Source organism: Aegilops tauschii, chromosome 2, assembly GCF_002575655.3.
Source record: "Aegilops tauschii subsp. strangulata cultivar AL8/78 chromosome 2, Aet v6.0, whole genome shotgun sequence".
In the NCBI taxonomy this organism is placed as follows: domain Eukaryota; kingdom Viridiplantae; phylum Streptophyta; class Magnoliopsida; order Poales; family Poaceae; genus Aegilops; species Aegilops tauschii.
The window spans coordinates 106842256-106914344 of NC_053036.3; the positions used below are offsets into that span (position 1 = coordinate 106842256).

The following is a 72089-nucleotide window of genomic DNA, read 5'->3' on the forward strand; positions in this document are numbered from 1 at the left end:
TTGGGAATCCACTTGACCAAGGCCTTGGGTGCTTCTTCAAATGCATCAATATCCTCTTGAAGCTTGTCCTTGCCTTTTTGCTTGTGGTCTTGTGGTGGAAGATCATCTTGAGCTTGTGTTCCTTTGAAAGAAGTAGGATCATACTTCTCTTGTTGAGGAACAAACTTCGTCTTGGGGTATTGATCTTCTTCCCACTCAACTCCATTGGCATTGAACTTTCATTCAAAACCAACACCTTGATTCTTCCGGTGTCTTCCTTGCTTGCGTACAATTTCCTCAAATTGCTTACTTCCGGCAAGGCTCTTGTAAACACCTTTCTCTATAATTCCCTTTAATAAGCTATTTTCTTGCTCAAGTGTAACTTGGCTAAGAGAATCATTAGTGGAATCAAGAGAACTACTAGAAGCAACATCATTGGATTTAGCATGATTGTTGTTACTACTAGATGAAGAATCTTTCTTGTTCTTGTTGCTAGATTTAACTTGTGGCATGTAAGTAGACAAGAGTAAACGCTTGGCAATGTAAGAAGAACATTTCTTACGAAGATCATCATTGATTGCCTTTAAAAACTCATGTTCTTGCTCAAGGTTGAGCTTTTCAAAGCGTAGCTTATCATGAGTCTTTAAAAGTTCTCGATGATTTTCCAAGGTAGTTTCATGAGCTAACTTGAGAGTGTTTAGTCCTTTAGTTAGATGCTCAATCTCCTTCTTATCATCATCATTCGTTTTATCTTGATTATCATGACTAATAGCAAGCTCATCATAGTTTTCATAACTAGAGTTGTCAACAAGTAAATCATCATCTCCTAGCAAATCATCTTCATCACTATTGAAATCAACATACTCGGGGTGTGTTACCTTTGGACCTTTAGCCATGAAGCATCTCCCAATTCCTTCATTTGGTGAGTCAAATATGTTGTAGGAGTTGGTTGTCACAAGTGCTAGTCCGGCAACACCTTCATCTTGAGTATATTCGGAGTCGGAGTGATAACTTCTTTCGGAGTGATGGTCAGAGTCGGAACCGGATACCCATTCACCAACATGAGCTTCATGTTTTCTTTTTGTGTAGCTCTTTGATGACTTGTCCTTCCTTTCCGAATCCTTGCTTCTCCGAGAGGGTCTTCGTTCATAACGATCATCTCTACTCCTTCTTTCTCTTGATGGTGATTCTTCTCTTCTACTCCTTCTTTTGGGAGAATCTTCTCTTCTTTTGTAGGGAGCCGTACACTCATTGGAGTAGTGTCCGGGTCTTCCACAATTGTAGCAATTACGCTCACGACTAGAAGATCTTTTGTCATTGTAGGACCTTGACTTGGAACTTATTTCCTTGCTTCTACTCTTGTAGAACTTGTTGAAGTTCTTCACCATTAGACTCAATTCTTCATTGAAGGTTTGCTTCTCACTTGATGATGTGGGAGCATCACACGAGGCTTTGTAAGCACCACTTGACTTGTTGTGAAGCTCTTCCTTATCCTTGACTGACATCTCATGAGCAACAATTCTTCCAATAACTTCCGTTGGCTTGAGATCTTTGTAATTGGGCATCATTTGGATCAATGTGCACACGGTATCATATTTTCCATCCAAGGCTCTTAGGATCTTCTTGATGATGAATCTATCGGTCATCTCTTCACTTCCTAAGCCGGCAATCTCATTTGTGATGAGAGCAAGCCTAGAGTACATTTCAGCGACACCTTCACCATCCTTCATTTTGAACTTGTCAAGCTGACTTTGGAGCACATCCAATTTGGATTCCCTGACGGAATCGGTACCTTCGTGCATATCAATCAAAGTATCCCAAATTTCCTTTGCATTCTCAAGACGGCTGATTTTGTTGAATTCTTCGGGGCACAATCCGTTGAAGAGAATATCACAAGCTTGAGCATTGTATTGTAGCATCTTCAACTCTTCCGCGGTAGCTTCACGGTTTGGTTCTCTCCCATCGAAGAATTCACCTTGCAAGCCAATACACACAATAGCCCAAACAGCGGGGTTATGTCCAAGAATATGCATTTTCATCTTATGCTTCCAACTAGCAAAATTCGTACCATCAAAGTAAGGACCTCTACGGTGGTAATTTCCCTCGCTAGACGCCATACTCTCTTAGGTTGTGAAACCAAGGCTATGACCACCAAAAGCTATGGAAATCAAAGCAAATGGAGACCAAAGCTCTGATACCACTTGTAGGATTGAAAGTATGTCTAGAGGGGGGTGATTAGACTACTTGACCAAATAAAAATCTAGCCTTTTCCCAATTTTAGTTCTTGGCAGATTTTAGCAACTTTGCACAAGTCAAGCAAACAACCTACACATGCAATTCTAAGAGTATAGCAGCGGAATGTAAAACAATTGCATATGAAGGCAAAGGGAGGAGTTTGAGGGAGCAAACGCAATGTTGACACGGAGATTTTTTATCCGTGGTTCCGATAGGTGGTGCTATCGTACATCCACGTTGATGGAGACTTCAACCCACGAAGGGTAGCGGTTGCGCGAGTCCACGGAGGGCTCCACCCACGAAGAAGCAACCTTGTCTATCCCACCATGGCCGTCGCCCACGAAGGACTTGCCTCACTCGGGTAGATCTTCACGAAGTAGGCGATCTCCTTGCCCTTACAAACTCCTTGGTTTAACTCCACAATCTTGACGGAGGCTCCCAAGTGACACCTAGCCAATCTAGGAGACACCACTCTCCAAGAGGTAACAAATGGTGTGTTGATGATGAACTCCTTGCTCTTGTGCTTCAAATGATAGTCTCCTCAACACTCACCTCTCTCTCACAGGATTTGGATTTGGTGGAAAGAAGATTTGAGTGGAAAGCAGCTTGGGGAAGGCTAGAGATCAAGATTTATGTGGTTGGAATGAATATCTTGACCTCAACACAAGTGTAGGTGGTTCTCTCTCAGAAAATGTATGTTGGAAGTGTAGGCATGTTCTGATGGATCTCTCCATGAATGAAGAGTGGGTGGAGGGGTATATATAGCCTCCACACAAAATCTAACCATTACACACAAATCACCAAACTCGGTGGGACCGAATCATGAAACTCGGTCGGACCGATTTAGTTCAAAATGTGAATGTTAGGGATCTCGGTGGGACTGACATGTCAACTTGGTGGGAACGATGTCATTAGGGTTAGGGCATAACGTAATTTCGGTGAGACCGATTACACAAACTCGGTGAGACCGATTTTGGTAATAGACTAACAGAGAGTTGGTCAGGCGAACTCGGTGGGACCGATTCGCTCATTTCGGTTGGACCGAAACGTTACGAAAGGGAAACAGAGAGTTTGCATTGCAATCTCGGTGGGACCGATCGCTCATCTTGGTTTGACCGAAACGTTACGAAGGGAAACAGAGTGATTACAATCCCATCTTGGTGAGACCGAGATCCCTATCGGTGAGACCGAAAAGACTAGGGTTTCTGGCAGTGGCTATGTCAACTGAACTCCGTGGCGCCGGTTAGAAAGATTCGGTGGGGCCGAGTTTGAATTTTTGTTTGGGACATATGTGGATGTGAGAAAGTAGTTGAGGGTTTTGGAGCATATCACTAAGCACTTTGAGCACGAAACTCATTAAGCAACACCTCACCCCACTTGATAGTATTGGCTTTTCCTATGGACTCAATGTGATCTTGGATCACTAAAATGAAAATGTAGAGTCTTGTGCTTTGAGCTTGAGCCAATCTTTTGTCCTTAGCATTTTGAGGGGTCCACTTTCTAATCCATGCCATGCCAATCGTTGAGCTTTCCTGACATATTTATCTTGAAATAGCATTAGCTCAATGAGCTATATGTTGTTAGGAATTACCAAAACCACCCAGGGATAGTTGCACTTTCACATGCCTTCCTCGGTCGCCCTATTACATGAATCAGCAGAGAAGAATCAGAAAAAGTGAGGCAAATATCTTATGGACAGACCATTCAAGAAAAGGAAACTTATTTAGAAAGATAACACAAATTGAGCTAGTACCATGCTTTTTGTTCTCCAGCTAGTTAAAATGAGATAACTCATTCATACAAGAAAACAGAGGCACAATATGAATACACAGCAGGATTGACAAGTACACAGCAGGATGCAGTATTTTTTTAGGATCACAAAACACCAATATAAGCTAGAATCGACAAGTACACAGCAGGATTCAATTCGTCTTGCCCATATACAGCAACCACCAGACATGTCACATTTCAGCATGCACATACAATTTATTTACTTATTTTTGAGCAAAATTGCCCACTTCCAAACAGAATGTCCTTTCATTTGATAAATAAAAATAGCAGGCCAAAGAAAGGCAAGCGTACAACAGACACATTACAGATGAGCAAGATACTAGAGGTCAGCACACAAGTCATATCGTATATTTTGTTAATCTTTAACATCATACAGAATTATGAGCTTGACAGTCGTCGGTCTAACCATATCATGCAGACAACGGCATACAAACTAATTAGTAGTACTATATATGATGCAGCATACGGAGAGAATTTCTACCTTGTTATCATCGAGGAGGAACAGGGGGTGGGGGAAGATTTCGATCGGCTCCGTGTCAGCTGCCATCACCACAAACTCAGTCTTGGTAGCTGGGGAAAAGAGAAAACAGAGATTAAAAATCATAGGAACTGAAATTAGCATGACCGACCAAAGCGCGCAGCTAAGGACTGGTCACCTTCAAGGTAGAACAATGAATTAACTAGTTTTAGTCAAAGTCGTAAGCATGCACATACAAACATACATACGAATTGAACCAGAATCCATGTATGTCTGTGCACTTAATTGCAGGTTCTATCCAACTTGCAATTGGAAAGAGTACAACCTAGTTTACTAGCAGCCTAACAAAAGATTCAGGTTCTTGGCTTGGTGCATGAATCCTACTGTCGTAGACAGACAGAGAGGAAAGAGCACTGACGACACAACGACGACAGCAGAGCGATGCGAGCCAGTCAGGCAGTGCTTGATAAGCTATTGATAAGCAGTTTGCACACAATTAGCAGGCAACCAACAAAGTAATGTTGTATACTGTTCTGCAGTAAAGAGTAGAATTTCTTTTAGTTGGCTCTGAAATTTCTCTCCATGGTGCACACATGACATACAACCACAACATCGATTTGAATGTGAAACTTAATTCTGCACAATTTAGTTGCTTATAAATTTCAGCACCAAATTAGCATGTCTCGTTACTGATGAAGTACTTCCTTTATCTATCATAGAATGGAAGGAATCACACAACATCTGGTAGTACTGTAATTAGATTTAGTAGTAAATCCGTAGGTACATGTGGTTGGTATCTACTAGTAGGGAGTTGCACAGCATCCGTTGTTCTAATTAGAGAGCTGCTAGTGTGTTTGTACGCATTAGCTGCAAACAAGTGTTGTTTGTTTTACTTACCCTGCTCTGCTCTGCGCTTCTCTTCTCCAAGCGAAAGCAGAGCAGGGAGAGCAAGCACACTACCATAACATACAAAGCCATCTACAACCAGCCTAAAAACAAACATACCTACATGACTCACTCACGCACTACCATTATGTTATGGATGAGCAAGTCTAGTGTGTGAGAGAAAATGCAGACAAGTTGAGGTAAAGTGCTGACCCCACGCTGTGAGGAACAGATCGAGGAGCTAATAACTGGGCAATGCAGCACCAAGTCCGACTCTACTACTACTACCTGTGACGCATCATTGTTGATCCATGGCAGATAATAGTAAAGATTAGAACCCATGATTTTGATACAGAAGTTACCTAGCTTGGTAGCCTAGCATAGAACAGCACTACATAGTACTTGGCCAGCAAATTTGAGCAATTCAGTGACCGCATTGCATGACAACAAATATAAAAACTATGGACATCACATACGATGTGTGACAACAGAGAACACATTTGACAATGTAGAACACATGCGCAACCACACATCCCATAATAGGGTTACAATCTAGAGGCAGTTAGCTAGCTGCTACCAGATCGCTCACTCATCAATATAGAACTGCAAAAGAGCGCAAAGAAATAAATCAACGAGAGCATAAGGCATACTGTAGCCAGCTAGCTAGATTTCATCTTGAGACTTATCCTTGTGCTTCTGTAGCATCTCGATAACTTGGTCCAGGGGTGGGTGTCCAGGCCTCCAAAAAAACTGGTCGCCGATCTTGAAATCGTACGCCTCCGGCTGCACAGAATGAACTCCTTCAACTACAAAACACATACAGAATTAAAAGGACGCCGGTAAGAGCAGGGAAGAACAACATTCGATAATGCTTCACAGTAACTAGCTGTGCAATAGGTAGCTAGTCGGAACCAAACAGATCAAGACAAACAGGAAGTAAGCTACATCCAAAATCTACCAATTCAGCCCCGAGGACCGAATGTAACTGTTAACGTGTTAAACAACACTGTCCAAAATACAGTACCCAGCTAGCCTAGCAAATGTAGTGTTAAGTTGCTGCCAATCTTCCAAAATTTTACTGTCATCCATGCGGTGATTTGGTCAGTGTGGAAAGGAACTGGAGTAATGAAGAGAGAGAGAGAAGCAGAGTTAATTACCTTCATGTCATCCTCGATCTTGGCGACCTAGGACTAGATGCTGGCGACGGTCTCCTTGAGCGGGGCGTTGATGGGGTACTTGCCCTCGTCCCACACGAACCTGCATCCATCCATCCTCTATTGCGTAAGCAAGCGCTGGTAGGCAGATGAGGAATGAAAGAAGCAGCACTGGCCACGGGCAGAGACGGACCTGGTGAGGTAGCTGTCGACGGGGACGCCGTCGACGGTGAGGGTGCCGGGCTTGACCCCTCTGGCGCACTCCAGGTCCTCGATCTACCGGCGGATCTTGTGGGAGACGCCCTCGATGAAAATGTTGGACTGCAGCCAGAGGCCGGATCAGGCCAGAGGCAAAAAGAGGGGTGGGAGACAAGATCGAGATGGGAGGCAAGGAAGTACATTGATGAGGTCGTCGCTGAGCGCGAGCAGGGAGTCGAGCGTGCCGGGGTGATACGTCTCCAACGTATCTATAATTTATGAAGTATTCATGCTATTATATTATCCATCTTGGATGTTTTATGGGCTTTACTATGCACTTTTATATTACTTTTGGGACTAACCTATTGACCCAAAGCCCAGTGCCAGTTTCTTTTTTTCCCCTTGTTTTAGTGTTTCGCAGAAAAGGAATATCAAACGGAGTCCAAACGGAAAGAAACCTTCGGAAAAGTTATTTTTGGAACGGAAGCAATCCAGAAAACTAGGGGTGTACGTAAGGGAAGCAATGAGGAAGGCACGAGGCAGGGGGCGCGCCCACCCCCTGGGCGCGCCCTCCACCCTCGTGGGCCCCTCGTGGCTCCCCTGACGTATTTCTTCCTCATATATATATATATCAATATACCCTAAAACCATCAAGGAACAGAATAGATCGGGAGTTCCGCCGCCGCAAGCCTCTGTAGCCACCAAAAACCAATCGGGGCCCTGTTCCGGCACCCTGCCGGAGGGGGGAACCCTCACCGGTGGCTATCTTCATCATCCCGGCGCTCTCCATGACGAGGAGGGAGTAGTTCACCCTCGGGGCTGAGGGTATGTACCAGTAGCTATGTGTTTGACCTCTCTCTCTCGTGTTCTTGAGATGGTACGATCTTGATGTATCGCGAGCTTTGCTATTATAGTTGGATCTTATGATGTTTCTCCCCCTCTACTCTCTTGTAATGGATTGAGTTTTTCCCTTGAAGTTATCTTATCGGATTGAGTCTTTAAGGATTTGAGAACACTTGATGTATGTCTTGCCGTGCTTATCTGTGGTGACAATGGGATATCACGCGATCCACTTGATGTATGTTTTGGTGATCAACTTGCGGGTTTCGCCCATGAACCTATGCATAGGGGTTGGCACACATTTTCGTCTTGACTCTCCAGTAGAAACTTTGGGGCACTCTTTGAAGTACTTTGTGTTGGTTGAATAGATGAATATGAAATTGTGTGATGCATATCGTACAATCATGCCCACGGATACTTGAGGTGACATTGGAGTATCTAGGTGACATTAGGGTTTTGGTTGATGTGTGTCTTAAGGTGTTATTTTACTACGAACTCTGGGGCTGTTTGTGACACTTATAGGAATATCACAATGGATTGATCGGAAAGAATAACTTTGAGGTGGTTTCGTACCCTACCATAATCTCTTCGTTCGTTCTCCGCTATTAGTGACTTTGGAGTGACTCTTTGTTGCATGTTGAGGGATAGTTATATGATCCAATTATGTTATTATTGTTGAGAGAACTTGCACTAGTGAAAGTATGAACCCTAGGCCTTGTTTCCTAGCATTGCAATACCGTTTACGCTCACTTTTATCATTGGTTACCTTGCTGTTTTTATATTTTCAGATTACAAAAACCAATATCTATCTTCCATATTGCACTTGTATCACCATGTCTTCGCCAAACTAGTGCACCTATACAATTTACCATTGTATTGGGTGTGTTGGGGACACAAGAGACTCTTTGTTATTTGGTTGCAGGGTTGTTTGAGAGAGACCATCTTCATCCTACGCCTCCCACGGATTGATAAACCTTAGGTCATCCACTTGAGGGAAATTTGCTACTGCCCTACAAACCTCTGCACTTGTAGGCCCAACAACGTCTACAAGAAGAAGGTTGCGTAGTAGACATCAAGCAGTTTCTGGCGCCGTTGCCGGGGAGGTGAGTGCTTGAAGGTATATCTTTAGATCTTGCAATCGAATCTTTTAGTTTCTTGTTTTATCACTAGTTTAGTCTATAAAAGAAAACTACAAAAAAAATGGAATTGAGATTGCCTCATACGCTTCATCTTTTTAATATCTTTCGTGAGTATGATGGAAAGGAAAATTGTGCCAAAGTATTAGAAGAAGAATGCATTAAAATGTTTGGCACTAATTTTTGTATGATGAGCAAGATTGCAACGTTGTTAGTATGAATTCTATGAATATCCATGATGCTAATGATATGCAAAGCCACAAGCTTGGGGAAGCTATGTTTGATGAAGATGATATTTTTTGTCCCCCAAGTTTTGATGAGCAAAATTACTATGATGAAAGCATGCCTCCTATCTATGATGATTATTGTGATGACACATATGCTATAAAGAATAGTGATAACCATGAAACTTGTCATCTTGATCTTAATTTTCAATCATATGGTAGTTATTTTGTTGAGTTTGCTCCCACTACTATTCATGAGAATAAATTTGCTTATGTGGAGAGTAGTAAATTTTCTATGCAAGTAGATCATGAAAAGAATCTTTAGGTTATGGTTATATTGTTGAATTCATTCATGATGCTACTGAAAATTATTATGAGGGAGGAATGTATGCTTGTAGGAATTGCAATAATATCAAGTTTACTCTCAATGTGCTTAAAGTTTTAAACTTATGCTTGTTTTGCCTTCCTATGCTAGTTGATTATTGTTCCCATAAGTTGTTTGCTCACAAAATCCCTATGCATAGGAAATGGGTTAGACTTAAATGTGCTAGTCATATTCTTCATGATGCTCTCTTTATGTTTCAGTTCTTATCTTTTATGTGAGCATCATTGAAATCATCATGCCTAGCTAGGGGCGTTAAACGTTAGCGATTGTTGGGAGGCAACCCAATTTTATTTTAGTTTCTTGCTTTTTGGTTCTGTTTAGGAATAAATAATCCATCTAGCTTCTGTTTAGATGCGTTTTCATGTTTTAATTAGTGTTTGTGCCAAGTAGAACCTTTGGGAAGACTCGGGTGAAGTCTTTATGATCATGCTGTAAAAAACAGAAACTTTAGCGCTCACGAGATTAGCTTCAACTTTTTACTGGAGAGTGATATTTAGTTGATTCTTTTTGCAGATGATTACTAGACAAATTCCTCAGGTCCACCAATTTATTTTAGAATTTTTGGAGTTCCAGAAGTATACAACTGATACAGATTACTACAGACTGTTCTGTTTTTGACAGATTCTGTTTCCATTGTGTTGCTTGCTTATTTTGATGAATCTTATGGCTAGTAAAATAGTTTATAAACCATAGAGAAGTTGGAATACAGTAGGTTTAACACCAATATAAATAAAGAATGAGTTCATTACAGTACCTTGAAGTGGTGTTTTGTTTTCTTTCGCTAACGGAGCTTACGAGTTTTCTGTTAAGTTTTGTGTTGTGAAGTTTTCAAGTTTTGGGTAAAGATTCGATGGACTATGTAATAAGGAGTGGCAAGAGCCTAAGCTTGGGGATGCCCAAGGAACCCCAAGGTAATATTCAAGTACAACCAAGAGCCCAAGCTTGGGGATGCCCCGGATGGCATCCCCTCTTTCGTCTTCGTTCATCGGTAACTTTACTTGGAGCTATATTTTTATTCACCACATGATATGTGTTTTGCTTGGAGCGTCGTTTTATTTTATTTAGCTTTTCTTGCTGTTTGAATAAAATACCAAGATCTGAAATTCTTAAATGAGAGAGAGTCTTCACATAGCTACATAATTATTTAACTACTCATTGATCTTCACTTATATCTTTTTGGAGTAGTTTGTCATTTACTCGTGTGCTTCACTTATATCCTGTGAGTTAATGGTTGAATGTCATAAATCTAAATTTATATATGTCTCATATGTCTTTCCCATGGGGAGTAATGCCTTCACATATAAGAAGTAGAGGCGGTAAATTTATTGAAGGTTAGCAAACATTGTATTGGTCACTTGAATAATTCATGAAAGAATATTGAAGGAAGAGAGATTTCACATATAAATATACTATCTTGGACATCTTCTATGATTGTGAGCCCCATTAATTATTTTCAAACCTGAGCAAATTAGTTGAAGTTGGACAAGGAAGACAACATAATGAGTTATGCTTGGGTATATTTGTATAGAAGTTATATTATTATGGATCCTCTAATATGTGGTGCTTGCTATTTAGAATCTTTTGCTAGCCTAAATTTCTGTACTAAGCGGGAATACTGCTTGTGCATCCAAATTCCTTGAACCAAGTTTCTTCCATGAGTGTCCACCATATCTACCTATATGCGGTATTTACCCGCCGTTCCAAGTAAATTTGCATGTGCCAAACTCTAAACCTTCAAATAATAATCTGTTTTGTATGCCCGAATCGCTCATGTAGCGACTAGGGGCTAGCAGTATCTTCCATGCTAGGTGGGTTATTCTCACGATGAGTGGACTCCGCTCATCATTCACGAGAAAATGGCTGGTAACTGGGATGCCCAGTCCCATGATGACAAGATCGAAATCAAATAAAAAATAATTGCAAACAAAACTCCCCAGGATTGATGTTAGTTGGAGGCACCCATTGTTTCGGGCAAGCCATGGATTGATGATTGTTGGTGGTGGGGGAGTAAAAATCTTTACCTTTCTGTTTGGGAACCGCCTATAATGTATGTAGTATGGAAGATATTGGGAACTCTTGGTCGTTATGTTGATAATGAAAGCATACCTCTCAAAATTACTTTCATCTCTGTTTTTGCTTCGAGCTCTGGCACCTCTGCAAATCCCTGCTTCCCTCTACGAAGGGCCTATCTTTTACTTTTATGCAAGAGTCAGTAGTATTCCTTCTCATTCCAACCTACTCTTTAGTTGGCAAGCATCATATGATGGAAAGATCTAAGCATATATGGCCATTCAAATATATTTGATCATGATTTATTACCGTTGACATTACCCTTGAGGTAAAAGGTTGGGAGGCGAAACATTAAGCCCCTATCTTTCTCTGTGTTCGATGGATGCTATTTGTTCTAAAAATATGCTTTGAGTGGTAGCAATCATGGAAGACTAAATGATAGTTGAGTATGTGAAGTTTGCTGAATCAAAGCTCTGACATAGACTCTTCCTGAAAATAAGATGAATTGTAATTGTTTGATGACTAATAACACGGGTTGTTAGTTTTCAAGAAAGTTTGTGATCTATACTTTAACATGTGAATAGCTTGTTACTTGATCATGAAAAGTTCTATGAGTTGAACTACTGTTATGACATATAATGATGCTAGAAAAGGTGATTGAAATTATCATTGATCAAACTTATGCACCTGCTAGCATTCACACTTCATAAATTATTTCTTTTATCATCTACCTACTCGAGGACGAGCAGGAATTAAGCTTGGGGAGGCTGATACGTCTCCAACGTATCTATAGCTTATGAAGTATTCATGCTATTATATTATCCATCTTGGATGTTTTATGGGCTTTACTACACACTTTTATATTACTTTTGGGACTAACCTATTGACCCAGAGCCCAGTGCCAATTTCTGTTTTTTCCCTTGTTTCAGTGTTTCGCAGAAAAGGAATATCAAACGGAGTCCAAACGGAATGAACCCTTCGGAAAAGTTATTTTTGGAACGGAAGCAATCCAGAAGACTTGGGGTGTACGTAAGGGAAGCAACGAGGAAGGCACGAGGCAGGGGGGCGCGCCCACCCCCCTGGGCGTGCCCTCCACCCTCGTGGGCCCCTTGTGGCTCCCCTGACGTATTTCTTCCTCATATATATATATATATATATCAATATACCCTAAAACCATCGAGGAACAGCAATAGATCGGGAGGTCCGCCGCCGCAAGCCTCTGTAGCCACCAAAAAGCAATCGGGACCCTGTTCCGGCACCCTGCCGGAAGGGGGAACCCTCACCGGTGGCTATCTTCATCATCCCGGCGCTCTCCATGACGAGGAGGGAGTAGTTCACCCTCGGGGCTGAGGGTATGTACCAGTAGCTATGTGTTTGACCTCTCTCTCTCGTGTTCTTGAGATGGTACGATCTTGATGTATCGTGAGCTTTGCTATTATAGTCGAATCATATGATGTTTCTCCCCCTCTACTCTCTTGTAATGGATTGAGTTTTCCCCTTGGAGTTATCTTATCGGATTGAGTCTTTAAGGATTTGAGAACACTTGATGTATGTCTTGCCGTGCTTATCTGTGGTGACAATGGGATATCACGTGATCCACTTGATGTATGTTTTGGTGATCAACTTGCGGGTTCCGCCCATGAACCTATGCATAGGGGTTGGCACACGTTTTCGTCTTGACTCTCCGGTAGAAACTTTGGGGCACTCTTTGAAGTACTTTGTGTTGGTCGCATAGATGAAAATGATATTGTGTGATGCATATCGTATAATGATGCCCACGGATACTTGAGGTGACATTGGAGTATCTAGGTGACATTAGGGTTTTGGTTGATGTGTGTCTTAAGGTGTTATTTTACTACGAACTCTGGGGCTGTTTGTGACACTTATAGGAATAGCCCAATGGATTGATCGGAAAGAATAACTTTGAGGTGGTTTCGTACCCTACCATAATCTCTTCGTTCGTTCTCCGCTATTAGTGACTTTGGAGTGACTCTTTGTTGCATGTTGAGGGATAGTTATATGATTCAATTATGTTATTATTGTTGAGAGAACTTGCACTAGTGAAAGTATGAACCCTAGGCCTTGTTTCCTAGCATTGCAATACCGTTTACGGTCACTTTTATCATTAGTTACCTTGCTGTTTTTATATTTTAAGATTACAAAAACCTATATCTATCATCCATACTGCACTTGTATCACCATCTCTTCACCGAACTAGTGCTCCTATACAATTTACCATTGTATTGGGTGTGTTGGGGACACAAGAGACTCTTTGTTATTTGGTTGCAGGGTTGTTTGAGAGAGACCATCTTCATCCTACGCCTCCCACGGATTGATAAACCTTAGGTCATCAACTTGAGGGAAATTTGCTACTGTCCTACAAACCTCTGCACTTGAAGGCCCAACAACGTCTACAAGAAGAAGGTTGCGTAGTAGACATCACGGGGCAGAGATCCGGGATGGTGAACTGCATGTAGAGGGGGAGTGAGCCCCCCGGCCTCGGCGGCGTAGAAGAGGTCGGCGCCCTGCCGGACGGCGTTGCCGACTGCATTCCCCTCGGGCAAGAACGCCCCCGAGGTGGCCACCATGACGGACGCGGCGGCCATGACCAGCCCGGCTCGGTACAGCAGCACCTCGCGCACGTCCGCATCGTCCACGGATCGTGGCCGTGAGCAGCCGAGCAGGAGCTCCCAAAGCTCTGTCTGTGTGTGCGTCTGGATCGGGATGCGGAGCGAGGTGGGAGGGAGGGAGTTCCTGCCGGATCTGGCCACGACATGAGTAGCCCGAGTGGATCTAGGAGGAGATGGGAGGGGTTGTGAGGGAGTCCTGGATTAGGGGGTCCTCGGACAGCCGTACTATATAATTTAGCCGGACTGTTGGACTATGAAGACACAAGATTGAAGACTCCGTCCTGTGTCCAGATGGGACTCTCCTTAGCGTGGAAGGCAAGCTTGGCAATACGGATATGTAGATCTCCTCCCTTGTAACCGACTCTGTGTAACCCTAGCCCCCTCCGGTGTCTATATAAACCGGAGGGTTTAGTCCGTAGGACAACAACAATCATACCATAGGCTAGCTTCTAGGGTTTAGCCTCTACGATCTCGTGGTAGATCAACTCTTGTAATACTCATATAATCAAGATCAATCAAGCAGGAAGTAGGGTATTACCTCCATCAAGAGGGCCCGAACCAGGGTAAACATTGTGTCCCCCGCCTCCTGTTACCATCCGCCTTAGACGCACAGTTCGGGACCCCCTACCCAAGATCCGCCGGTTTTGACACCGACATTAGTGCTTTCATTGAGAGTTCCACTGTGCCATCACCACAAGGTTTGATGGCCCCTTCGATCATCGGCAATGATGCGATCCAGGGTGAGGTTTTCCTCCCCGGACAGATCTTCATGTTCGGCGGCTTCGTACTGCGGGCCAACTCGCTTGGCCATCTGGAGCAGATCGAGGGCCACGCCCCTGGCCAGCAGGTCAGGTTTGGAAACTTCAACTATACTGCCGACATTCGCGGAGACTTCATCTTCGACGGATTCGAGCACATGTCAGGTGCGCCGCACAGCCACGACAAGCATGACTTAGCTCTGCCATCGGACAGTGTTCGGGAGATTACACCTAAAACTACTCCGGCCCTCAATCCGGAGCAGATCGTGCCGTCCGAGGACGGGTGGATAGACCCCGCCACGGAGGCTGCGCACGCAGCGGCGATAGAGCCGAACGCTGACTTCACTTCCTATGAGACCCCTGTTGCTGGACACTTGGATTCGTCCCCGGCCACGGGCTCCGAACCGCCTGCGTCTGTGCTTATCGAATCTGATTGGGCACCGATAATGGAGTTTTCCTCCACGGATATCTTTCAGCACTCACCACTGGGCGACATGCTAAACTCATTGAGGTCTCTCTCCTTGGCAGGAGACCCTTGGCCGAACTATGTCCAGCTAGAATGGGATGCGGACGACGAAGAAATTCGCTGCCCACCCACCACCCACTTAGTAGCCAATGTCGACGATTTAACCGACATGCTCGATTTCGGCTTCAAAGACATCGACGGTATGGACGACGATGCAGGAGACGAACAGGAACCACCGCCCACAGGGCACTGGACTACCACCTCATCATATGATATATACATGGTGGACACCCCCAAAGAAGGCGATGGCGATAAGACAACGGAGGATAATCCCTCCAAGAAGCAATCCAAGCACCAACGTCAGCGGCGCCGCTCTAAGTCCCGCCATAGCAAAAGCAGCGATACCGGCACAGAGACAATAATGCTCCGGATAGTGCCGAAGACGACGACAATCCCCTCCAGCGAGACCTCGAGCGGGTGGATGAACAAGCTAGCCCTCCGGAACAGGCAGCAGACGGAGAATCAGAGGATGAAAATTACATGCCTCTCTCCGAAGACGAGGTGAGCCTCGGCGACGAAGAATTTATCGTGCCTGAGGATCCCGTCGAGCAGGAGCGCTTCAAGCGCCGGCTTATAGCCATAGCAAACAGCCTGAAGAAAAAGCAACAACAACTTCGAGCCGATCAAGATCTGCTAGCGGATAGATGGACTGAAGTCCTGGCGGCCAAGGAATACGAACTCGAGCGCCCAACCAAGAGTTACCCAAAGCGCAGGTTGCTACCCCAACTCGAGGAGGAAGCATTAAAACCTACATCACCAGCGTATGATGCGGCTGATCGGCCACTTCGTGGCCGAGACAGAGGGGCATATCAGCCCGAAGTCCAGCCCGCAACCCGCCGCCATTCAAACAAAAATACCAAGGCCCGGGGCAACACGCGGGACCTGCGAGACGTATTGGAAAACACAGCAGGACATACAAGATCGATCTATGGATCACGGGGTCGCGCCCCAACGCGTGACGATATCGTCACGCCGGATACACTAAAAGCAAATCCGGCCCGGCCGAATGCAGCAGACAAGACTCATATGAACTGCGTCATGACATAGCCCGGCACAGAGGCGCCGCACACCCCCTATGCTTTACCATTGAAGTAATGGATCATGAATTCCCAGAAGGATTCAAACCCGTGAACATTGAGTCATACGATGGCACAACAGAACCGCGGTATGGATCGAGGATTTCCTCCTCCACATCCACATGGCCCGCGGTGATGATCTACATGCCATCAAGTACCTCCCACTAAAACTCAAAGGACCAGCTCGTCATTGGCTGAATAGCCTGCCAGCAAAATCCATTGGCAGTTGGGAGAATTTGGAAGATGCATTCCTCGACAACTTCCAGGGCACTTATGTGCGACCACCAGATGCTGATGACTTGAGCCACATAACCCAACAGCCAGGGGAATCGGCCAGGAAATTCTGGACTCGGTTCCTAACTAAAAAGAACCAAATTGTCGACTGTCCGGATGCCGAGGCATTAGCGGCATTTAAACATAACATCCGGGACGAGTGGCTCGCCCGACACCTCGGCCAAGAGAAGCCGAAGTCCATGGCAGCCCTCACGAAACTCATGACCCACTTTTGCGTGGGCGAGGACAGCTCGCTGGCTCACAGCAATAGCACATCAAGAAATCATGGCAATTCAGACGCCAAAGATACTAACGGCAGACCACGTCGCAACAGACACAAGTGCCGCAACAACGGCGACAACGCCGAAGACACGGTAGTCAATGCCGGATTCAGTGGCTCTAAATCCGGTCAGCGGAAGAAGCCGTTCAAAAGAAGCAATCCGGGCCCGTCAGGTTTGGAACGCATACTCGATCGCTCGTGTCAAATTCATGGCACCCCCGATAAGCCGACCAATCACACCAACAGAGAATACTGGGTATTCAAGCAGGCCGGCAAGTTGAATGCCGAAAACAAGGACAAGGGGCTGCATAGCGACAACGAGGATGAGCCTCGGCCGCCGAACACAGGAGGAGAGAAGAGGTACCCTCCACAAGTGAAAACGGTGAACATGATATACGCAACCCATATTCCCAAGAGGGAATGGAAGCATGCACTAAGGGACGTCTATGCGATGGAGCCAGTCGCCCCAAAGTTCAACCCATGGTCCTCTTGTCTGATCACCTTCGATCGCAGGGACCACCCCACTAGTATCCGTCATGGCGGATTTGCCGCATTGGTCCTTGACCCCATCATTAACGGATTTCACCTCACTCGCGTCCTTATGGACGGTGGCAGCAGCCTGAACCTGCTCTATCAGGATACAGTGCGCAAAATGGGCATAGACCCCTCGAGGATCAAACCCACCAAAACCACCTTTAAAGGTGTAATCCCAGGTGTAGAGGCCTGTTGCACGGGCTCAATCACACTGGAAGTGGTCTTCGGATCTCCGGACAACTTTCGAAGCGAGGAGTTAATCTTCGACATCGTCCCCTTTCGCAGCGGCTATCACGCACTGCTCGGACAAACCGCATTTGCTAGATTCAATGCGGTACCGCATTATGCATACCTCAAACTCAAAATGCCGGGACCACGCGGGGTTATAATAGTTAATGGAAACACAAAGCGCTTGCTCCGCACGGAGGAGCACACTGTGGCCCTCGCAGCAGAAGCACAAAGCAGCCTTATTAGGCAAACCGCCAATTCGGCGAAAAAGACCCCGGACACCTTCAAGCGAGTCCGGAGTACCCCGCAGGAGGATCGCCAGGCATGTTTTGAGCTCGCCTAGCAATTCGGCCTCCGTCCTAGTCCCAGTCAAGTGGCAAAATTTGCGCCGCGCGTACATAACTACGCACTCAAGATACCATGGGCATAGGCGGAGGCACCGCTACGGCACGTCCCACAATGCGGCTCAACCGCCCCAGGGGCCATATACCTTTATCATTTTCTCCCTTTCAGGACCTTACTCTCTGGAAGCCCTTTCCGACAGTCTAATTGTTGGACCCATTGTGGTAAGGAAATACCAAGGAAGCAAGACGCTCTGACGTACAAGGGAATCCCCAGGTGGTCTCTGATAACGATCGAAATACCTAATTTACATACCCATACGCAGCTTGCCCTTGGATAGGACATGTCAAATAGTCCTATTTTTTGCTTATTGCACTACTTGTATCCGTACGCTTTGACGTATTAGTTAATAACAATGCATAGCGTTAGTCTATTATTGTATACCCCTTTTTTTTCCTTGTCTGCTTACTTACGACAAATTGCACCCATACATTCTGGTAGGACCAGTGCGCCAGGGGCTTCAGTATACCCCATAATACGATGTGAGAAGTCCGAACACTTTTGACAGTGCGGCACCCCAAACTTATAGCAATATATGCATCAGCTCCGAATCATGTCTTGGGTCAATAGTTGGGTTTGTCCGGCTCCCATGTTTTGGTACCTTACGTTCCGCAATATCGGCTAAGGTAGCACTGGGAGAACTACTGCGATTGTGTCCCAGTTCTTCCGGACGAGCACCTCAGTAGAGAAAGCCGAAAACTGACTGTCATGATAAGGCGAGAGCTGGTCGCTGTTCGAGAGGTCTCAAGTCCTTAAAGACTTTTTCCGCTTCGGGCGAGGAGTCGGCCTTGCCCGACTTAGGCGTATATAGCGCCCCAAATTCGGCCTTCTGAATACTAGGGGCTTCGCCAAAATTTAAAATTGTAGACTTCTATGGCTAAGTGAGAGTGATAAAGCTTTATAGTCCGATTGCCTGGTTCGTTGTGCTGAACACCTCCTTCGAAGGACCCAAAATTGGGATAAAGAGTGCTCATGTTTATCCCGAACACCTCAGTACTAGTTACATGGGGGCAGAAGCCGACGACTGGCCAACTCTCAGATTTTATAAACGGCCGCACAGAAGGTAATATTTTAAATTAACAAGCGTTGCATAGCGCAAATGAACTCGTTTCATATTACAGGATCACATGAGTACATTCATTCAAATATTACATCCTTCACACATTCCTCCGCCACAAGGCGAGCACCCTTCAGGACACTGTCATAATACTTTTCAGGGTGGCGATGCTCCTTGCCGTCCGGCGGCCCCTCCTTCACCAGCTTTCGGCGTCCAGCTTCGCCCAGTGCACCTTCGCCCGGGCAAAAGCCCTGCGCGCACCCTCAATGCAGACGGACCGCTTTATGACTTCAAACCGTGGGCAGGCATTCACAAGCCGCCTCACCAGACCGAAGTAGCTACCAGGCAGGGGCTCGCCAGGCCACATCCGGACTATAAGACCCTTCATGGCCTGTTCGGCCGCCTTGTGAAGCTCGACCAGTTGCTTCAACTGGTCGCTCAAGGGCATTGGGTGTTCGGTCCCAGTATACTGAGACCAGCACAACTTTTCCGTCGAGCTCCCCTCCTTGGCCCGGTAGAACTCCGCGGCATCTGACACACTGCGTGGTAGATCTGCGAACGCTCCTGGAGAGCTCCGAACTCGGGTAAGTAAAAAGAAAGTTTCCTTCACATGCTTGCTTTGCATAATGAATGCCTTACCCGCCGCTATCTTCTTAACCGCCTCAATTTCCTGGAGGGCCTTTTGGGCTTCGGCCTTGGCATGTTGTGCGCTTCCGAGGGCCTTCGCAAGCTCAGACCCTTGCGTCTTAGAGTCAAGCTCCAAGGACTCGTGTTTCTTGACGAGAGCCTGGAGCTCTTGCTGCACCTCGCCTACTCGGGCCTCTTGCTTCTCTCGCTCGATGCGCTCCTTGGCCGCTTTGTCTTCGGCCTCGGATAGCACCTTCTGCAGGGCCGCCACTTCGGTCATGGCCCCTAGCAAATTCATGATGATCATATTATTCCAAAATCAAATTTTTCTTTATCAATATTTAGACGGGGTGTCACTTACCTTTGTTCTCTTCGAGCTGCCTCTTGGTAAGGCCGAGCTCTTCCTTGGACCGCTCAAGGTCCCGCTTCAGTGCGGCGACCTCCGCAGTACGAGCGGCGGCGGCCAGCAGTGAAGCCTACTTATTCACATAGACACATTCTGATTAGACTCCTGTGATTATTATTTGATCCTCTATTCGGCCTTTCTCCGCGAGCGCCAAATAGAGCATCAGGGGCTACTGTCTATGCTGTAAAATTTTCTTACAATTTGATTACTTACCTCAAAGCCGGTTAGGAGGCTGGCACAGGCTTCAGTCAGTCCGCTCTTAGCGGACTGAACCTTCTTGACTACCGCACTCATAATAGTGCGGTGCTCTTCGTCAATGGAAGCGCCGCGAAGCACTTCCAACAAGTTGTCCGATGCCTCTGGATGGACAGAGGCCATCGGCACAGACGACTTGCCCCCCTTAGCGAGGGGTTGCCTGACAGAATCCGGAACCACTGGAGGTTCCGGCGCCGTATTCGGCTTGGGGCTAGACTTGCTGCCCTCGGTGTTAGGGCCCAGGGGAGTCTTGCCCCTCATGCGCCTAGCGCCTGGAATGTCGCCTTGGGGCACCTCCGGAACTGTCTCCCCTTGGTTCAGTTCCCTTTGAGAGAACACCTCAACGCCATCCGTAGGGCGGGGGGAGGAGGCGGTCAGGGGTGAATCGTTGTTCATATCTGACGGGCCCAAAGAATCATCCGACGAAGATACGTCGATATGGGCTCGGGACGGACTGCATAATCATGCGCGGCGTGATAAGAAACTGTACAATAAGTAGTACCAAGAATTATTATGGTATCCGGATACTCACGACTTTGCCAGGGGCTTGTCCCTGGGTAACCACTCCTCGTCGCTGAAAGCGGCCGTCGTGGAGCAGTCCGGGTGGAGGGATCTTCCCTTCTTGGACCCTCCGGCCTCCCCTGATGGGGCGGCCTTCCTTTTCCTGTCCCCCCCGGCTGGGGGGGGGAGAACTTTCCTCCTCCTCCTCCTCGTTTTCATGGGAGGAGTGCGCCTCGGTGTTTTCGGACGACGAGTCCGATATAACCTTGCGCCGGAGACCCTTCCTGGTCCCCGTGGCCTTCTTCTCCGGCACCTCATAAGGCGCCGGAACTAGCATCTCTGTTAGGAGAGCATTCGCTGGATCTTTGGGCAGGGGGCTGGACAATCGATCTGCTCCGCTGTCGCTACCCAGTCCCGTTAAATGGCGTGGAGGCTTAGATCCCCGCACGTGGTTATACTGGGGAAAAGAGCATCTTATGAGATATAAAAGACTTACCGGATTGGCAGGACGCTTTGCGCTGAGTCCGCGGTCCTCGGTAAGGGGAGGAGGTACCTCGGCGCCCTTGAACAACACCTTCCAGACGTCCTTGTGCGTCGTGTCGAAGAGCTCTCGCAACGTCTGGTGCTCGGCCGGGTCGAACTCCCACAAATTGAATGCCCGTCTTTGACACGGGAGGACCCGATGGAAGAGCATGACTTGGACCACGTTGACAAGCTTGATTTTCTTGCTCATCATGTTTTTGACACAGGTCTGGAGTCTGGTCAGCTCTACCGAGAAACCCCAGGATAGGCCCTTCTCTTTCCAGGAGGTGAGCTGCATGGGAATTCCGGATCGAAATTCGGGGGCCGCCACCCAGTTGGTGTCGCGCAGCTCGGTGATGTAGAACCACCCCGATTGCCACCCCTTTACGGTCTCCACATAGGAGCCTTCGAGCCAGGTGACGTTGGGCATTTTGCCCACCATGGCGCCTCCGCACTCCGCTTGCTGGCCGACCACCACCTTCGGTTTAACATTGAAGGTCTTCAGCCACAGGCCGAAGTGGGGCTTGATGCGGAGCAAGGCCTCGCACACGACGATAAACGACAAGATGTTGAGGATGAAATTGGGGGCCAGATCGTGAAAGTCCAGCCCGTAGTAGAACATGAGCCCGCGGACAAACGGGTGGAGGGGAAATCCCAGTCCGCGGATGAAGTGGGTAAGAAATACCACCCTCTCATGGGGTTCGGGAGTAGGGACGATCTGCCCCGCATCTGGTAGCCGGTGCGCGATATCCGTGGCCAGGTATCCGGCTCCCCATAGCTTTGTGATGTCCTCCTCCGTAACGGAGGAGACCATCCACTTGCCTCCCGCTCCGGACATGCTTGGAGTGGTTTCAGGAGAAAATGCGAACTTGGGTGCTGGAGCTCAAGTGCGCAAGAACGGATGAGCAAGGAGGAAGAGGGCGTGGGTGAAAAAGATGAATCCTTGTCTCTTTATAAGGGCGGAAGGAACTATGCGCCTCCCCACCTGCCTGGTAAACTCGCTTATTCCCCAAGCACCGTAATTGATGGCGCGGTTAGGTTACCCACACCCGTATTGATGAGAATCCCGTGATAAGGGGACACGATCTCTACTTCGACAAGACGTGCCAAGAAACCGCCTCGCGATATGTGAAGTGGTTGGTTGAGAAAAACGGTTCAAATAATGACCGGGCCATGGTGTGATGTCATGCTGCAGAATGTGTCAGCAGATTAGATTTGTGGAAATATTATTGTCTCTATGGTGGTATGTGGAATTTGTTTTGCAGAGCCGGACACTATCCTTGTGTTCGAAATCTTCTATGGAATATTCGAAGGAGGAACCCGGCTTGCAATGCCGAAGACAATCTGCGCGCCGGACTCATCGTTATTGAAGCCTGGTTCAGGGGCTACTGAGGGAGTCCTGGATTAGAGGGTCCTCGGACAGCCGGACTATATACTTTAGACAGACTGTTGGACTGTGAAGACACAAGATTGAAGACTCTGTCCCGTGTCCGGATGGGACTCTCCTTGGCGTGGAAGGCAAGCTTGGCAATACGGATATGTAGATCTCCTCCCTTGTAACCGACTCTGTGTAACCCTAGCCCCCTCGGGTGTCTATATAAACCGGAGGGTTTAGTCCGTAGGACAACAACAATCATACCATAGGCTAGCTTCTAGGGTTCAGCCTCTACGATCTCGTGGTAGATCAACTCTTGTAATACTCATATCATCAAGATCAATCAAGCAGGAAGTAGGGTATTACCTCCATCGAGAGGGCCCGAACCTGGGTAAACATCGTGTCCCCCGCCTCCTGTTACCATCCGCCTTAGACGCACAGTTCGGGACCCCCTACCCGAGATCTACCAGTTTTGACACCGACAGGCTGCCGACGATGAGGTTGGAGGTCACCGGTGCGACTGGAGAAGAGGACGGCGGCGGATTGGGTTGGGCTACGTGGGGGTAGGGATTGGGTTGGGGCGGCGGCAGATTGAGATCTGAGGGAGGGAGAGGGCTAGGGTTGGCAGCCGTGGGTGCGTGGGAGAGAAGGGTTCGTGGGTGCATGGGTAATGACCCACAAGTATAGGGGATCTATCGTAGTCCTTTCGATAAGTAAGAGTGTCGAACCCAACAAGGAGCACATGGAAATGATAAGCGGTTTTCAGCAAGGTATTCTCTGCAAGTACTGAAATAATTGGTAACAGATAGTTTTGTGATAGGATAATTTTAACCGAGCAACAAGTAACAAAAGTAAATAAAGTGCAGCAAGGTGGCCCAATCCTTTTTGTAGCAAAGAACAAGCCTGGACAAACTCTTATATAGAGAAAAGCGCTCCCGAGGACACATGAGAATTATCATCAAGCTAGTTTTCGTCACGTTCATATGATTCGGGTTCGGTACTTTGATAATTTGATATGTGGGTGGACCGGTGCTTAGGTGCTGTTCTTACTTGAACAAGCATCCCACTTATGATTAACCTCTATTGCAAGCATCCGCAACTACAACAAAAGTATTAAGGTAAACCTAACCATAGCATGAAACATATGAATCCAAATCAGCCCCTTACGAAGTAACGCATAAACTAAGGTTTAAGCTTCTGTCACTCTAGCAACCCATCATCTACTTATTACTTCCCAATGCCTTCCTCTAGGCCCAAATAATGGTGAAGTGTTATGTAGTCGACGTTCACATAACACCACTAGAGGATAGACAACATACATCTCATCAAAATATCGAACGAATACCAAATTCACATGACTACTAATAGCAAGACTTATCCCATGTCCTCAGGAACAAACGTAACTACTCACAAAGCATATTCATGTTCATAATCAGAGGGTTATTAATATGCATATAGGACCTGAACATATGATCTTCCACCAAATAAACCAACTAGCATCAACTACAAGGAGTAATCAACACTACTAGCAACCTACTAGTACCAATCCTTGACTTGGAGACAAGAATTGGATACAAGAGATGAACTAGGGTTTTGAGAGGAGATGGTGCTGGTGAATATGTTGATGGAGATTGCCCTCTCCCGATGAGAGGAGCATTGGTGATGACGATGGCGATGATTTCGCCCTCTTGGAGGGAAGTGTCCCCGGCAGAACAGCTCTGCCGGAGCCCTACATTGGTTCCGCCAAGGTTGCGCCTCGTGGCGGCGAAGTCTCATCCCGAAAGGTTGCTTATGATTTTTTCCTTGACGAAAGACTTCATATAGCAGAAGATGGCCACCGGAGAGCCAATAGGGGGCCCACGAGGCAGGGGGGCGCGCCCTGGGGGGTAGGGCACGCCCCCACCCTCGTGGCCAGGTGGGGCCCCCTCTGACGTACTTCCTCCGCTCAATATTTTTTATTATTTCCAAAAATAACTTTCGTGGAGTTTCAGGACTTTTGGAGTTGTGCAGAATAGGTCTCTAATATTTGCTCCTTTTCCAGGCCAGAATTCTAGCTGCCGGCATTCTCCCTCCTCATGTAAACCTTGTAAAATAAGATAGAATAGGCATAAGTATTGTGACATAACGTGTAATAACAGCCCATAATGCCATAAATATCGATATAAAAGCATGATGCAAAATGGACGTACCAACTCCCCCAAGCTTAGACCTCGCTTGTCCTCAAGCGGAAGCCGATAACGATAAATATGTCCACATGTTTAGAGGTAGAGGTGTCGATAAAATAAAATACGGACATGAGGGCATCATGATTATTCTCATAACAACAACATATATGGATATTGTCATATGATTTCTTATGCTCAAGTAATAACCTATTCACAATCCAAAAGTATGAATCAGAAACTTTATTGAGAACTAACAAACTATAATCTCAGTCATTGAAGCAATTGCAATTTATCATAACATCAGAAAGAGTCTATGTCAGAGCTTTATAGCAAGTGCACATACTCAACTATCACTTAGTCTTTCATAATTGCTAACACTCACGCAATACTTGTGGTTACGGAGTTTTAATCAGACACAGAGAAAGATAGGGGCTTATAGTCTCGCCTCCCAACCTTTTACCTCAAGGGTAATGTCAACAATAATAACTCATGCTGACTTACATCTGATTAGATATATCTATCAGGATATTTCCAACACCCTATGCTTGCCAAAGGATATAATGTAAAAAGGAAAGGTGAAGATCACCATGACTCTTGCATAAGGTAGAAGATAATAATAAAAGATAGGCCCTTCGCAGAGGGAAGCAGAGGTTGCCATGCGCTTTCAGGGTTGGATGCAGAAAATCTTAATGCGAAAGAACGTCACTTTATATTGCCCCTTGTGATATGAACCTTTATTATGCAGTCCGTCGCTTTTATTTCTTCCACATTACAAGATCGTATAAAGCTTATTTCCTCCACACCAATCAATCATACATATTTAGAGAGCAATTTTTATTGCTAACACCGATGACAACTTACTTGAAGGATCTTACTCAATCCATAGGTAGGTATGGTGGACTCTCATGGCAAAACTGGTTTAAGGGTTTTTGGAAGCACAAGTAGTATCTCTACTTGGTGCATAGAATTTGGCTAGCATTAGGGGGAAAGTCAAGCTCAACATGTTGGATGATCCATGACAATATACTTTATCTCAGATATAAGAATACATAACCCATTACATTGTCTTCCTTGTCCAACATCAACTCTTTAGCATGTCATATTTTAATGAGTGCTCCCAATCATAAAGGATGTCCAAGATAGTATATTTATATGTGAAACCTCTCTTTCCTTATTACTTCTTATTAATTGCAACGATGACCAAATCTATGCTTGTCAACTCTCAACAATTTTTAATCATCATACTCTTTCTATGTGAAGTCATTACTCTCGATAAGATCAATATGATCTCTTTGTTTCTTTTTATTCTTTTCTCTTTTCTTTTATTCACTCAAGATCATGGCAAAATAATCAAGCCCTTGACTCAACACTAATCTTTATTATATAGCTCACGGACTCGATTACATAGAGAGATCATAAAGCAAAACACAAAACTAGATCATGCCATAAACTTTATTCTACTAGATCAAGATACTACTAATGGGATCAAACTAAGAAAAATGGTAAAGATAGGAGTGTGATGGTGATACGATACCGGGGCATCTCCCCCAAGCTTGGCAGTTGCCAAGGGGAGTGCCCATACCCATGTGATTATATCTCGTTTGCTGATGAAGAAGGTGGCGGTGTTGTTGATGATGTGGGCTTATCGTCCATCTTCCAAGGCATAGGCTCACCATCATAGAAGGATGATCGAGTCTCCGGGATCCTCAAATCTGCAGCCAAACTCATCCTTTTGAATCTATATTCATACTCATAGTTTTGGTTTTGCAGGTCATAGATTTGGGCTTGAAGGTGCTCGATCTTCTCGTGAAGCTTGAAGATGGTCTCCCCGATCTTGTCAGCATCCAGCTTGTGGTTGTTGGTGAACTCCGCGATCATCATGTGGTTGGAGTCGAGTCCACGTTCCACCATCCCCTGACACTTGAAAACTTGTTGCTCCATTGCTTCGAGCCTTGTATCCACGCTTCCGGTCCCCTTCGGTCCCTCAACATCGCGGATGTGCAGCAACCCATCACGCATCTCAATGGTTTGAGGGTGTCGCAGCACCTCCGCGAGGTAAGGGTTGATGACCTTCTCGAAGAACTTGTCCTTGGGGGCACTTGGAGACGTCATGATAATCTAGATCTGTCAGAAAAATAGCTCGAAACAAGAACAGAGGATATTTGCGGGAGTCAAAACCTTCGGGAGATTATATAATGAATTTTTACCGACCAAAATACGTATCGTGCAAGAAAACGGAGTCCGGAGAGCACACGAGGTGCCCACGAGGTAGGGGGCATGCCAGTAGGGTAGGGCGCGCCCTCACCCTCGTGGAGGCCTCGTGTCCTTCCCGGACTGCCTCTTATTTTTCTATTTTTCTAAATATTCCAAAACAGAGAAATATTGCCTTAAAAACTGTTTTGGAGTCGGTTTACTTACTGTAACACATACCTATTCCTTTTCAGAGTCTGAAACGTTCCGAAAAGTGTCCCTTATGTATTCCTCCGGGGTTACGGTTTCAATAACATTGGCTGGGATTACCTGAGATATAATGTTTGATTCTTTGACTGTTCACCACCTTCGGATTGGTGCCTTCGAAGTTGTTGATTTTTATGGCACCGGAGCGATAGACCCCCTCGATAACGTTGGGGCCTTCCCATTTAGAGAGAAGTTTTCCTGCAAAAAATCTTAAACGAGAGTTGTATAGCAATACATAATCACCTACATTAAACTCACGCTTTTGTATCCTTTTGTCATGCCATCTTTTAACTTTTTCTTTAAACAACTTGGCATTTTCATAAGCTTGGGTTCTCCATTCATCAAGTGAGCTAATATCAAATAACCTCTTCTCACCGGCAAGTTTGAAATCATAGTTGAGCTCTTTAATATCCCAATATGCTTTATGTTCTAGTGCGAGAGGTAAGTGACATGATTTTCCATAAACCATTTTATACGGAGACATACCCATCGGATTTTTATATGCAGTTCTGTAGGCCCATAATGCATCATCAAGTTTCTTGGACCAATTCTTTCTAGATATATTAACAGTATTTTGCAAAATTAATTTGAGCTCCCTATTACTCAATTCTACTTGACCACTAGACTGTGGGTGATAAGGAGATGCAATTCTATGATTAACATCATACATAGCAAGCATTTTTCGGAAAGTGTCGTGGAATTAACACGTCAGATATCCTAGGTGTAAGGACTTAGTCGTGAGGCCAGCGCATCTATGTAGTAGCTTGAGAGGGGTTGATTGGGATGAGAGACGCAGGGCGGATCAACGCACAATACAAGGGTTTAGACAGCTTCGGGCCGCGGGAAACATCATCCGGTAACAACCCTACATGCTGTTTGTGGCTAGATCTCATTATGCTTATGAGAGAGTCGCCGGTAAGCCAGCTCTTTGAGTCTAGCCCTAGAGATTGTTTCTTGTTTCTTGTCCCTCTTTGGGGTGCCCTGCCCCTCCTTATATAAGTTAGAGGGGCGGGTTACATGTGGAGTCCTAGTAGGACTAGGACTAGTCTATCTTCTCTTACAAGTTAATTACAAGTCCGGGTCTTGCTTCCTCGTAAAGGAAATATTCGTCATCCCTTTCCTTTTAATCCGGCCCATCATAACATGAGCCGGCCTTCTGGGCTTTAGGCCTTGTTGTCCATCTGACCTACCCGCCGAGTTACTAATGAGTCGTCCGGCTCGTGAGTCATCTGACAGTGAGCCGCCAGACCCGTGAGTCGCCAGTCCTCCGGCGGGTCACGGTGAAGCGCCAAGTCCGGCCGGGTCATACTTCCGGCCGGGTCATACCACGGGGTATATCCCCGACATTAGGCCCCAGTTTAATTTGGATTTATCCATGTTAAACTAATCTGCAATATAAACACAAGAACAAATTTGACAGGTTGTGTTCCGGGTTAAATATTCTTTGTAAGCCGGCACATGATCATCCTTAAATCCTTGTCATCTTCCTTCTTGATATGTATCCATAATCTTATAGCGGATCTCTTTAGCAGATATGTTCAAATTTTGCCAATGCAAAAAATCCAGATACTTCCTTTGAAAAATCGGGTCAACAGGCCAGCTTCAGAGTCGATTTGCTGACATTGGTCTCTTGTTGAGAAATATTGTAAGAGATAATCCACTTGAGTCGGCTTTCAATGCTCTGACTTGACAAAAATATTGGTTTTCAAATATTTAACTTATATTCAGCTGGCTTAAAGATATAAAACTTGCCGGTCTATGAGTACCAAAATTGCCGGGTTATAAATAGATGATGCCAAGTCATAATTGTCACCGACGCCGGTTTGTGATTTTTGCAGACACCATGTCAATCTGATTTACTCAAAACTGAGAATTTGAAGATATTTCTCCCTTATATCCATATTACCTGTAGCCCCCAAGGGCCGGTTTAATCAGCATGAATAAGCCGGGACTTATCACCATGGCTTTAAATAAAATCCAATTGTGTAGCCCCCATGAGTCGGCTATAGTCATAGTACTGTAGCCGGGTCATCCTAGAATTGTCTTGAATTGTTTGGCAGGAGCAATTGGTAGTCCCCAAGGGCCGGCTCATTACGATGTGATGAGTCGGGTCTTCAATGAAGTGAGCAAAAAATGACTTTGCATTAGCCCCCAAGTGCCATGGTGCATGCTGGCAGTGACATGGGACTTGCATATTTGATGTAATCTCAACTTGAATAATGTAGCCCCCAAGTGCCGGGTTGTAATCCTGCAACGACACGGGACTATTCCTTCCATTGTAGAATAAATCATATCCATTGATAAAATAATAGCCATTGCGCTGAAGCGACTTGGAAAACCTCAATCATAATATTAGTTTCTGATAACCATAATAAAAATCCAGCCATGTTGGCTATTAAAGATTTGACTAACCCGGTTGGAAAACCTCAATCATTCAAATCATAATGAAAATCCAGCCAAGTTTGGCTATTTAAAGATTTCAAATACCTTATCTGTTGACAAGTAAATCCGGAGTTTAAATACCCGACGGCTCTTGGCCGATGGCGATTTATTATGCCTCCATTGTAAGCCGGAATTTTTATAACCCGGCTATTTATAGCCTTTGAGAAAATCAAGAATTGATGAGCTTGGACTTAAACATTTATACAAGTCATAGTTCTGCAAAGCCTGCATAGAGTTTAAACAATATACGCCCTGGCGACTTAACATCAAAAGCCCGGGCGGGTAACTACCCAAATGTAGTCTTATCCTGCACACAAGTAGATCACAAGAACCCTTGGTGATTTACCGCAGGGCGGGTCATAATATCTTACATATGACCACTGATGTGTAAAAAAGGAGTCACAGATAAGCCTGTTATGAATCATAACTTTGAAACATAACTATAATATCATACTTGTGATATTGAATTTGCATTGTCGGTTTATATGACCTGCACAATAAGGGTGATAACCCAATCCTTGATACGCGCATGATTCCAATGGCGCAATTCAAAACATACCGGCGGCTTAAAGTCCATAGCCAGGGCCGGTTTAAACATAATCATGTATAAACAATATCATACCTGTGATATTGAATTGTACTGCCGGCTTATGATACGTGTGCAGTAAGTGTGATAACCCAATCCTTAGAAGCCAATGCTTCCACATAGATGATGATTGTCATAAGCCGGCGACTTATCATCAAAAATCAAGCCGGGTTAAATAGCAACCACTCATATACACTTTAGATGATCAAAAGAGCTTCAAATAAAATCCCAAAAATTATTTGCAAAAAGAGACTTCAAAAATTTTGAGGCTTCTCATTCGAATACGATCAGAAAAACCGTCCCAAAGGGGTTAAGCTAAGATTCGAATACGATCATATAGCCCCCAGCGGCTTTGGCGCTGCCGATCAAGAGGGTACCGACAGGTATGTTCTCTTTGGTTCGAATACGACCTACGTTTGAACAGGAAGCCCCCAAATGACCTTGAGAGTTGTTTAACGACGCTGATTCAAATATGATCCATGTCGGTTCCCAAAGGGGGTTGAGCTATGGTTCAAATATGACCAAGAAACTCCCCAATGAGCTCGGCAGTGTGCCGATCAAAAGGGTATCGACAGCTATGTTCTCTTTGGTTCGAATATGACCTATGTTTGAACAGGAAGCCCCCTAGTGATCATGAGAATATTTAACGACTCCGATTCGAATACGATCAGGGTCACACCAAAAGGGTTAAGCTAAATTCGAATACGATCAGCTCCCGATGGTCATTAAAGCAGGGTACCTATATTTGAGTTGTGCTTTGTAACAGACTCTCTTTGGTCCCTTTAAATTTTACTGATAACTCGAACTTTGCGAGAGACAACCTCTTTTTAAACTGGAAATTTGTAAACCGGATATTAAGAGCTTCAAAGCTTTATAAGATACAAATTTACCTTGAGTCGGACGTTTGAACCGGATTTGAGAGCTTCAAAACCTTGCGGGAGAAAGATATCTCTTGAACCGGATTTTAAACCAGAATCTTTATTTGAACTGGCAATTTTCTGACGGCCTTTAAAGTTTCATCAATATGGTAGCAGCCTCCGGAACCGGGTTATCATTCCCTCCAACGACCCGGGGTTCCCGAGTCATGTCACTGTAGCCCCCGAGTCTCAAGATGACTCGAGGAGTTGGCTTGAGATTCTCCATATTTAACCGTGATATAAACCGGCATAACTTGTATATCACTGGTGTTGATAACACGATGTGTATCCACAGAAGGTTGAGGTGACTGCGGCGGGTTATAAATGATCCCGTATGAGCCGTGTCAGCAACTCGGCCAATGGTTCCTTCCAATGGGTTGTTTGAAGTTTAACCAAACTGTAGCGATGGCGACTTGTGCGCATGTCCATTGAGCCATCCAGGTGCAGACGGCGGCTGATAACATATGATAATTTGCCTCCAATTTGTTGGAAGAAAACCGGGCTTCCCAAGTAGTGACCTGCTCATACTCAATACGCAGCTCATGCAGATAGGTGTGGCTCGGTGTGTTGATGTAGACCAGGCCGCGAGAAGCGGACGGAAAAGACGACCTCAGCATCAGAGGTGGTTCAGACAGATGAACCGGCCGCGGTATTATAAACCGGCGCGGTCGGGCGAGTTAACCACGTCGTTTTGATGTAGTGAACAATTGTCCTACATCAACAATATTGCAGACCAAGACAAAGATCAACTGCTCTTTGACAAAATAATATGTACCAATAAAATATATTTTAGATAGATATCACCTGATGTGCCAGGCCGGAAATAATCCGCCATGAAATTAATGATTCATAGGTGAATTTGAAGTCGCTCACGGGTGAACCGGCCGCGTTGTGGTAAACCGGTGCAGACGGGTGAGTCGACCGTGGCGTTGTAAGCCGACGCGGACAGCGAGTCAGCTGGCGCATTTGATGTAAACCGGACCACGGTACGCGTGCCCATGAAGTCATGCAGCACCGCTGAACGTGCATCCGCGACATAACACCACCCTTTTTCTTTTAATAGTCGTCCTGCCTAAAAAAATATCACAGACCAGAGTGATTGTTTTTTGACAAAAGGAATATGTGCCAAAATTATATTTAGAAGGATATCACTTGATTCGCCCGATCAACAGGCGAGTCGGCTGTGGCATTGTAAAACGGCGTGGACGGGAAAATCGGCCACGGGGTCGGACGGATAAGTCGCCCATAGTGTTGTAAACCGTCACGGACGAGCGAGTTGTCCTCCACGTTGCAAGCTGCCTGAATCGCGCGTCTGCTGTCTGAATCGCGCGTCATGGCGACTCAAAAGATTGTCGGAAGTGACGCAATAGGAAACGCCAGCGAAAAACTCTTGAGCTGAATAGATCTGCGAGTATAAAATAGCACGAGCTGACAACATATGTTTTGTATAATACGCACTTAATACACAGAGTAATTTAACGGAGACGAGTGCACCTGATTATATCCGTAGATATCTGCAGAGCAATTTTGAAACAAGGCGAGGCGGCGTGCCCGGGGTGGCTCGACGCGCCGGCGAGGTAACTTGGCGAGCGGGCGGGGAGAGCCGGGTCGTAAGGTGGAGGCGCGCTGTTGACCCGGCAGCGATGGAGGCGATTGCTTGGCGTCATCTCGCAGCAGAAGGAGAGGCAAGCTGATTTTACGGGGCGGCTCTGAACAACAGAGCAGCAAGGCGGCTCGTGGCAGCGGGGCCGCACCAGTGACTCGGACGAGGCCGGCGGCTTGCAAACAAGGCCACAGCGGCGCGGGCAGGTCAACACCGGGCAGTTAGAAAGGCTTTGCGGCAGAGTCGGGCGCGGCGACTCGCCATTGACGGCGGCTCGTCGACCGTGTCGCAGTAGAGGCGACGATGAACTGACGCCGGTTTGCAAGCATCGGCTCAGCAGCATTAAGACGAGGCCGAGTACTCCGGCGACTTAAAAGGCGCTGTAGGTGGTGACTCTGAGCGGCCGTTGAGGCGAGGCGGCTCGGCAATATACGGCTGACCCGGAGCAATGAACCCGCACGAGAGTGAGGCTGGCGGCCTATGGCGACCACGGCGTCTCAGAGGTGACTTGTTTTGACCAACGTAGAAACAGCAGCCGCCGGCCGGCAACGACAGCTCAGGCGACGCGAGGGCGTGAGCAGCAGAGGCCTGAGTCTGCGACCAAATCCGTTTCCGGGCCGCATGTTTTTTTCGAATCCACGTCCGCTTCAACCTCCAGGTCGTGACCCTCCCTTTTTGTGTTTTTTTCCAATAGTAATTTTCCCTTGATGACCGGAGTACTGGTACTTGCATCTCGCATGATAGAATCCATTATCCCCACGTGAGGGAGGTACTTCCCAGGCTTGAGAAAAGTAGTAGTAGCTTTGTCTTTTCCTAGTAGCACTTTTGACTCACTTTAATACCATGATGTGGACATCGAGACTGCAGATCGCATCACGGGATTTTCCCTTTTTACTATTTTAGCCAGTAGCACTTTTTGATCTTATCTGCACACTCCAGCGAGGAATCAACTGTACGATGTTTGCAGAGTTCGCCTCGGTACTGCTGTAGTCCTACGAGCCGTGTCATGCTGATCCGCACACGGACGGTACCCAAGTCAGTCTCGGCGAATCAACCACGCGTATAACTTTTCTTCTTCTCAATTGTAGCCGTAACCATGAACAAATGAATCAGCGACTTTTGCCGGTCTAACATGTCCTCTTCAATAATCTGTTCGTCTTGGCGACTTGAAATCAGTCCAAACGATCACAAGGCGGCTTGACCAAAGTTGTAACCCAGCTATTCTTCATCTAAAAAAAATTTCGAGCCTCCTTGATCCCTAGGAGAGATCCCTTCAAGAACTCAACACCACCGTGCGCGGGCCCCACGGTGGGCGCCAACTGTCGTGGAATTAACACGTCAGATGTCCTAGGTGTAAGGACTTAGTCGTGAGGCCAGCGCATCTATGTAGTAGCTTGAGAGGGGTTGATTGGGATGAGAGACGCAGGGCGGATCAACGCACAAGACAAGGGTTTAGACAGCTTCGGGCCGCGGGAAACATCATCCGGTAACAACCCTACATGCTGTTTGTGGCTAGATCTCATTATGCTTATGAGAGAGTCGCCGGTAAGCCGGCTCTTTGAGTCTAGCCCTAGAGATTGTTTCTTGTTTCTCGTCCCTCTTTGGGGTGCCCTGCCCCTCCTTATATAAGTTAGAGGGGCGGGTTACATGTGGAGTCCTAGTAGGACTAGGACTAGTCTATCTTCTCTTACAAGTTAATTACAAGTCCGGGTCTTGCTTCCTCGTAAAGGAAATATTCGTCATCCCTTTCCTTTTAATCCGGCCCATCATAACATGAGCCGGCCTTCTGGGCTTTAGGCCTTGTTGTCCATCTGACCCGCCCGCCGGGTTACTAATGAGTCGTCCGGCTCATGAGTCATCTGACAGTGAGCCGCCAGACCCGTGAGTCGCCAGTCCTCCGGCGGGTCACGGTGAAGCGCCAAGTCCGGCCGGGTCATACTTCCGGCCGGGTCATACCGCGGAGTATATCCCCGACAGAAAGCACCATGAATAAAATGTGAACCACCATCAGTCATTAAATATCTAGGGACTCCAAACCTCGGAAAAATAACTTATTTAAGCATCTTGATAGAAGTGTTATGATCAGCACTACTAGTTGGAATAGCTTCTACCCACTTAGTAACGTAATCAACAGCAACTAAAATATGTGTGTATCCATTAGAGGCAGGAAAGGGTCCCATATAATCAAAGCCCCAAACATCAAATGGTTCAATAACAAGTGAATAGTTCATAGGCATTTCTTGACGTCTACTAATATTACCAATTCTTTGACATTCATCACAAGATAAGACAAACTTACGGGCATCTTTGAAGAGAGTAGGCCAATAAAAACCGGATTGCAATACCTTATGTGCAGTTCTATCTCCAGCGTGGTGTCCTCCATAAGCTTCGGAGTGACACTTGCGTAGGATCTGTTCCTGTTCATGCTCAGGTACACAACGTCTAATAACACCTTCTAGTCCTTTATAAAGATGTGGGTCATCCCAAAAGTAATGTCTCAAATCATAGTAAAACTTTTTCTTTTGCTGGTATGTGAAACTAGGTGGTATAAATTTAGCAACAATGTAATTAGCATAATCAGCACACCATGGAGCAGTACGAGAAGAATTTATGACATTTAATTGCTCATCAGGAAAGCTATCATCAATAGGTAGTGGTTCATCAAGAATATTTTCTAACCTAGACAAGTTGTCTGCAACGGGGTTCTCAGCTCCCTTTCTATCAACAATATGCAAATCAAATTCTTGTAGCAAGAGAACCCATCTAATTAGTCTAGGTTTAGCATCTTTCTTTTCCATAAGATATTTAATAGCAGCATGATCAGTGTGAATAGTTACTTTAGAATCAACAATATAAGGTCTGAACTTATCACAAGCAAATACGACTGCTAAGAATTCTTTTTCAGTAGTAGCGTAATTTCTCTAAGCATTGTCTAGAGTCTTACTAGCATATTGAATAACATTTAATTTCTTATCAACTCTTTGCCCTAGAACAGCACCTACAGCATAATCACTAGCATCACAGATGATTTCAAAGGGTAAATTCCAATCAGGTGGCTGAACAATAGGTGCAGAGATCAATGCTTTCTTAAGTATTTCAAATGCTTCGACACAATCATCATCAAAGACAAATGGTATATCTTTTTGTAATAAATTAGTAAGAGGCCGAGAAATTTTTGAGAAGTCCTTAATGAACCTCCTATAAAATCCGGCGTGACCAAGGAAACTTCTTATACCTTTGATGTCCTTGGGACATGGCATCTTTTCAATAGCATCAACCTTGGCTTTATCAACCTCAATACCTCTTTCAGAAACTTTATGCCCCAATACAATACCTTCATTAACCATAAAGTGGCACTTTTCCCAATTCAAGACAAGATTAGTTTCTTCACATCTCTGCAAAACTCGATCAAGGTTGCTCAAGCAATCATCAAAAGAGGATCCGTAGACGGAGAAATCGTCCATGAAAACCTCGCAAATCTTTTCACTAAATTCAAAGAATATAGCCATCATGCATCTTTGAAAGGTAGCAGGTGCATTACATAAACCAAAAGGCATATGTCTATAAGCAAAAGTACCAAAAGGGCAAGTAAAAGTATTCTTTGATTGATCATTGGCTGACACAGGTATTTGAGAGAAACCAGAATAACCATCTAGAAAGCAAAAATGTGTATGTTTGGATAATCTTTCTAGCATTTGATCGATAAAAGGTAAGGGGTAATGATCCTTTTTAGTAGCCTTATTTAATTTGCGGAAATCAATTACCATCCTATAACCTGTAATAATTCTTTGCGGAATCAATTCATCTTTATCATTAGGAACGACGGTAATACCTCCCTTCTTAGGGACACAATGGACAGGACTTACCCACTGACTATCAGCAACGGGATAAATTATACCTGCCTCAAGGAACTTTAGTATTTCTTTTCTTACCACTTCTTTGATTTTAGGATTCAGCCGTCGTTGATGATCACGAACCGGTTTGGCATCTTCTTCCAAATTTATTTTATGTTGACATAGAGTGGGACTAATGCCCTTAAGATCATCAAGAGTATATCCAATAGCAGCACGGTGCTTCTTCAGAGTTTTCAATAGTCTTTCTTCTTCATGCTCTGAAAGGTTAGCACTAATAATAACAGGATATATCTTTTTCACATCGAGATAAGCATATTTAAGAGTATCAGGTAAAGGTTTGAGCTCAAACACGGGACCACCCTTGGGTGGAGGAGGATCCCCTAGGATTTCAACAGGCAAATTGTGTTTCGGAATGGGTTCCTGTTTAAAGAATACTTCATCTATTTCCCTTCTTTCATTCATGAACATATCATTTTCATGGTCTAGCAAATATTGTTCTAAGGGATCACTAGGAGGTACGGCAATAGAAGCAAGACCAATAATTTCATCCTTACTAGGCAATTCTTCTTCACGGTGTTGTCTACTAAATTTAGAGAAATTAAACTCATGAGACATATCACCCAAGCCAATAGTAACAACACTCTTTTCGCAGTCTATCCTAGCATTAACTGTGTTCAAGAAGGGTCTACCAAATATAATGGGACAAAAGCTATCTTGTGGGGAACCAAGAACAAGAAAATTAGCAGGGTATTTAGTTTTCCCACACAAGACTTCAACATCTCTAACAATCCCAATGGGTGATATTGTATCTCTATTAGCAAGTTTGATGGTAACATCAATACCTTCTATCTCAGCAGGTGCAATTTCATGCATAATTTCTTTGTATAAGTCATGAGGTATAGCACTAGCACCAGCACCCATATCACATAAGCCATGATAACAATGATCTCCTATTTTAACAGAAATAACAGGCATGCCTACCACAGGTCTATGTTTATCTTTAGCACAAGGTTTGGCAATTCTAGCAGTTTCACCTCAGAAATAAATAACATGCCCATCAATATTATCAGCCAAGAGATCTTTAACAATAGCAATATTAGGTTCAACTTTAACTTGCTCAGGAGGTGTATAAGTTCTAATATTGCTTTTACGAACCACAGTTGAAGCTTTAGCATGATCCTTTATTCTAACAGGGAAAGGTGGTTTCTCAACATAAGATGTAGGAACAATTGGATCATTATAAGTGATAGTCTTTTCTTCAACTTTAATAGGTGCAGCTACTTTTACTTCTATGGGAGGATGATATTTAAACCACTTCTCCTTGGGGAGATCAACGTAATTATCAAAAGATTCACAGAAAGAAGCTACTATCTCAGAGTCAAGTCCATATTTAGTGCTAAATTTACGGAAAACATCGGTATCCATAAAAGATTTAACACAATCAAACTTAGGTGTCATACCTGACTCCTTACCTTCATCGAGATCCTAATCTTCAGAGTTGCATTTAATTCTATCCAATAAATTCCATTTGAATTCAATAGTCTTCATCATAAAAGAGCCAGCACAAGAAGTATCGAGCATGGTGCGATTGTTTTCAGAAAGCCGAGCATAAAAACTTTGAAGAATTATTTCTCTTGAGAGCTCATGATTGGGGCATGAATATAACATTGATTTAAGCCTCCCCCAAGCTTGAGCGATGCTTTCTACTTCGCGAGGCCAAAAATTATATATATAATTGCGATCATGATGAACAAGATGCATAGGATAAAATTTCTGATGAAATTCCAATTTCAATCGTTTATAGTTCCATGATCTCGTATCATCACATAGCCTATACCATGTCGATGCAGCTCCCTTGAAAGATAAAGGGAAGACCTTCTTCTTAACAACATCATCGGGTATACCTGCAAGCTTAAATAATCCACAAACTTCATCCACATAGATTAGGTGCTCATCAGGATGCTTTGTTCCATTTCCTGCAAAAGGATTAGCTAGCAGTTTTTCTAACATACCCGAAGGAACTTCAAAGGGAACATTTTCATTTTCAGTAGGTTCAGTAGGTTGAGGAGCAACTCTTTGCTCTACTAGTTGGGGTGAAGATACCCCGAACAAGCCCCTCAGAGGATTACTTTCCATAGTAACAATTGACACTAAATTTCAGCACACTATATAAATTTTTCCTTACCAAATTCCACCTACCAAAGGCGCTTCACTCCCCGGCAACGGCGCCAGAAAAGAGTCTTGATGACCCACAAGTATAGGGGATCTATCGTAGTCCTTTTGATAAGTAAGAGTGTCGAACCCAACGAGGAGCAGAAGGAAATGATAAGCGGTTTTCAGCAAGGTATTCTCTGCAAGTACTGAAATAAGTGGTAACAGATAGTTTTGTGATAGGATTATTTGTAACGAGCAACAAGTAACAAAAGTAAATAAAGTGCAGCAAGGTTGCCCAATCCTTTTTGTAGCAAAGAACAAGCCTGGACAAACTCTTATATAGAGAAAAGTGCTCCCGAGGACACATGGGAGTTATCGTCAAGCTAGTTTTCATCACGTTCATATGATTCGCGTTCGGTACTTTGATAATTTGATATGTTGGTGGACCGGTGCTTGGGTGCTGTTCTTAGTTGAACAAGCATCCCACTTATGATTAACCTCTATTGCAAGCATCCGCAACTACAACAAAAGTATTAAGGTAAACCTAACCATAGCATGAAACATATGGATCCAAATCAGCCCCTTACGAAGCAACGCATAAACTAGGGATTAAGCTTATGTCACTCTAGCAACCCATGATCTACGTATTACTTCCCAATACCTTCCTCCAGGCCCAAATAATGGTGAAGTGTTATGTACTCGACGTTCACATAACACCACTAGAGGATAGACAACATACATCTTATCAAAATATCGAACGAATACCAAATTCACATGACTACTAATAGCAAGACTTATCCCATGTCCTCAGGAACAAACGTAACTACTCACAAAGAATATTCATGTTCATAATCAGAGGAGTATTAATATGCATATAGGACCTGAACATATGATCTTCCACCAAATAAACCAACTAGCATCAACTACAAGGAGTAATCAACACTACTAGCAACCTACTAGTACCAATCTCGGACTTGGAGACAAGAACTGGATACAAGAGATGAACTAGGGTTTTGAGAGGAGATGGTGCTGGTGAAGATGTTGATGGAGATTGCCCTCTCCCGATGAGAGGAGTGTTGGTGATGACGATGGCGATGATTTCCCCCTCCCGGAGGGAAGTCTCCCCGGCAGAACAGCTCTGCCGGAGCCCTAGATTGGTTCCGCCAAGGTTGCGCCTCGTGGCGGCGGAGTGTCGTCCCGAAAGGTTGCTTATGATTTTTTCCTTGACGAAAGACTTCATATAGCAGAAGATGGCCACCGGAGAGCCAACAGGGGGCCCACGAGGCAGGGGCGCGCCCCCCACCCTCGTGGCCAGGTGGGGCCCCCTCTGACGTACTTCTTCCGCTCAATATTTTTTATTATTTCCAAAAATAACTTTCGTGGAGTTTCAGGACTTTTGGAGTTGTGCAGAATAGGTCTCTAACATTTGCTCCTTTTCCAACCCAGAATTCCAGCTGCCGGCATTCTCCCTCCTCATGTAAACCTTGTAAAATAAGAGAGAATAGGCATAAGTATTGTGACATAACGTGTAATTACATCCCATAATGCAATAAATATCGATATAAAAGCATGATGCAAAATGGACGTATCAATGGGTGATTGGGCTACATGGGGTGAGAGGGTGAGGCTGTGAGGGGGTGAGGGCTGCCGTCCGATCGGGAGTATCCGACGGTTTGATGCGTGATCCGCGTGACATGCCTATGGACCAATCAAAAGGCGGTAAATGCTTTGACAATCTTATGACCATCTAAATTGGTCTTAATTGATTCAAATAAGTATGTTTTGCACGAAAAAAGCATTTTCCATTTTGATTTTGTTGTGAAGAACCAACCAACTCTTTGTTGCAAAATTGAACCACCTCAATTTATAGAAATATTAGACCATATTTAATGCCCAATTGACCAGACAGTTGGTCCTCAAAAGCTTTCCATCCACCTCTCGTTAAATTGACAACTTTCTACCAAATCAGCTGGAAGCGGGTCAAATTTCAACTAGAGTTGCATCATATTTTTCTCTGTATTGTTTGCAAAAATCATTTATAGGTACACAAGTATCAATTTCATCACTGAAACACGAATTTTCTTCCCAGATTCAGCCACTAGCTAGGAACGGTCATGCCCGACGTTTTGACTGCATTTTGAAGTAGGCATGAATAATTCAAAAAAAATCAAAAAATGGAAAACCTACGCATTGTGTCATTATATGTGATGAAGTTAGCAAAAAATAAATAAACATGTAATACAACAATTCTTAAAAAAAGTGTTCACAAAAATGAGCTATCATGTGTGAGGATTCATGGCTTTCAAGCCAAATGGTCAATCTTATGGCCACATTCATGGCATGGTTTATTCAAATGATCTAATATTGTGCACAAGGGTGCACTTGGAATGGCAAACAATGTTGCCTAAGGGAGTTTTCATTTTCTTTGGACGGAAAATCAATTTTCCATTTTCCGAGTGCCCAAAATGAGGTTTTTGTGAAGGACCTACCATATATTTGTTGCAAAATTGGACTAAATCATTTTTCTAAAATACTAGGACATATTTAATGCAAAATTGACCAAATGGTTGGGTGTCAAAAGCTTTGATCCACCTCTGGTGAAAAAGACAAATTTCCGCCGATTTAGGAGGAAGCGGGTCAAATTTCAACTGCAGCTGCCTCATAGTTTGCTCTTTATTTTTACCAAAAATCATTTCTAGGTATATAAATATCAATTTAATCAGAGAAACACCAAAAAATTCCAAGATTCAACCACTAGCTAGGAACGGTCATTCCCGTCGTTTTGACCGCATTTTGAAACGGGCATAAAAATTTCAAAAAAAATCAAAAAAATGGAAAACCTTGGCATTGTGTCATTACATGTGACCAACTTACCAGGAAAAAGAATAAACTTGTAATACGACAAATATTTTGAAAAAGTGTTGTCAGAAATGAGCTATCATGTCTGAAGATTCATGGCTTTCAAGCCAAATGATCAATCTTATGCACACATTCATGGCATAGTTTGTTCAAATTATCTCATATTGTGCACAAGGGTGCATATTGGAATGGAAAACAATGTTTCCTAAGGAAGTTTCCATTTTCTTTGGACGAAAAATTATTTTCCATTTTTGAGTGCCCAAAATGATGTTTTTTTGCTGAAGAACCTACCAAATAATTGTTGCAAAATTGGAAAAAATCAATTTGCTAAAATACTAGGCCATATTTAATGCACAATTGACAAAATGGTTGGGTGTCAAAAGTTTTTATCCACCTCTCATGAAAAAGACAAATTTCCGACGATTTAGTAGGAAACGGTTCAAATTTGAACTGTAGCTGCCTCATAGTTTGCTATTTATTTTTTCCAAAAATCATTTTTACGTACAAAGGTATCTTTTTAATTAGAGAAACATCAAATTTTTTACAAGATTCAACCACTAGCTAGGAACGGTCAAGCCCGCCGTTTTGACCGCATTTTGAAACGGGCATAAAAAATTAAAATAATCGAAAAACTAAAAAACCTTCGCATTGTGTCATTATATGTGGCCAAGTTTTCCAGGAAAAATAATAAACTTGTAATACGACAATTCTTTTGAAAAAGTGTTCTCAGAAATGAGCTATCATATGTGGAGATCAATGGCTTTCAAGCCAAATGATCAATCTTATGCACACATTCATGGCATAGTTTATTCAGATGATCTCATATTGTGCACAAGGGTGCATATTGGAATGGCAAACAATGTTGCCTAAGGAAGTTTCCATTTTCTTTGGATGAAAAAATCATTTTCCATTTTTCGAGTGCCCAAAACGAGGTTTTTTTATGAAGAACCTACCAAATAATTGTTGCAAAATTGGACCAAATCAATTTTATAAAATACTAGGCCATATTTAATGCACAATTGACAAAATGGTTGGGTGTCAAAAGTTTTTATCCACCTCTCGTGAAAAAGACAATTTTTTGCCGATTCAGGAGGAAACAGGTCAAATTTGAACTGCACCTGCCTTATAGTTTGCTCTTTATTTTTTCCAAAAATCATTTCTAGTTACATAAGTATCTATGTAAGCATAAATACATTGTTTGGTGGTGATACGTCGAGGTTTGGACGGTGGCCCAGGGCCCCAACTCCAAAGCGCGTAGACTCGCATGCCCGCCGCGTGGTCACCGCGTGACCGTGGTGTTGCCATGCGTTCTGGGCAGCCTAGGCATGTCTAGTAGGTTGGGCACTCCCCAGGTAGATGCTAGGAAGAAAATAAAAACATAAGAATCTCACGAGGAGACCGAACTATGCTCAAACATGAATTAGCAGCCAAGTGTTTGATTAGCGGTACGGGAAATTCATAAGGCCAATGGGTCTGAGTTTTGGCTGAGGATGATCATCTACTAGGGAGACTATCTTGGCAAATTTTCAGCTCAAATGGAGGAGTTTGGATGGCACTTGCTTTGCAAAGTTCCACATCGGGCAGAAATATGGATGTTGAAGCTGGCCTCAAATGAATAAGTGGATTGAGCTAAAATTTTGTGGAGTATGGTAATTTGGGCATAGTAAAGCACTGTAAAAAGTTTATACCATTTGGATAATCCTAGCTTGTACTTGCTTCACAAAGCTTCTCTCTGGATAGAAACTTTAGAAATTTGCCGAGGGAGATTTAATAGGCAAATGGAGCTGAATATTGGAATGTGGCAATGCTTTGTATGTGTAAGATGGCAAAAAAAGTTTGAGGACAATAGGAGGTGTCTAGATAGCACTTGCTTTGCAATGTGCCAATTTGGACAGAAAATAGAAATTGAAGCTGAGCTTACATTGATGATTGGATTAGGCTGAAATTTGGTGTAGGGGGTTTCTATAGTCAGGGTAATGTCCTAGTAAATTTTCAGCAATTATAAAGTATTATAAAATGTAGTTGCTTCACAAACTGAAAATATTACCAGAAACAATGATTCGATGGTGAGCTCACATGTATTGTTAGATAGAGCTAAACTTGTGTGTAGAGCTATGAATTTGGCATATAGAATATGTGGCGAAAATTCAACTCATTACGATATTCCTATCTTGTACTTCCTTCACAAAGCTTCTAGGTGAATAGAAACTTTGGAAATTTGCCGAGGAAGATTTACTAGGAAAATAGAGCTGAACATTGGCATGTGAAAATGATTGGGGTATGGAAGATTAACCAAAAAGTTTGAGGGCAATAGGAGTGGTATAGATAGCACTTGCTTTGCAATGTGAGAATCTGGACAGAAAATAAAAATTGAAGCTGGGCTCACATAGATGATTTGGTTGAGCTGCAATTTGGAGGAGGCTGATAATTTGGGCATATGAAGGTACTGTATAAATTTCATGCCATTTGGATGTGCATAGCTAGTACTTCCTTCACAAAGCTTCTAGCTGAACAAAAACTATGGAAATTTGCCGAGGAACATTTACTAGGCAAATGGAGCTGAATTTTGTCATGAGGTAATGATTTGGATAGGAAAGAGTGCCCAAAAATTTTGAGGGCAATCAAGAATATAAAAATAGCACTTCCTTCACAAAGTGCTGTTCTAAACAGAATAGGAAAATGAATATTGTTGAATTATATTTTAACTAGGCGAGGAAGGTTTTTGACATATTTGACGAAGATATGATCCAAAGAATTTATGAGAATTTTTTCGGAATTTTGGGACTAACAGAAATATGGGTTGCTTCACAACCTAGGGCAAAAATTGACACATGGACATGACACATAGGCAAAACTGATGAGGTGGCGCCAAGTCATAGCAATCCACCACAACTTACAAGGTTATGACCATCTATATTGGTCGTGATCAGCTAGAAATAAGGCAGCGGATCAGTGTTGTCTGCTTCATGACCATTTCGTGTAAGAAAATTGCGACCTTTCTGACCAAAATGGTCGTTATGGTTTAGGGCTTAGAGCCCCTCCAACAGCTTTTGACCAGTTGGTCTCAAATTGTCGTAAATTTATGACCAATTCTTCCAGGGTCACCGACAGAAGGTCACAAGTTGACATATTTCTTGTAGTGACCATATGGAGATTTCTAGCGGAACGATTCCCAAATTATTCCTTGAAAATCTAGATGAGATTCTCCATAAGTCTATTGCCTTGAATAGGATGAGTACTAGTGATCCTAAGTTTGATGAGTGCCTATTTGAGCTTCGTGATCTCATGCGTGCCAAAGGAGATGTTGGAATTATTAGCAATATCATTTCCGAAGTCATTAGAATTCATAGAGATGAACATTGTTACGATCATACTTCTAATGAACCACTCTCTCTAGGAATTGATCCATCACATGACGATGTTGAACATGGATACTATGATGAGAATGATGATAGTGACTATGATCTTGATGATGCGATGAGACACTTTGGTCTTATGGCTAATCTTCGCGGCTACATGGTTGGAGGAAAGTAATGGGTCCTTGATAGTGGATGTATTGATCATATGACCGGAGACAAAGATATGTTCCATGAGCTTGCTGAAAATGATGACCCTCGAAAGTATGTCACTTTTGGTGATAACTCAAAGGGTATGGTGGTTGGCCTTGGTAAGGTGGCCATCTCACATGATAGCTCCATACAAAATGTTATGCTCGTTGAATCTCTTGGCTACAATTTACTTTCAGTATCTAGGCTTGCTGACTTTGGTTTCAATGTTCTATCTACTGAAGTAGATTGCCAAGTGTTTCGTAGATATAATCATAAAATGGTCTTTACCGGTATTCGTAGAGGTGATCTTTACATTGTTGATTTCACTAAAAGGGCTCAACCTAGAACTTGCTTTATTGCTAAATCTTCGAAAGGTTGGTTGTGGCATAGAAGGTTAGGTCATGTGGGCATGCGAAATCTTGATAAGCTTATTAAAGGTGATCATATCCTTGGGGTAAAAGAAGTTATATGTGACAAGGATAGACTTTGTAGTGCTTGTCAAGCAGGAAAACAAGTTGTGGGAAGTCACCCCGTGAAGAACATTATGACCACGAGAAGACCGCTCGAGCTACTTCATATGGATCTCTTTGGTCCCAATGCCTACAAGAGTCTCGGTGGTAACTCATTTGGTCTAGTCATAGTTGATGTTTTTTCAAGATTTACGTGGGTGTTCTTTCTTGATGATAAATCGCAGGTCCAAAAGATCTTCAAGAGCTTCGCTAGGAAGGCCCAAAATCAATTTGAAGTGAAGATCAAGAAGGTTCTCAGCGACAATGGAACGGAGTTCAAGAACGCAAATGTGGACACCTTTCTTGACAAAGAAGGGATTTCACACGAGTTCTCTGCTACGTACACACCTCAACAAAATAGAGTTGTTGAGAGGAAGAACCGAACTCTTATTGAGATGGCAAGAACGATGCTTGATGAGTATAAGACTCCGAAACACTTTTGGGCGGAAGCGGTTGAGACAGCTTGTCATGCAACAAATCGCTTGTATCTTCACAAGCTACTCGGCAAGACGGCATACGAGCTCCTCACCAGTAACAAACTCCAAGTTGGATACTTTCGAGTATTCGGCTCAAAGTGCTACATTCTTGATAAGCATCGTCGTTCTAAATTTGCTACTAAATCTCATGAAGACTTCCTACTTGGTTATGGCTCAAACTCTCACACTTACCGTTTCTACAACAATTTCACCCGAAAGGTTGGAGAGACAGTAGATGTGAAGTTTGATGAATCTAACGGCTCACAAGTAGAGCAATTGCCAATTGATGTAGGAGATAAAGACCCTTTGGAAGCAATCCAAGACTTGTCTATTGGAAAGATTCGACCAACGGAGGTGAAGGAGAGTACCTCATCCGTCCAAGTGGAAGCTTCTACCTCACGACAAGGTGAACCAAGAGTTGACATGGAAGCATCCACGAGTGGGACACATGAAGATGAAGAAAATGAGGAAGTACACCAAGATGAACCTCATCAACCTCCTTCTCCACCACGACAAGAGAATGACAACGTCAAAAATGAAGAAGGCCAAGAAGAAGGACAAGATGATGAAGAGGATGTTCCATCCCGACCCAAGCAAAAGCTCCCACGAGTTCGAGCAAGAGTCTGAAGAGATCATCCCGTCGAACAAATCTTCAATGATATTCAAACCGGGGGAATCACTCACTCTAAAACTCGTTTGGCTAATTTTTGTGAACATTATTCATTCATCTCGAGCATTGAACCTATGAAGGTTGAAGAAGCATTGGAAGATCCGGATTGGATAAACGCCATGCATGAAGAGCTACACAACTTTGAGAGAAATCAAGTGTGGACATTGGTCGAGTAGCCCGACAACAACCACAACATCATTGGTACCAAATGGGTGTTTCGCAACAAGCAAGACGAAGATGGTCAAGTCATCCGCAACAAAGCTCGTCTCGTCGCCCAAGGCTACACTCAAGTCGAAGGTATGGACTACGGTGAGACATATGCCCCCGTTGCTAGACTTGATCCATCCGCATCTTACTTGCCTATGCTAATCACCATGATATCACTTTATACCAAATGGAAATTAAAAGTTCTTTTGTAAATGGTGAAACTGAGGAGGAAGTTTATGTTAAACAACCGCCCGGCTTTGTCAATCCTAAGAAACCCGATCATGTTTACAAACTTCACAAAGCTCTTTATGGTCTTAAACAAGCTCCTAGAGCGTGGTATAAATGCTTGACCAAGTTCCTTATTGAGAAAGGCTTTGAGATTGGAAAGATAGATTCTACGCTTTTCACTAAAAGGGTTAATGGTGAATTATTTGTATGCCAAATTTATGTTGATGACATCATATTTGTTTCGACTAACCCTCATTTTAGTGAGAAGTTTGGAAAGCTAATGTCAAAGAAGTTTGAGATGTCTACGATGAGTGAACTCAAGTTCTTTCTTGGTTTGCAAATCAAGCAAACTAAGGAAGGCACCTTTGTTTCTCAAACAAAGTACACCAAGGACTTGTTCAAAAAGTTCAACATGCAATAAAGCAAAGGTATGAAAACTCCCATGCCAAACTAGTGGACATCCTGATTTGACCAAGGACGGCAAATTGGTTGACCAAAAGGTTTACCGCTCTATGATTGGATCATTGTTATATCTATGTTCCTCCCGTCCCGATATTATGCTAAGTGTGTGCATGTGTGCACGATATCAAGCGGCCCCCAAAGAATGTCATCTTAAGGCTGTGAAAAGGATAGTGAGATACTTAATACACACACCAAATTTTGGCATTTGGTATCCTAAGAGGTCCTCTTTTGATCTTGTTGGCTATTCCGACTCGGACTATGCCGGAGACAAGGTTGATAGAAATTCCACTTCGAGTACTTGTCAATTTCTTGGTAGATCTCTTGTGTCTTGGTCCTCCAAGAAACAAAACTCAGTATCATTATCCATCGCCGAAGCGGAATACATTGCCGCCGGTTCATGTTGTGCTCAATTACTTTGGATGACCCAAACTCTTAAAGATTATGGGATCAATGTGAAACATATTCCATTGCTTTGTGACAATGAGAGTGCTATTAAGATTGCTCACAATCCCGTGCAACATTCTCGAACTAAGCATATTGAAGTTCGTCATCATTTCATTCGAGATCATGTTGCTAAAGGGGACACTGATCTTAAGCATGTTCGTACCGATAAGCAATTGGCGGATATATTCACCAAACCGCTTGATGAGAAAGTCTTTTGCCATTTGAGAGGTGAATTGAACATCATTGATGCTTCAAACTTGGAGTAGGAACTCCATTTGGATACATGCAAGGCATGAGCCTATGACTAATCCTTGATACTTCTCTTATGATGATGATCATATGTCTTGGATATTCTTGCACCCTTGCATGCTATCTAACCCTTGTAGGTACTTGGATGAATCTAAATCTATGAGATTGCAACTCACTTAAAACTTGAGCAATCTCTACATCACCAAGTCTCTACACAATGGTGGTTCAAGACAAGGAAGCTTGGAACCCTTCAAAATATCCTTTGACAAATTCTATATATCAAATTTCATTTGGTATCAAATTTCATGATTGTCATTTTAGATACACAAGTGCTCTTCCTTGCAAAACTAACCCATGTAGGTAGATGAACTCACTTCCAAGTGGTGCTCCCAACTCTTGATGAGCTACATCAACCTCGAGCAACCCACACAAGTTCAACTACATGACTAAGATCAACACCACCACCCAAGATATGTCATTCCATCTTAGAGAAGCTTTACCTCAAGTCATAGGTCAAAGCAACTCAACAAGATGTGAATACATCAAATGCTTAAACGAAAAATGGTAACCCCATTTTGAGCTTAAATGATGAGTATGACTTATGATCAAGTGTTCTCACTTGACTCCTAAGTCAATATACTCTAACATAGGTGACTTTGTCACCGCCTAATTCTAGATGAAGTTCTCTAGTGTTTCCTTGAGTTTTTGCATTTGTCCTTTGCATATTTGTTCCCTTTCCTTTAAAAAAAACTTCATCTAGATTTTCTTTTATCTATTTTTTTCTGCATCCAATTCATTGCAAATCTTTCAGTTAATTCCCTGCAAATCTTTGTGAGATTTTATTTGCCTAGTGAGCTGAGGTAACAAGTGTCCTCTCTGTGTTGAACTCGGTCACACCGGTCTGTCATTTTTGGTCAAACCGAACCAATTCGGTGCCACCGAAGTAGATAACTCGGCGTTACCGATTTCAATGCAAAAAATACAATTTGCCACTTGTTCCTGCATTTTTGTTCCAGCTCCACTCGATGATTCTTATCCTCTACCAGCATCACACTCTATATGCTGCTTTGCTCTGTGACTGAAGGACCAAACCTATTTTGACTCACACTCTAGAAGAACCCTTCTTGAAAATTGATGTCAAAGGGGGAGAGAGAGATCACATCAAAGCTTAATTCTTCAAAAGGGGGAAGAGAGAAATCGCATCAAAAGCCCCAGATGCTTGGTATTCAAAGAGGAGAGAAGTCACATGTCTTTAGAGGGGAAAAGACATGTTCATGTTTGCTAAATTTTCTTTGCTCTATTTTTTTCAGTTCCCTATCTTCTCCCAGCATCTCTCATACAAGATTCAGGGGGAGCAAGACATCTAAGGGAAGAAAATCTTTGAATTCATTGCATATCTTTTACCTTTGGGGACATGTCTACATCCAATAGAGTACTCAATACTCACTCTCTACATGTCATCCCAGTCTTGGTACTCTTGTGGTTTCTCTTGTTTGCCCTGGCTTGTAGATGTATCTGTGTTATCTAACCATGTTTACTCAGGTTCATTCCTTTCTAAGCCAACTCAAGACCACAAGGTAAGTATATGCATCACACTCATGTGCATGAGGATTTCATGCTGATGTACATACTGTTTGCAAGAAGGACTCATGAGCATGAAGGTACATTTCCTATATTCACATCTTTTGCTCTGATGCATATAGCCAAGATACATGTAACACATTGCTTACTTTGTCATCCTTATGCATTCACGTGCTCCTATATTCCATATTTGCATGATTGCATACATATAGGGGGAGCCTATGCATGTTACATGTCTTTCTAAAGCTTTACTGGTTATTCTCTATATCTTTATCTAAAGCTTTGATGTATGTTGTCATCAATTACCAAAAAGGGGGAGATTGAAAGCACAAGTGCTCCCTGGGTGATTTTGGTAATTAATGTCAACATATCTCTTGTTGGACTAATGCTTTCATCTAGTATGTTTCAGATAAGTTCAAAAATGGAGTGGCGTGGACTAGAGGATGTGGAACCCCTTCAAGATGATAAGGACAAAGGATTGGCTCAAGCTCAAAGCTCAAGACTCTACATTTTCTATTTTAGTGATCCAAGATCACATTGAGTCCATAGGAAAGCCAATACTATTAAAAGGGGATGAGGTGTACCTTAATGACTTGCTCGCTCAAAGTGCTTAGTGATATGCTCCAAAGCCCTCAACAACTTTCTCACATCCACATATGTCCTAAACCAAAAGTCAAACTCGGCCCCACCGAAATTTCCTGTCCGGTGCCACCGAGTTCACTTGACACAGCCACTGCCAGAAACCCTAGTCAATTCGGTCTCACTGATGGGATCTCGGTCTCACCGAGATGGGCTTCCCAACTCTCTATTGCCTATTGCAGTATTTTCGGTCTCACCGAGTTTGCTTGGCCAACTCTCTGTTTTGCTTATTACCCAATTCAGTCCCACCAACTTTGTGTAATCGGTCCAACTGAGATGAGGCTTTACCCTAACCCTAGCACATCGGTCCTACCGAGTTGATCATATCGGTCCCACCGAAAATCCTAACGTTCACATTTTGAACTAAATCAGTTTGACCGAGTTTTATGATTCGGTCCCACCGAGTTTGGTGGTTTGTGTGTAACGGTTAGATTTTGTGTGGAGGCTATATATACCCCTCCACCCACTCTTCATTCATGGAGAGAGCCATCAGAACATGCCTATACTTCCAGCATACATTTTCTGAGAGAGAACCACCTACACTTGTGTTGAGGTCAAGATATTCCATTCCAACCACATAAATCTTGATCTCTAGCCTTCCCCAAGTTGCTTTCCACTCAAACACTCTTTCCACCTAATCCAATCCTATGAGAGAGAGCTGAGTGTTGGGGAGACTATCATTTGAAGCACAAGAGCAAGGAGTTCATCATCAACACACCATCTATTACCTTTTGGAGAGTGGTATCTCCTTGATTGTCTAGGTGTCACTTGGGAGCCTTCGTCAAGATTGTGGAGTTGAACCAAGGAGTTTGTACGGGCAAGGAGATTGCCTACATCGTGAAGATCTACCCTAGTGAGGCAAGTCCTTCGTGGGCGATGGCCATGGTGGGATAGACAAGGTTGCTTCTTCATGGACCTTTCGTGGGTGGATCCCTCCGTGGACTCGCGCAACCGTTACCCTTCATGGGTTGAAGTCTCCATCAACGTGGATGTACAATAGCACCACCTATCGGAACCACGCCAAAAATCTCCGTGTCTCAAATTGCGTTTGCACACTCAAATCCCATCCCTTTACATTCTTGCAACTTGCAGGATTTACTTTCCACTGCTCATATACTCTTGTCATGCTTGCTTGATATGTATTGTGAATGTTTAAACTTGTGCTAAAACTCCACTTCATCTTAAAGAAATTAAAAACTGCAACTTTTCTTACTAAGAGTCTATTCACCCCCCTCTAGACACCTCTTCTCGATCCTTTCACATGGATCCTTGAGTGGATGTCAGGTGATGTACATCACGAAGCCAAAGCTCAAGACATTATCGAGCTTACTTCCCTGCCCACTCCAAGTGAGTTGTACAAGCCTGGTTGATAGCATCATAGAGATGAATTGCAGAGTATCTTTCAGAGGCCCGAACCAAATATGAGTCAGATGCTCAGTATGATGAAGCCATTGTCTCAAGATGCTGAATACCCAAAGGAGTTCTTTGTGAAAGACCTCGAGTACTTGCCACGCACAGTATACCACATTCTGAGATGTAGTCTATGGCCAATCAAGGGACATTCTTCTGAAGCTACACTTGAAGGAGACATGAAGACTTTGGTATTTTATATCATCAATGGCATCAGATTCAACACCCAGGATTTCTCCATCAGACAACTAGCTGCTTCTGGGATTGATCTATTTGGCCTGAAGTTCTATATTCCATGGGTGATGCGCCTGATCAAGCTCCATTCCATTATTGACTATCAGCCGTCAGCACGCAACCACATTGTCTTTCTGCCTAAGGTTGATCTGTCTATTGAAGCCATCTACCCCGAGCCTGCCAAGAAGCCCTTACATGTTCAGAATGCTGAACATCAAAGATTCACGCAACCAATCGAAGGAATTCTTGTCCCCAATGCTGCAACTCCCGCTTATCCTCTGGCTGGAAATATGAGAATGCCACATCGCGCAAACACCAAAACCACTGGAAGTACTATTGCCCAAAGGCCTCGGAAGCGTTCTTGTGTACTCAATGACCAAGAGCTTCTTGTGGCCTTGCATCAGAAGCAGGATAAGCATCATGACTGGCTAAAGCGTCAGATGCACAGTCTCTTGGTGGATGTCAATCGCATTCGCAACTTGGCCACCAAGAACTCGTTTCTTGCCCATGAAGCCTGTCGGCGGTCCTGGAAGAGTCTCACACTGCACTGTCCTGAAGACGATCTTCGTGAAGATGGCTTCACAGAGAATTTCAAGTTTGATTCCAGGACTCCACAAAATGCAAGCTGGCGTCGCACGCCGTCTATTGAAGACTCTGAACATTCATCTTCAGCTGCAATAGTTGTTGCGAGAGTCATCGATGAAGAAGACGACGCCACTTCACCGACAATATTTACACTGCATCTCGACACTGCGTCAGGCCCGTCTGCACCACCGAACTCCAACGTCGACCCTGCTCCATCATCCACTCCTGATGGGAACGAGTAGATACTCTATGTCTTCTAACCTTTTTGGTCATTACTGACAAAAGGGGGAGAAGCTTATGAGTTGATAGTCTTCAAGCGGGGCATTATGGGTGGTTGCATTATTTTTGCTAAGTCTTTACAACTCTCGTCTTTTGATACATTTGGTTTTTTGAGTTGTAACACTTAAACTCGATGGTCGTCTGCTACTTTTTCTGCTACCATGTGATGCGATAATAAATTCTGCATGAAGCCATTCCGCAGACATCCATTTTTCATTATGCATGTCATTATCTTTGTTATCTCTTTATGTGCATGACGAATTGTCTTCATAAGTTGAAGAGGATCTCCACAAGTAAAACATGCCATGTGCGTTTGCATTCAAAAGCAAACTACTTATATGCACATCTTCAGGGGGAGCCTTTTACTACTTATGAAGACAATCCCTAAATGCTTAACTTTCACATACTTTTATCCCCGTTGAAAATTTCAACCTGTTTGTCATCAATCACCAAAAAGGGGAAGATTGTAAGTGCATCTAGTGCCACCCCTAGTTGGTTTTGGAGTATTGACGACAAACTTGGTTGAGGGACTAATGTGTTTGTGAGAATTGCAGGATAACACATGTAGTAGTCCCATATTGATTCGGTTTACCTACCAGAGATGACCCCTAAAAATGTGTGAAGACATTGAAGACAATGGTGGTCTGTGAAGTTATTCACAGTGAAGATTATTACATGAGAAGACATTCACGTGAAGACTACGGAGTGCGAAGACATAGTTGTTTCGTAGTTTCCATTCTTTGTTGAGTCATAGGAACCACCGTATTGTTAAGTGGGGTCCAAGTGAACAAAGTCAAAGTGACTGATGTGATGCTCAACCAAATCTTATGTCTTCGAGTGAAGACAATGAGAGTAAATCTTATCCTGAGCTAGATGAGTGAGCTTTACTTGTAGCCCAAGTCAAGATGCCGCGTGTGTTTGAAATCTGACCGTTGGACACGTGTCAGTTCCTTAGTGACTCAGGGTCATTTCGGACAAATCAGGTTGGGTTGCCTCTTGGCTATAAATAGGCCACCCCCTACACCATAAATTGGTGGCTGCTTAGAGTTAGTGTACGACTTTTGTCGTATGAGAGCAACCCACCTCCGAAGCATTTGACAGAGAGATCATTGCGAGGACAAATCCCAAAACACCCAGAGTCAAAGAGTGTTAGGCATCACTAAAGTCTTTCTGTCCGCATGATCTGAAGACCTGTTACACTTGAGGACTGTGAATCCTCCAGCCGGTTAGGTGTCACGTTCTGCGCATCCAAGAGCCTTTGTGGATTGCGAGTGAACGAAGTCTGTGAAGGTTTGGAAGTCTACCTTGAAGACTTACCAGAGTGATTGGGCGAGGACTAAGTGTTCTTATCTCAAGGGGAATAAGGTGAAGATGCGATCTTCTGAGTTAAATCTCAGCCTCCCTAACCAGACGTACAGTTGTCATAGCAACTAGAACTGGTCTACCAAATCCTTGTCCTCACCAAGCAACTGGTTCTATCCTTCCCATCTCTTTACTTTACAATTTTTCTTCGTGAAGTCATTGCCTACTTGCATGATCTGATTGTCTTCACTGTGTGAAGACTGCTGTTGTTTGGCTTCATACTATCTTCCATCCTGATCCATACTACCTAGATGCTGATAGTCTTCGTGCTTTCACTTCATTGCTCACTTACTATGGCTTGTCTAGTGTAGTCTATCTTCCGCTGCATATCAATAGGTTCATTTCTACTATTTGTCTTCAAAGCCCCCATGTTTTGAAGGCTTTCATAAACATCGCCTATTCACCCCCCTCTAGTCGATAACTAGCACTTTCAATTGGTATCAGAGCAAGGTGCTCCCTTGTTCTGTGTGATTCGGTTTAACCACCTGGAGTTTTAGCTATGTCGACTGCAGGGATAATCAAGGTCTCCGCTGCGTGCCCTTTCAGATGTGCATAACAGAAACTCTTAGAATAGCTATGAGCACATTCGAGTTTAGCACTATGCATCCTTGTGTTGAAGAAACACACCAAGGTTCAGATAACACACATATGGAAATCTATCCAGAACTCAGCTGAGTATGGCAGGGCCAATAAGTAATGTTCAACCTGAACACAAATGCTCCTACATAGATAGTATAATAGCGGGTACTTGTTACCATCTCGCAAAAGCAAGATAAGGAGTAAGGTAAAGTGTCATCAGTTGAGAAGACGCGCTTCAACGGCAGAATGGTTGTGTGCGTGTGGCATAATATCTAGTACTGTCTACACCAGCCTTTAGTAATATAGAATCCCTTACAATAATGAGGAATGTATTGAAATATAACAGCATGCGTCTTTGACTAATCTCGGCCACTTCAGAGCAAGGGGAAACAACCAGAGGAGTAAGAGGGAGGAGCTCACCTGTGCAAGTTGTAGCGGTTGTGGCGTCAGAGCACAAACCGCATGCGACATGATCCTTATTGAGTCCGCCAGAATCACTCTCATCCCCCCGATATAGCCGATAGGCCGCTCATAGAAATTGCCATCCTCATTGATTCCTCTACTTCTTCTTAGAGATGGATGGATCAATTTCTGGACTACATCAATGGGTTGCACATGTCCTAGACCATTGGTGATGAGGACCTCAAAAGGTCGTCGCGCCTTGACGCTCCTTTGCTACTAGAAACATTGCATGTGTCAGTAGGATGCTACAAGGATATGTTAATGTGAAATAGTACAATATCCTTGCTGGAAGCAGCTGTAAGTAATGCTAAGAAACTAATTGATAGAGCAGAAAAGGTAGTCTTAGCAGCACCAAACAATACATCAACATTTCCAAAATTTCCTTGAAGGACTGAATCAATTGTAAGTGAACCTCACGATAAAATCAAGAAACTATTGCACTTCTATGCCGCACCTAAAGAATATATGTCCAAAACACCTATAAAGATGATAAAGCTATAAAACTTGGACCACATATACCTAACATATGTTGGAATGTGCTGGAGAATCACAAAGTCGTGAAATGGACTAAATAGCATTGAAAGAACAGAGGTCTAGAACACCTATGTAGATGGTAGAAAAATAGGACTATATATCTTGGACCAGCCATCGCTATCATATGTTGAATTGCACAGGATAAACACAAACTCATGAAATGAACTAAATAGCCAAATAGATGGATAATGTCAATTGATACAACAGTAATTTCTTACAAGAAATGAGCAGTGACTGGTAGCGCTAAGAAACTAACTGACTGAGTACAAATGGTACTCATAGCAGCAACATTAACTCAATTCCTTGTGCTAGTCATCATGTAGTGTGAAACTTCTATGTTTGCAGAACTCAACAAATGCAGAAATGCTACCACGGTTCAATGGTCGTGGGCACACAGAGCATAAGAAAAAAAAGGAGAGGAACCAAAGTGTCTTACCAATGCCGGAGTGGAAAAAGAAGCAGCAACTGGAGGCGCCGCACAGGAGTGAACTCCGTCATGGACAGAGCTGCTTCGCTGACTAAACGCATGACGGATGGCGGCACCTCTGCGCCATGGTCACCAAAGGCACACCCGACAACACTGCTCAGCAACCCAGCCATGGTGATTCAATACTGCTTGTAAAGGATGATGCAGAGCTCCAGGTTGACACTCTTGTCGACGCCAAGCTTCTCATCCATATAACCTGAGCCATACACGATCAAACAACAAGTCGAGCACATCAACACCACACAGCTATTCATCTTCCCATGCAAACTGACTGGTACTAGTACAAATTATTGGTAGAGCAAGCAGATTTTGGTTACCTTTGAATTGCATGTTCTTCATGCCATCAAGGATGATGTGCCAAGGCCAATTGGTAGAGCGTCGCGATCTGAAGAAAAAATTGGGTCCATTACAAATTGATATTGCACTTTCTAACTAACAACAGAATAGGGTCCATTAAAACAACATATTGAGTGAAGAAACATGATTGCATCCTACAACAATAGGGAAAAGTATTTCAAGAAGCCCAAGAGTCCAGATTTAATTGTTACTACTATTCATGGAAGAACAATCAAGGGTCTAGGAATTCAGAGAAAACAAATTGTCCCTATGGGATCAAGCTTGCAAGTCAATCAACCTCACTAATAGAATACATTCAAGTGGAACATAAACAATTGAATTCAGCTTCAATACTACTGAACAAACTAGAGTATCTTGTAACTTAAGGCATGAATGAATAAATGAATAGGATACAACCATAAATAATCTATCAGAAACTATAAATACTTCAGATTTGTCAAGTATGGGGCAAAGAACGAATGAAAGCCAAATTAGGGATGTAGTGTGTCCATGATCCTTGCATGATCCCCAAGGTAGCACTGCTGGAAATGGCAAGGCGAGGAGATAAACATATTTAATTTGGCACAAACATTGAGCTCAAAAGCCTTTTGATAATGACGCTAGAAAGCCTTCGATATGTGCAAGCTATCAAATCGAATCAAAATCATGCATAAACACACATATTTGTCAGACACCAAAACAGTTGGCGGTAGTTTTGGTAATACATCTTTGTCTGAAATCAAAGGAGGAAGCTTTTTGTAAGAAACAAAATAGTCGAGAGACGATAGCGATCACTTGTGTGAAATTACAAGTTCCAAAACTTTGCAATGGAAACTAACACTTACTACTACAGAAAAGAATGGGATCAGGTGTGTCTCGGCAAGCAGTTTTCATTCTCTGTTTTATACATAATAAGTTATGAAGAACAAAATTACTATTCTTGAAACAAACTTGGAAGAACCTGGTTAATACTGGTAGCCTACATCTATAATTCTACACGTATTCGTTCGGATCCTCACTGTGCATCTTCAGTGGGTTGGGCTGGCAGAACATTAACCCTTGTATTTTTTAAAAAATCAGTTGGATGCTATTAAGAAATATACAAACCATAGATTGCCACTATAATGCAGCAAGGGGTTCACCATTTTTTCAACACATCAGAGGCTAAAGCTACTATATTCTGAACATAAATAAAAGGATCCAATATGTACTCCACCATAGATGAAGAGAAACGATTCATACTGTAGATTTATTAGCACCAACAAGCGGACTAATTACATATGGAAATGAATGTGCTTTCCATTTAGAGAAAGGATTATATCCAGCAATAATCTGCTATGGAATGACAAAATTTTCAAAACAAGTCCAGAGTGTGAACATTCAATTTCTTCAATCCCAGTAAGTCAATGAGTTGAGATGAGAGCAGGTTCATTAATTGAACAAACATATTACAGTCTAACATAACTACTCCCTCCATCTCATAATATGAGATGTTATTACAATCAATATACTCACTATTCATTGTAATAACATCTTATATTATGGTACGACTGGAGTAGCTGATTTCAGCATGCAACTAAGCCAGAACTGAGTGGAACAAATCGCAAGCCACTGAAATGTTGAATGTTCAGTCCCAGTTTAATAATGCCAGCATATACCCAATGTTAAATACATTACAGAATCATATATATGGACATCCCAGTGACATATCAACTTACACAGAATAGCAGAATGACTATGTATGTGATATGATATATCTAGTACTGTCTACAACGGCCATTGGCATAACAGAAACTCTTAGAATAGCTATGAGCACATTCGAGTTCAGCAATATGCATCCTTGTGTTGAACAAAGACACCAAGATTCAGACAACCCACATATGGAAATATATCCAGAACTCAACTGAGTGTGGGAGGAAGAATAAGTAAAGTTTAAGCTGAACACAAATGCTCATATATAGATAGTATCATAACAGGTACTCCCTCCATAAAGAAATATAAGAGCATTTAGATCACTACTTTAGTGATCTAAACGCTCTTGTATTTCTTCAAAGAGGGAGTACTTGTTAATCCATCTCGCAAAAGCAAGATAAGGAGTAGGGTTAACTGTCATCAGTTTAGAAGACACGCTTCAACAGCAAAATGACGGTATGCGTGTGGCATAATATCTAGTATTATCTACAACAGCCTTTAGTAATATAGAAACCCTTAGAAAAAAGAGGAATGTATTGAAATATAACAACATGCGTCTTTGACTAGTCCCGGCCAATTCAGAGCAAGGGGGAGAACCAGAGGAGGAAGAGGGAGGAGCTCACCTGTGCAAGTTGTAGCAGTTGCGGCATCATAGGAGGAACCACAGAGGACATGATCCTTATTGACTCCCCGAGAGTCACTCTCGTCCTTGCGATATTGCTGACAGGCCGCTCATAAAGATCGTCATCTTCTTTGATTCTTCTGCTTCTTCCTCTTAGAGATGGATGGATGGATCAACGGCTGGACTCCATACATGGGTTTCATATGTTGTGGACAGTTGCTAATGAAAGCCTCAAAAAGTCATTGCACCTTGACGCTCCATTTCTGCACTAGAGACAACGCACAGGTCAGTAGGATGTTACAAGGACATGTTAATGTGAAATCGTTCATTATTCCCCTGCTAGGAATGAGCGGCTGTAAATGATGCTAAGAAACTAATTGATAGAGCGTAAAAGGTACTCTTAGCAGCACCAAACAATACATCAACATTTCCACAATTTCCTTGAAGGTGATACTGACTGAATCAGTTGTAAGCGAACCTCAAGATAAAGTCAAGAAACTATTGTACTTCTGTGCGACACCTAAAGAATATATGCCCAGAACACCTATGAAGATGATAAAACTATAAACCTTGGAACACACATAGCTAACATATGTTGGAATGTGCTGGAGAATCAGAAAGTCATGAAATGAACTAAATAGCATTGAAAGGACAGAGGTCCAGAACACCTATGTACTCCCCCAGCAATAAAATGTAAGGCATTTTCGATCAACGAGTAATGCTAAGAAACTAACTGGCTGAATAAAAATGGTACTCATAGTAGCACCAAGCTCATTGATAGCTTCCGCAATTAGAGTGAAGGTGATAGAGTCTGAATCAGTTGTAGGCAAGCATCACAACAACATTAGGATACGATTATACTTCTGTGTGCCACGTAAGAATAGATGTATACAAGGGGAATATTTTCAACATGCAGCAGTACTACACTGAAATTATCAAAATATCTACTAGTCATCTACTACATGCACATCATAAAAATACATCATACCATTATCAACACATCGACAAACTTGTTACATCTATTTCAGGGGAGCATCCGGCTGGCTGGCTGGAGGCGAGCTTGAATGCTGAGGAGCTGCTCGCTAAGGGACCGAGGGGCGTCGGCAGCGATCTCCGCGCCTTCTGCCCTTCGTTCCTCGCGGCGAGCCTCGATAGCCTGATTGGCGACGACGGAGTTGCCGGGGAAGAAGTCTGCGCAAGCAAATCAAGAAGTCAGAGATCAGAAGCTAGAAGCCGGCTCGCTCGACAGCCGGCAGTTGAAAGAAGAGAAGGAAGCTCACCATCAACTATGTCTTCAATCTCGCCATAGCCGGCAGTCAGCGCCGCCCTCGTCTCAGCCCAGCCGGAGTGCTCGGTCTCAAACTCAGCCAGCAGCCTGGTTTCGTTGTCTGCCGCCTGCTTCAAGGCCATCTTGTGAAGCTCTGCCTGGTCTTTCAGTTCCTTGGCCAGGCGGTCGCGCTCCTGGCCCGCCTTGTTGCACTCGTCCTCCTTGGCACGCAGTGCGGTGTTGGCTTCGCACAGTTGCTGCTGCAAGACGGCATTGGTCTCTGCAAGAGCAAGAAAGGAATTATATCAACAAATCAAGAAAGAGGAGAAGTAATTACCGGTAGATCCGACCCGACTGCTCGGCAGTCGGCTCGCATCTCGGGGACTACAGCCCGCGGGTGCGCTGACGCGCCCCCGCGGAGAAATGAAAATGGAGTGCTTACTCCGGCTCTCTACCAAATCGGCAGTCCGTCAGTCCAGCTCCCGGATATTGGCGTTGAAAGTGGCCACGCGGATGTTGTGATAGTCCTGCAACAAAGCAACGGAAAAAGAAATGAGCCAGAACTCAGAACCCACTATGAAGTTCCAGGCCGCCTGCTCAGCAGCCGGCCCAGAACTCGGGGACTACACCTAGTGGGTGTGCTGGCGCGCCCCCACCGAAGATCACAAAAATCAAAAAGCAAGAAGCAAAGTTACGCACCCGGACTATGGCCCGCGTCTTCACGAACGCCTTCATGCACTTCTAAAGGGCAGCGACTTCGGCCCTGAAGTCGCTTGGACGTCTTGTGCCGCCTTGATCAAGGCGCTTGTCCCACCCCCGTGTACCCACTCGGCCGGCGCGGCGCTGGTGGCTTCGGCTTCAGGGGCCGACGTGCTGGCGCTCCCGACCTCCGCCGGCCTCGGCGCCGATGCCGCTTTCTCCATACGGCAGCGCACTTGAGTACGGGCCGTGGGAGCTGAGCCCACTACCAGCTCGCCTCCGGCTGGCGTCACCGATGGGGCGGCCGGGTGGCCGCCTTGCACGTCTGCAGTCGGCGGCTGCGGAGACACCTCCATCTCTGGCAAGACGGCATCGCTGCCTTCCCACTCCCTGATCGGCTGCTCATCGCCGGCTCCCCCAGCTGGCGCCGAGGACTCTAGTGCTGGTGGCGCAGAGCGCAGGGGGGTGACGAGCAGCGGGGTTCCGCTACGCGCTCCGTCCTCGGCCTGCTTCTTCGCCGCGGCGTCGGCTTGGGCCTGGGCTGCAGTGTCCGCGTCTGCTTGCGCTGCCTTGGCTGCGGCCGCCTTGTCGGCCTCCACCTTCTTGGCGGTGGCTTCCTTCTCCTTCCGCACCTCCCGTGCGTTCCTCTCCTACACCTCCCGGAGATCGGCGGCTGGGTCTATACGGTGGTTGTTGGTGGAGCCCTCCGCCGTCCTAACGATGGAGGCCGAGGTCGACCGTTCGAGAGAGAGCGGGGCCCTGCTCAAGAGAAGGATGAGAAGGAAATTCAGAAGGAATCGACAAGACAAAGAATAAATAGAAGAAACGAGAAAGGCTGAGGACTCACGCCGACACCATCGGAGGCTGCTTGGGGGCCTTCTCGAACTTGTCCGCCTTCGCGGCGGTCCCGTGCCGCTTGGTCGCGGCGGCCATGCTCTTAGCCGCGGCGGCAGAGTGCTTCGGCTTCTTGGTGTGGCTGCCGAATAGCAGTACTCCTCGGCGCTTCGGCCCACCGCCTTGGGCGGTTGGCGCGGCTGAGGAGCTCGCGCCCACCCTGTCGGAAGGCGGCGGGCGGCGCGGCGCCTCTTCCTCCTCTTCCTCCTCCTCGTCATCGTCCGACCAGTCCTCCACACCTCCTCCTCCGGAGCCGCCCGCTCCACCGCCGCCGCCTATGGCATCGTCCTCCAGGGCGGCCGCCCCCAAGTCAGGGTCCGCCACGTCGCTCGCGTCTCGATCCGGCATGAAGTCGGCATTGGCTTCCAGCTGGAGGGGGAGGACCTGCATCATGGTCGAGCTGGTCAGCCGGCAGGGGAGAAGCCGGTAAGAGAGAAGCCGGCAAGAGAAAAATAAAAGAATTAAGAACTTACCATAGGAGGAGGATCTGCGCGGGAGTACGGCCCCTTGCCAAACCGCCACCCCTTAGGCTCGAGCTTGAGGTTGATGATCTCATTCACCAAGTAGGCCACCTCGGCAGTCGGCATCTCCTTGGTGCACATCGGGCATGGGTCGCGGTGCCCGCTCATCTGGCTGATGATGTGAGGCCGGCCTTGGAGCGGGAGGACCCGGTGCACCACGAAGGCGAGCAGCAAGTTGGTCCACTTGAGGCCCTCCGACTCCTTCATCACCTTGAGGCGGGTGATGGCGGCGGAGGCGTCAGGCGACAGTGGCTTCAGCTTGAAGCCCCAATTGGTGCGGGGCTCAGCAGGCGGCCCGGCCGCGTATTCTGACATGTTGATGAAGTCGATTGCCAGGTTGACGTTCTTCACGTAGAAGTACGACTTCTGCCACAGCTTCACCGACTGTATCAGCTTGATGGCCGGGAAGGCGTTTCTAGCACCCGGACGCCGCACGGCGATGAAGGCACCACACTGAGACGCCTCCTCCCTCTCGGAGGTGCGAATCTTGGTGTAGAAGAAAGCCAAAGCTCGAGGGTGGGGTGGATGCCAAGATATCCCTCGCAGAGGGTAACGAAGGCCGACAATAGCACCACCGTGTTCGGTGTGAGGTGGTGCGGCTGCAGTCAGTAGAAGGTGAGGAACGAGCGGAGGAAGCTGCTCGCCGGCAGGCCGAGGCCACGGAGGAAGTGCGAGCGGAAGATGACGCGATCGCCCTCCTCCGGCGCCGGCGAGATTTTGTCGGCGGGCGGAACGCGCGTCTTGATGTAGCTCGCGCCGGGCAGCCGCCGTGTGTCGCGGAGGTAGGTGAGATGATCCTCATGGACGTTGGAGCCGTCCCAGTCGCCGGAGCACTCCATGACGGCCCGAGCCTGGCGAGGAGGCCAACGGCGGTGACGAGCACGTGAGCCCGCGGCGGAGCGAAGAGAGGGCTTGGAAAGGAGTAGCTCGAAGACGACGGCAAGCCGCGGCGGCACTTCGACGGAGCTCAGGTGCGGCGGCTGCGAGGAAGAAGAAGAAGCGGGAGGGGCGAGGGAGAGGAGAGCGCGCGTGCCTTGGCCGCTCCCCTCCTCCCCCAATTTATAGCCCCTGGCTACGAAGCCGAGGGGGCGGGCGTGGGGGCGTGGGATTAACTACGCCCACGTCCCACGGCTCCGCATTTACCGCGCGGTAAAGGGGCGTAGTGATGGCGCGTGGGATCCCAACCGCCCCGCCTCAGCCGCAGCGGATCCGCACGTTGCCGAGGCTTGGTAGTGGCGGGCCCGGCCTGCGGCACGTCCCGTCACGCTCGTGGGTTGGCAGGACGGCTTTGCCGGCTGGCGCCGCGTGGCGAGCGAGCGGCGGGCAGCAGGCCGAGGGGCCTAGCCAGCACGCCACCTGGCTCCTGCCTTGACGATTCAAAATCCACCAGGCGGCCATCCACCTCACCCGCCTCCTAGCAGTCGGCCTACCAGAAGACGGACAAGACAAGCAAACAAGACTATACCGAGATTGAAGCTGCTGGGGCACCTCGCCTCATCAGCCGCAGCGACCCACCAGCTTCGGGGACTACAGCCGGAGTTATTGGCCATGGTAGCCCCATCTGCCCCCATGGCATTTCAAGACATCGGGGCCGACTGCGCCCCTCGGAGTCTCAAAGCTTGGCTGCCGCCTTCCCGTGGCCGACTGCTTCAAACGGCCGGCTGCTAGAAGGCGGAGGACCCCAGAAGACGGCCATGAAACGGGCCGCCTTCTAGCAGGCGGCCCCAAGCGCCCTCAAAGTCTGCACCCTCATAAAGACGACGAGACAGGGCGTGGCTACAGTGAAGCCTACCACCCCCATATCCAGGGTGGGTCATGGTTACAGTGCGTCGTACGAGTCGGAGATCTCCTGCACGGCATGGCACTGTAGCCCCCCCCCCCCCCCGCCTGTGACATCACCCAAGTCAGAAGGGCCTTGCCCCCACGATGGGCTGTCGGTACGGCCCGCAGATAGCGGGCCCTACCTGCCAGCGAGGAGCCAGAAGGCGGCAAGACTGGCCAGCCGACCGAGGGGGGAGGCTGGCTCCCAGAAGGCGGCCCTCCGCCTTCCTAGGAGTTTGTGCGCCATTAATCAGAAGAGATGGGGAATGGCTACAGTGAGCGCCGTCAGGCGGCGGGACTGTAGCCACGCCTTCCCCGACAAAGCAAGCGTCATTAGAGACACGGCCACAGTAACAAGCAGCTGGCAGGACCCGCAAGCGGCGGGCGCGGCCTGTCGGCCAAGTACAAGACAGCCGGCGGGACCCACCAGTCGGCAGGCCCCAGCAGCCAGCGGAGAAGCCGGCCATAAGAGACACTGACGGCATGGGCCTACACCCGGCCAGTTTACCATTGTACCCCTGGGGTAGGCCTATATAAACCCCCCAGGGCACCCATGCAAAGGGTTCAGACCCTTAGCCAACACACACCCACATAGAGAGAGGAGAGAGCTAGCCTTGCCCTTCTACCTCCTCTAGCAAACAACTCGAGGAGCAAATTGTAGCTACTTGTTGAGATAGTGATCATGCGGAGACCCCGCAGAGCAGGACTAGGGGTGTTATCTCCTAGGAGAGCCCCGAACCTGGGTAAAGTTCGCCAGCGTACGTGTCTATGCCTCATCCCGCTTCCTGGCATCGGCGACGTCTTACTATCCCCACCATGATAAGCCACCCGTTGGCATGTGTCGCACCAAAACCCCGACAGGAGCAGACCTCAAACTTACTTTGGTTGTCGGAGTGGTCACTGGTCGCTGCATTGCCTATCTACATGATGTCAAGCAACATCAGGAGGATGACTATAAACCAGACCGAAGCCATATATGTAAACAATCTAATAGAAATTCTTAGCCAATAAAAAAGCTTAAGCTAAGGCCTAGGCTGAAAGCCTAGAAATCAGGAAGCATCACAGAACCCTAAAAATCGCATGGCCGGCACAAAATCCACCACGCAGAACATGAGAGAGAGCGAGAGAGCAGAGGGATGGCTTACCACCTACGCTGGCGTAGGGGAGGAAGAAGAACCTGTCGGGACACCACACCTGCGCGTGAGAGGAGACCGCACAGCGCAACCAAATCAAGACGAACCACGGGAATCAGATGCGGCCAAAACCAGAAGAAGACCACCCTTGTCGAGGTCTTGTCGATTGGAGGAGAGACATGTGCTGCACATCCTGCATGCGGCGCGTACGACCGCCATGGTCGGCCGCGGGCTAGGGTTTCGAGCGCGGTGGAGGTTGGAGGGAGGGAGGGAGCGGCGTGGTGGAGGTTGGATGCGGCCATCGGGTATGTGGTGAGGTGGAAGCAGGAGGCCGCGGTGCGTGGTCGCCGCGGCCTGGCCTAAGCTGCTCGAGCCGAGTGGATGTGGATCTGGGGCCTCCCTAGGAAGAGAAGGAGAGGGGAGGGGCACCGGCGGTGGGGTAGAGGAAGGAGGCCGCTGCATGGCTGCCGTGGTCGCCGGTGGGGATGGGCGAGACGAGGTCTCCGGCGGTGGTCGGGAGAGAGGAGGTCGGCAGCGGCGGCTGGCTTGGTCGGAACGGGGGAGAGGAGAGGAGGAGGATGTGGGTGTGGGTGTGGTTGTGTTTGGTGGTTTGGTTGTGTTTGGTGCGGGTGTTGGTTGATTTTCGATTTCATTTGAATTTCGCATGACCGGGCATCGAAATTTTGGAACAAGCCTTGAGCGTGAGCGGCGCGCGCCTCAAATTTTCGGTGAAAGTGAACCTGAGCGCAGGCGAACACCCCCAATATTTCATGTCTTCCCGCCACCATCCCACGTGGGCACAGACACACCGTCTCAGTGCTGGCTGGACAACTGACAGCGCCAGGCTTGGGTCCCATGATAGCGGGGAGTAGTGTCATCTGTATGGTAGTGCTAGCTTTTTTTCCTTCGGATTTTTGTGTTCCAGTTTCTTGAACTTTTGTTTCGTCAGAATTTTTGTTTGGTGAAGTAAGTACAAAGGCAGGTACGTGTGGAGCTTGGTTGGAGCACATATTTAACCGAGGAGAAACCGCACCAAGGTTGCATATCAGTCTTCTTTCTAAACTAAACTCTTGAGATATTTGAGTTAATATTATTGATCACTAGCTCTAATATTTATGCACATGAGGATAAATAAGCGATGGATTATTAATGTACTACTACAATAACCGTTGATGAACATTTGATCGAAAGTTAACGTTTGAGTAATTTAAGAACGTACACCATCGTGATCATGTTAAGTATGGTATATAAAGCCTGGGGCGGTTGTTACCTGAAATAACGGCACATGGCTAATTTAGTCAGAACTAGTGTGAGATGGAAAATGCCTCACACTAGTAGAAAAAGGACTTTATGTGAGCCCCATTAGTCCCGATTTGATAACGGACCGGGACTAAGTTCCAACGGCTAGGGGCGGGCATCAACAGTCCTGGTTCGTTATGTACCTCTAGTCCCGATTTGTGACACAAACCGAGACTAAAGGGGTGATGGCAGGCTGGCGTCAGACTGCTCCCCCCGCGAGCCACTTTAATCCCGGTTTTATTACAAACCGGGACTAGAGGAACACAAGTAGAGTACTCAGCGTCATGATTCTCTACTGCAGGATGCTGCTAACGCGACACTACGATTAGAGACCCTTCGAGAAACTGTGTGCGATGCAATAATCGCAAATGGTGCTGTATGAAAACCGTCAGAAATGTATAAAATGTTTGCGATGACGGATGCATCAAACATGGTTCAGGTTTTAGTTGCGTGTGCGATGAAGGGCATATGGTCCAGTTCAATTAACTATTTGCGATGAGGAGGAACAAAAGAAACGGGCAGCCAGATGAAGGCGTGTGCGATACACAGCATACGGTTCACTCGGATGAACTGTTTGTGATTAGGCAACACAAAAGAAACGGGCAGCCAGATGAAGGTGTGTGTGATATACATCATACGGTTCACTCGGATGAACTGTTTGTGATTAGGCAACACAAAAGAAACGGTCAGCCAGATCATGGTGTCTGTGATATACGCATGCGGTTCACTCGGCCCTTGTCGTCAGTGTGTGACCTCTGTGGCAACCGTTCGCTCGCCAAGCGCCACTTCGTGTACCGTGGCAACTGTCCACCGCCTCTTTGCCTTTCCCTCTCAATTTGGAACTGCTGTCGCACGCTCTTCCTCCCTCCATTTTCCTTCACCCTACCTTGTGCCATTGTTCGATCATCTTCTCCATGGAGGGGAACAGGCCAGAAACGACCTGCCCTGAATGCTTGTTGTGAGAAGCTCTAGTTTGTGAGAAGCGTATACCCGAACCTGCCCTGAATGGGACAATTTTTTTACCACGGCATGTTGATGCCGCTCCATGATAGCATACCAAGTTTCAGGAATTTTAAACGAGTTTTGGATTTACTAGAATTTAAAAACCACGGCATGTTGATGCCGCTCCATGATAGCATACCAAGTTTCATGAATTTTAAACAAGTTTTGGATTTACTAGAATTTAAAAACCAGGCATCTCAACGTTTTGCCAGCAATCAACAGTGCCCTGGTGTTTGAATTTCATTCTCATCTCCTGCATGGGACCTAGAAATTCACCCAAGGACACATATTTGATTTTTCAACCAACGTTAGTGCATTGGAGCATGTGCTTGTAGTTCAAATTTGAATTATGCACATAAAATGCCTAGAAAATCCAATTAATGCATAAAAATGTCCAACCGAACCCCGAAAAATCACAAAAATTGACACAACACTCCTGTTGTTCTATGTTGACACTAGAAAAAATTTGAAAGCAATAAGAGGCAATGGATATCGTTTCGTCCCCAAAGGTGGGACGTTCCCTATCGAAACCATCATGCTTGTTATGAGAAGCTCTGGTTTGTGAGAAGCTTATACCCGAACCTGCCCCAAATGGGACAAATGTTTTACCATGGCACGCTGATGCCGCTCCATGATAGCATGCCAAGTTTCATGAATAGTAGACGACTTTTGGATTTACTAGAATTTAAAAGCCAGGCATCTCAACGTTTTGCCGGCAATCAACAGTGCCCTGGTGTTTGAATTTCATTCCGATCTCTTGTATGGGACCTAGAAATTCACCCTACGACACACATGTGATTTTTCAACCAACTTTGCTGCATTGGAGCATGTGCTTGTAGTTCAAATTTGAAATATGCACATAAAATGCCTACAAAACCCAGTTAATGTATAAAAAAGGCCAAACGAACCCCGAAAAATTCCAAGATTAAACACAACACTCCTGTTGTTCTATGTTGACACTGGAATTTTTTGAAAGCAATAAGAGGCAACGGATATCGTCCCGTCCCCAAAGGTGGTACGTTCCCTATCGAAACCATCATGCTTGTTGTGAGAAGCTCTGGTTTGTGAGAAGCTTATACCCAAACCTGTCCCAAATGCGACAAACTTTTCACCACGGCATGCTGATGCCGATCCATGATAGCATGCCAAGTTTCATGAATTTCAGACGAGTTTTGGATTTACCAGAATTTAAAAACCAGGTATCTCAACGTTTTGCCGGCAATCAATAGTGCCCTAGTGTTTGAAATTCATTCTCGTCTCTTGCATGGGACCTAGGCATGCACCCAAGGACACACATGTGATTTTTCGACCAATTTATATGCACTGAGCATGTGCATGTAGGTCAAATTTGAATTATGCACATAAAATGCATAGAAAACTCAGTTGATGCATAAAAATTTCCAAATGAACCACGAAAAAACCCAAAAATTGACACAACACTCCTGTTGCTCTATGTTGACACGAGAATTTTTTTGAAAGCAATAAGAGGCAATGGATATCATTTCATCCCCAAAGGTGGGACGTACATTCCCTACCGAAACCACCAGGCTTGTTGTGGAAGCTCTGGTTTCTGAGAAGCATATACCCAAACCTGCCCCAAATGGGACAATTTTTTTACCACGGCATGTTTATGCCGCTCCATGATAGCATGCCAAGTTTCATGAATTTCAGACGAGTTTTGGATTTACTAGAATTTAAAAACCAGGCATCTCAATGTTTTGCCGGCAATCAACGGTGCTCTGGTGTTTGAAATTCATTCCCATTTCTTGCATGGGACCTAAGCATGCACCCAAGGACACATATTTGATTTTTTCAACTAATTTACATGCACTGGAGCATGTGCATGTAGTTCAAATTTGAATTATGCACATAAATGCATTGAAAACTCAGTTAATGCATAAAAATGTCCAAACGAACCCCGAAAATCCCAAAAATTAACACAACACTCCTATTGTTCTATGTTGACACGAGAAAAAATTTGAAAGCAACAAGAGGCAATGGATATCCTTTTGTCCCCAAAGGTGGGACGTTCCATATCGAAACCATCATGCTTGTTGTGAGAAGCTCTGGTTTGTGAGAAGCTTATACCCGAACCTGCCCCAAATGGGACAATTTTTTTACCACGGCATGTTGATGCCGCTCCATGATAGCATGCCAAGTTTCATGAATTTCAGACGAGTTTTGGATTTACTAGAATTTAAAAACCAGGCATCTCAACGTTTTGCCGGCAATCAACAATGCCCTGGTGTTTGAATTTAATTCCAATATCTTGCATGGGACCTAGAAATTCACCCAAGGACACACATGTGATTTTTCGACCAACTTTAGTGCATTGGAGCATGTGCTTGTAGTTCAAATTTGAATTATGCACATAAAATGCCTACAAAACCCAGTTAATGTATAGAAAAGGCCAAACGAACCCCGAAAAATTCCAAGACTAAACACAACACTCATGTTGTTCGAAGTTGACACTAGAAATTTTTTGAAAGCAATAAGAGGCAACGAATATCGTCACGTCCCCAAAGGTGGTAGGTTCCCTATTGAAACCATCATGCTTGTTGTGTGAAGCTCTGGTTTGTGAGAAGCTTATACCCAAACCTGCCCCAAATGGGACAAAATTTTCACCACGGCATGCTGATGCCTCTCCATGATAGCATGCCAAGTTTCATGAGTTTCAGACGAGTTTTGGATTTACTAGAATTTAAAAACCAGGTATCTCAACGTTTTGCCGGCAATCAACAGTGCCCAGGTGTTTGAAATTCATTCCCATCTCTTGCATGGGACCTAGAAATTCACCCAAGGAAACACATGTGATTTTTCAACCAACTTTGGTGCATTGGAGCATGTGCTTGTAGTTCGAATTTGAATTATGCACATAAAATGCCTAGAAAACCCATTTAATTTATAAACAAGGCCAAACAAACCCCAAAAAATTCATTCCCATTTCTTGCATGGGACCTAAGCATGCACTGAAGGACACAAATTTGATTTTTCAACCAATTTGTATGCACCGGAGCATGTGCATGTAGTTGAATTTTGAATTGTGCACGTGAAATGGCTAGATGATGCACCGAAGAAGACGTGGACACGCTGCCATCTTCGTTGCTACTAAATTCAGCCATGCGGGACCCGCATGTTCGAGACCTGCTTCGCAAGAAGACGACTAGCGACAGAGCTGCTTCCAGAGAGGAGGCCAAACTGGCGCAATTGGAGGTAGACTCGATGACTCCTTTGTATGATGGTTGGAATCCCGAGGTGACCCGCTTGAGTTTCACACTAGAACTTCTAAATACGAAGGCAAAAAACAAATGGATAGATACAAGCCTGGATGAGCTTCCGAAGTATCTAAAGAAGGTTCTTCCCGCGGGAAGCCTGTGTCCTACTAGTGTCGAGGAGGCAAAGAAAATTATGTGCCTCTTGATCTGCCACGCATTAGATATGACACATGCATCAATGATTGCATCATATATCGGAACGAGCACGCGGAAAAAACCATCTGTCCAAAGTGCAATGCTTCACGATATAAAAAGGCCGGAAAGAAAGCTCCACAGAAAGTTGTATGGTACTTTCCGATCACTCCGCGTCTACAGCGGTATTTCGTAGATCCTAAGGAAGCAAAGCTTATGCGCTGGCACGCGGAGACGGTGAAGCCAGATGATGGAGATGACCCAAAGCTGAGACACCTCGTAGATGCTAGCCAGTGGAGAGCATTAAATGCTGAATTTGATTTTTTCGCAAATGATCCAAGGAACATCGTGCTTGGCGCTAGTAGTGATGGCATGAATCCATTTGGCAACCAGAACACCAATCATAGCACATGGCCCGTGTTTGTATGGATGTACGACCTCCCCCCTGGTTGTGCATGAAGGAAAAATACATACACATGGCTATGCTTATTCAAAGGCCGAGACAACCGAAAAATGATATAAATTTGTATCTCCGGTTACTGAAAGAGGAGCTACATACCTTATGGACAACGCCGGCCAAGACATGGGATGCAAGCAAAGGAGAGTATTTCTACATGAGAGCCGCGCTGATCACGACGGTGCAGGACTA

The 72089-nt window shown here is 45.1% G+C and overlaps 1 long non-coding RNA gene across 2 annotated transcripts; it reads right to left on the reverse strand.

Annotated features, from left to right (window-relative positions):
- Positions 1-4515: 4515 nt before the first annotated feature.
- On the reverse strand, positions 4516-6931 carry LOC109764573 (uncharacterized). 2 transcript variants are annotated; one of them, XR_006671027.2, is made up of 4 exons: positions 6716-6931; positions 6526-6625; positions 6019-6174; positions 4516-4575 (listed from the first exon to the last, which is right to left on the reverse strand). It is a non-coding gene; the product is annotated as an uncharacterized lncRNA (long non-coding RNA). The 2 variants fall into 2 exon arrangements; XR_002233208.4 differs by lacking the exon at positions 4516-4575 and having other exon boundaries at positions 5132-6174.
- Between the last annotated feature and the right edge of the window lie 65158 nt (positions 6932-72089).